Consider the following 50,875-nt stretch of genomic DNA (forward strand, 5'->3'; position numbering starts at 1 on the left):
AAAGCTGCATTCAAGAATGGGAAAACAGTTAATGGAAGCTGACATTTCACATCACATACTGAATAACAACTTTACTGTTTGGCATGGCCCTGAGTCTAGGTTTGATACTTCAACTAATTATGGTATCAGTACTAAAAGCATGATATTTCAGCAATAATTCAACAAAAGTCCCTGAAATATTGATTGATTGTACCCAATACTATATATGTTAAATTCAATACACAAGAATAAAGAATAAAGGAAGTATCACCTGCACTGCTGAGCCTTCAAATCGATTGTGCTCACCAACCTTGTCAAACGGTTAATATAAATTAAAAATTGTCTTTATGCAGTTCAGGCATTAGTGTTCTATTCTCTGATGTTACATAGTATGTATATGAATGTTATATGTACTTTCACAAGTGAGAAATTACATTATGGTTGGCAAGTAAACAGTATGTCTATGGCTGCTAGAAAACACAACTTATATTCAACCAACGGTTAAAATATAGGTCACAATTCAGTTTTAAAAAATTACTGTAGTTATATTTTTAAACACAAAGTTGAGTTTGTACTAAACATTTCTCTTAATGTAAATTAATAACCAAACTATCTTTCCTACTCAGTATTTCATTATTATAGCTTTGTCAGAAGGTGTGGATTTTCTACACATTTGTTTCTTATTTAAAGCATAACCAAACATTAATATGTCAGAAAGGTTCAGGTAATAATAAATAAACGGAATTTAAAACAAATATTAACAATTGTAAATAAATGTAAACCGACAAGTAAATATTAAAATCATAAGATTTAGGATTTGTTGTGTATATGATACACACTTTCAAGGATGTTTTAAGATATTTGCATTTTTGTCTTAATCTTCCAGTACGAGGTGACTCGTTATATGCAGGGATTGTGTTCTTGAATTGTTGCATATATTGAAAATACATAAAATTGGATGCCAACAACATGTAATATATGATGGTAGTTGCATTCTTAAACATGATTTTGCCTTTCAAATTAATGACTAATCAACCTACTTGTACATAAATCTGAACTGTGGAGAAACGTGTTGCCTCCAGATGAATTCAAAACCACAGACGAAATGGAAGATGTAGAGCAAACTCGCACCTTTTCTTTTAAGAACTTCTTGATGGAAACTTTATTTGTTCTTCAATTTTTGATTTTAAACCTCCTTATAAAAGTTTTGACTTCCCTTCTGCACCTTAGAACTTCTTTCAAGGTCTGTATCTTGTTCATTAAAGACATCCATGGCATTGTCAGTAATCAACTTGAAAGCCTAACATTGGCCCTTGTGAGAATCCTCACAGGATGAACCTCCACTACCAGAACTTGGTTCCAATTTCTTTCATCTGCTTCTCCTTAGCCATAAGATATTCATTGCTCACATCCTTCTGGTGCCATTCCTACAGTCAGCTCATCCACATACCCTTGTAGACTTTTCAAATCCAACCTGCTGAGCTGCATCCTTGCACTGGCTTTCTTTGAGTTTGTAATTTCACTCTCCATCCTAAGCTTTTAATGGTATTCACACACTTGAGTTAGTTTCTTCCATGGGCCATTCATACAGTGAGGTCACACTTCATCCGAGGAACAAAATCAGTTTCCATCTTAATGTTAAAAAGGCACCAGAAATCCTCGATGCAAAGCTAATTATCTAGATCACACTTGCATGTAAGCCTGGAGAAGGTTCAATGACAACAATAATTTCTTAAAAGTTGATATTATGCCATGATCCATTAGTTGTAGGATAGAAATGGTGTTGTGAGGACGAAATAACATCTGAATATTTTTATTGGTATCGGTAATATTTCTTTGGTGTTCTGGAGGACTTTCAACTACAACAGAATTTTCTTTTCCCAGTAACACTTCCATTTCTTGTGTAGCTCTTAACAAATATGCACAGAAAATTACTGTTATCCAAGCCTTTTTTATTTGCTCTCCAAGTGACAAGGTAATCTTTTTTTGTACCACTTTGGTATCTGCAAAATTATAGACCGTGAGAGGCCTTATTTTGTAGTTACTCGAAGCCTCAAATCTAGGACCCATTGTCTCTTGAATTGAAACATGAGTTATACTGAGAAGATGTTTCTGGAACTGGCCCATTTTATCAATGATGTATCCATGTTTGGTGTGTAATCAATCTCCTCCTTTAATCTTTGCTTTGAATATTCTTTTGTGGCAATGCTAACTATGGCTTCTCCAGTCATCTTCAGATTGTGGAATGTGAGGGGAATCTTAAAACAGTTGAACCATCCCTAGCTTGCAGCAAAGGGTGATGGTTCCCTTTCAGTTTCTGTCAGCTCATGGTACAAACTTTAGCATTCTTAAATTATGGTTACAGAGAAAGGAAAGTCTGCTCAGTTCATGCTCAATCCATGTGAAAGCATAGTTTCCATTTTTTTCACCACATCTGATTTAGATTTCATCACTCAAGTGACATTAAAATTTGTGTACAACTTGGCACTCTTCCATATTGTAGCAACACTGTCACAAATGGTTCTTGCTGTAAAATCATCTACTCCAATGGCTCTGACTATCACTGCTATGCTCACCTCTTTTAAACATTCAGTATCACTTCCAAAGAACAGAATTTTTTAGGTTTTTTTCACTCTGGTGTCGTCACTTTTTTCCATCCCGACATTTTCAATGGATCCAAAATGGTAACCAGACCTGATAAAGGTGAATTGAAGTGTGTCCATTGATTATGACCATGTAAGAAAATTCTGTTATGGCAAAGAAAAGTTAACAATACAGACACTTAATTCAACAGGTCAAACTGTGCACATCACAATGGTTTTAGAGTTCTATTCAAAATTTAATAAAACTTTGTTGTTAGTGTAATATAAAACTTGTAGCTAATATTCCATATTTTAATAGTAGTAGTGTAGTTTTAAAGCAGTATTTGAAAGAGTCATGAATTTTCTCTAGTGTGAGAATTGTTGCATTGTTTCTCTTAATTTATTCACCACCACTTCAATAAATGAAATTTAATGTAAATTACTCACTATAATATCAATTGACAGAAAAAGCAGAACTTTTACAGCCTTCAATCTTGCTTGTTTACAAAGCCATCAAATAAAATCATACCTCTCCTATACACCCCATCCATTCTTTCAAGATTTGTCAACAGCTCTGTATTGTTTATGACTATCTTCATTGTAACCAATAGAAAGCCAGGGCTTTCATCTGTCAAAGGCCATGTTTTAATGTTGCTTGGCCTAAAAGCTTTAACTTACAGGACTGTTGGAAGACTGTTTCTTCCTGGAACTTAATGTGCCAAAATAAACTGAACATACATCAAAATCAGAGTTACCTGTATTATCTTACAATGTAAAGACAACCGGTTTTGACTAGAGCTAAACCTCTATATTTTGTTTACTTTTGGCATATTCTTCATTATTAAAATGGATTCTTTGATCTAGAAAAACTGACTTTAGATAAAGTCTTGACATCTAATAACAGATTATGTGCTGGTGTTATCCTTTGTTCTTTACATGTAGTGTTAGTAACAGTATTGTTAGGTTTGACGCTTTGGATATCAAGTACACTGACCACTCTAAGAAATAATAGTAAAGAGCTACAGGAAGTTCATCAGTTCAGAATGTAAGTACTTGAAAAAACTGGTTGGAAAGAATAAGTTTTTGCAGACAAACTGTATATATTAGTCTTGTCACCTATCACACTCTCATACGTGCCTGACGGAGACTATACTATTACTGTAGTGACTAGGTCTGTCTCCTAATAGTTTAACTTTAAACTTTTTTTAATATCATTATCCATTCTTTGAAAAGTACATGGAGCAGTGCTTTCAAGAGGTACAGACCCCAGCTGTACCTCTTTACTCATCACAGAACAGAGTAAAGTGTCTTGGCCAAGTCTCTGGATGGAGACCCTCACTTAAAGGGACATTCCAACTCTGTGGTCAGAGCTTTCACGATAACCAACTGTGGGAGGAGAGAAAACTTCAAAAACCATTTTACTAAAAAAAAACTGAGTGAGGTGTAATTTACTCAAGTAACTCCATTTATTTATTGTAAGTAAGGAGAATGTGAGCTTTCTCATCTATCCTTCACCCATTTGGCTTTTTTCTTAACCAAATGTATAATCCCTGTTTTATTTTTATTTACTTTCCACAAAAGATACGATGGGGATAAGTGAGTAATAAGTCTGGTAATATGGTGTGTTCCTAGTTTATCAAATATATTTTCCAGTTGTGTTAGCTACACATTCTGTCACAATGGCTGCCAGTACAACTTTACTGAATGAAGTGGTAGAGGTGTGGAGAAGAAAGGGCTTGTGGGAGTAAGTACTGTCATTGGAAATTAATTACATTGAACAGTTTCTAGTAAAAAGATGCTGTTTACAGACATGAAAGTAACATGAAACCAGCCCACTGGGTGTACTTAATATAAGAATTAAGTCAAAACAAATTTCTTTATTCCCACCAATCCTGGTATGTTAATCCTGTATTTGAACAACAGGTAGTGGTGGCATTGTTTTCCACTAATTCAGTCCTTACCTAAAACAGCAATCAACAGTGGTTAGTTTCACAGATAACAGTTTCTTGTAACTGTGCATAGGGGTGAAACCAATGTTACGTTTCTGCATCTCGACAAGATTTTGTCAATACGTAAGACTGATTCTATCGCCTAGTGTATATATACACTAGAAACTTCACTGTAAGCTGCTAGGTTAGCCTTAGGATAAAGTCTGCTGTTCAAACTCTTCTATCAAGTAAACTCACACATTTTGAGGAAACAACCTTGGCACTACTATTTTACTGACTTTCAATCATGTTTATTGATTTATAGAGAAACAAATTTCATATGTGTTCTTATACAGTTGTGTAGTGTTTATAAATAAGTGCCAAATTTTACACCCATGGCCATAGTAGCTAGTGACAATTTACATAATCAGAACCTTCTCCCTATATATGGTAAAGTGAAAGAAATGCTGCTTTCATTTTATTAGACAATGTTGAGGTGATAGGATAAAATAGACTGATTAAAGTTGGTTTATAGTATCTGAAGCTCGGTATAGCTTTAAAAAAAATTTTCTTAGTCTGGGGTCTACAACCACCAACCTTCCATCTCCTCCTCTCTTCCTCTAATAAAACAACTAGAACCAGTTGACACATTCAATGGACAAGAATACGTACAGTAATAATAGCTCTGGCTAACACAAAACTTGTATAAACAGTAAGTGATAGGTAGAATTTTTATAATTACTACACAAGCAACAGCCATGGTTATCTGCATAACACCCTTTTAAATAGTGTAGCTGTGTGCTTTTCTTGTGTTTAGAGTAAGGTAGTGACTTTTGGTGTTCTGGGCTTTGTATAAATGTAAATTGTAACACTCAGAATCACATGATGTAAAAATTCAAATGGAGAATTCATCATCAAATCAAATTTGTACATTTGCTACAGACATGTTATGGCCTTTGTAAATGAGTCATTCCTAATTATTCCCAATTAAGCTGCATGCATGCCTAATATTAAGCAACCTTTGTTTTGACTGTGGTTGTAGGTGCAAGTAAAATTTGACTACGTCATATTATTAATAATTGTAACTGACATGTAATATATGCTGTTTGTAAAATTGGTATACAGATGTTTTGTTTTAATCTGGTATGTGTGGATTATATTATGCTAGATTTTATGTAGGTTTAGGTACCTCTCTATTCAAAGGCCATCCTTGTCCAATTTACCTTTGTTACAAAAGGGAATGAGCAAAGGGAAATGCATTTTCAATGAGTGTCCCTTCCACGACAGCAGGTGCGATTCATAGACTTAAGTTGAAATTTCTATAATTACATCATTGTAGGTGACAGTAACAGTGGGTAAGGATGAGTTGTTTTTTTTTCCATTAATTCTGATTTAAGTGTTGGACTTTGGGATGCTTTGTAAATGTTGTATATTTCAAAATGTAGGAAATAAAATGATTTTCAACCACACTAATGTTAGGGGTAATTTTGTACCATTCTGAAACCTTAATTTCTTCCATGTGGAAACTGCATGAGAGCTTAGTACCTATTACCCAGGAGCAAGATGAAATGTAGTAGACAGGACAGGTTGATCTTTATTTTAAATGATACATCCATGTAACAGTAGTCCACTCCTACTCTGAACCCAGCCATGGTGATAAGAAGAAACACCCAAAATTAACTATATGGTAAAAGGACTTCAAGTAAATAGAAGCATTACCCTAGATGAGTAGTGTATGGATTTTTTCAAGTTTCCAGCTTAAGCCTCGCCCACTCCAGGTTTACGGACTAATGCTGTCTGCTTTAGCTGGAGAATAATAGACCGCATCCGAGAAGTGTCTTTGGTGCCACGCGATGTCTTGGGAGTGAAGTCACACATCCAGCAATTCCCTCCCATTCTGGCCCAGCTTGGTGAGGGGTGTCTTGTTCATTAACATATTCATTTTCTGCATTCCTAAGAAGAAAAAAGATTTAAGTATTTCACATTGCCCCTAGCCAACTCCCCAACCATTCTTACACAACATATAAACATTCTCCATGTTAAATTCAAGTTGTATTTTGTAGGAACACTTAAGACAGAATCCATGTAGAAATGTTAGAATAAACACCTTCGCCAGAGAGACCGAATTTATAGTCCTTACACATGATAGCAGTATTACAAAGTCACTTAGGGGCCAGACAAAACAGTTGCAATGATTATAGGAAAATATTAGTATGTACAAACTTAATACCAGTAAGGATGCAACTTACGTGTTCATGTGGGTGAGAAGACAGACATGAAACCTTTTTTTTTTTTTTTAATTTAAGTAACATAAGAACCTTTCAGCATCTATTCAAGAGCTGAGCTTTAAAGAAACAGATCACACACCAGCACCTGCTTAATAATAGTAATAATTTCCAAGTGTTCAAAATATTTACTTACTTCAACACCTCCCTGAAAGAACAGCAGCATTTGAAGAAAAGAGTGCAGTTAATACAGTCAAACTCAACATTTTAATGTGGCTTTTGTTTAATATCTCATTAATAAATGAAAAATATTTTTAAAATAAGCATTTTCTATTTTAAAGATGGCTTATGAAACTGCATGCTAAAGAAATGTACAAATGTTAATAATATTTAGATTAAAAAGAAATGGATGAACCATTGCAGAGATCCACAACACAGATCTTCTCTAGACTTAATCTTTACAGCTGAATTACATTGGCAGTAATACTTTAACAAATACTAAATATTCCCTAGTATTTTGTTCCTTATATTTTAAAGTTTGGATCTTACAAAAATAATTCCTTAGCTAGTATAATAATCAAGAAAAGTCACCTGTTGTTAAATTTTGCTTTCTCTATCTGTTCGTAGTAACGAGCATACCACTCTTCAAGTTCTCGCACAGCAGTCTGGTGCATCTCTTCTTTTTTAAATCTTTCTTCTTCATCTGAACAATATGATACATTAATTTGTTGTTTTATAATAACTCAAAACAATATTGTCTTTAGATAAGGAATATGGTTATATTTGGTCAATACCAACCTTAACTACTGTAAAGGATTTGCAACAAGATGGGAGAGAGAAAAGTAGACTTGGCTGATTTGCTTACAATGTCAGCTTAAGAAGTTTTAATCTCATTTGAAGAAAAGTAGATACACATCTCACCTTTCCTTTCCAACATTTTCTGATGTTCTTCTCTCCACTTACAAATCTTTTCCGGTTCTTCTCGGGCCACTGGCTTTGCACTGGAAATTAAGTTTGGTAGAGGTTCTTGTGGTCCGTTCATCTGCAACGGCTGAAACAAAAGTGTCCGAAAAAACTGTCAAACCCCCTTCCCTCACATATACTAAACAATTTTTTTGTTCTATCAAGTAAATATTAACTTTTTAAATATACTGATTTTTAACTTTTATCTGTGAAATATGTTGCTAGAGAAATGTTTATAATGATACATACTATAATAAAAATGAAACGTGGGCCTAACACATGCTTAAGTGAAGTTAAAAGGTACATCAAAACTTATTTCAGTGCTACATTTACGAGTAAATCTTACCTCATTATCTGCCTCAAAGCCAAACATGTCTGTTTCCCCATCTCCCATGAATTCTACAAAAAAGGAATGTGATCAGTGACAATTATGTATTTAAAAACACCATAAACAGTACATCCACAAACTACTTTTAGTAAAAATTTTGAATTGTACATCAGGCCAACTAGATCACATAAATATTAAAAAAAAAAGCTATACAAAGCTGACAAGACCAATATGTTTGTCTTTTTGCTGTGTAACTGAAAAAGGTAAAGCATAACACTACCCAAGTACCTTATCCACTGAAGGAAAACATTTGATAATTGTACCTGAATTTTTCACAAACTGGTTCTGCACAGTTTTCCTCCTAACCCGAGCAAGAGGATTAGAATCATGAATCAAAAGTTTCAAAAATAAATGTTTTAACTCATGAAAACATTTTTAATTTGTTTTTCTCATCAAAAAGGTTAAATGAAAGAAGGTCAGTCAGCCTTTTGATGTCATTCTTCGACACACAAATGATTTAAAGTTTAACTAGCATTTCCCAACCACATTACAATAAAACAGCCTTAAAGCTTAACACACTGCCAGTTTCTGTTGAAGTGATATCCTCTCATAAAGTACACAATAATAGTGGTGTCAAATTTATTTCTGTATACTTTCTACAGTATTAATGGATTATAATAAAGTATAGGCTAAATGCTCAAAACTATACTAATTCCACTGATAATATTGGGTACCTTTACTTTTGACATAACCTTGAAAGAACAAACTTAAGCCATCATATCAAACTCAAAGAACAAGCTTTTGTCATTCAAATATTTATTGGGCTTTCTTTTAAATTAACAGCATCTAACACTGAAAAATAACTCATTCCAAAGGCCAACTACTCTCTTAGAAAAATGAAACTGTTAGCTGAAGATGACTCCTACCTTACCAAATTTGTGTCCTCTAGACCTACCATTTTCAACATTAAGGATGAAAATATCAATTTCCTTAACAGTCTTAAACACCTCATTCTCATCCTGTCTTAACTCTTCTTAAGAGGAAAAAAGTTGAGATATGAACCTGGCTGTAAATGACAATTTTCTCACCCCAAATGTTTTTAGTAGCCCTCCTCTGAGTCCCTTCTAACAGTTCAATGTTCTTCCTAGTACAAGAAGCCCAAGACATAGCACTCGAAATGTAGGCTCACCAATGATGGCATGGACTTGTATTCAATATTACTGTAGACAGAATCTAAAACCCTCTGTGCCCTGCCACAAAGAACAGCACACTGCTTACATCTAGCAAATTCTCTACACTTACGAAAACAACCTTTAAAGCATTCTGAATATCCAGATAAACCAAATCCACATGTATACCATCTAAATAAGGAGTAACCTCTTCAGAGAATGGCAAAAGAATGTTTCCCTACTGAAATCATTAGGATATAATGATGAAAAAGTAGAAATTAATAATCCAGTCATCTCAACTATTGGACATGAACATCCCTGTTTCATCCTTCAACAGTTCTACTCCATTCCTAACATTGTTTATTTTGACACATCAACTGATAAAGAAAACTATTTTCAACAAAAAATTGTCTCCCTCAAGATCCAACATTTCTCAGTCTATATGCCTGAAATTAAAACTTCCATAATTATAACCTCTGTAACAACTTATTCTTTATATGACTAGACAATTTGTCATTAATTTCACCAGTTTCATCGGGTGATTTTGAAATCCAAAGAAAAGCTTTCTGCTCTAATAACTAATAAACACAAATAGATTCAACTTGAACAGAACTCAAATGTTACAAGTCATTTCTTCCCTCCCTTCTCTTGCAATCAAATACTCAATGATCTTGTGCTTCAAAAGAAACTTCTGTCACCAAATCTCTGCATTTAACCAGGTTCCAGATATTTCCAATATATCAAAACCTTGTCTTCCAACCAGTGCTCTAAAGTCACCTGTTTTTATTTCTCTACATCCAATTTACTGTGCTCCTTACTACAGTAAGAGTAAACAGTCCAACCCCTAACCTATTTGCATTTAAATCATCTATTTCAAAAGGCTCCTTTTCCAAATCACCAATGCAACCAACAAAAGATGCTCATCTTCTTGCAAAGAGCATAGCATCAGCTGTAGTAACCTAAACAATGTCATTCCCACAGTTAAGCCAGTCTTGCCAGTATACTCGACATAAATCACTGGTTTTGTTTCTTTAAATGCTTTTATGAATTCCTTGTGCTTGTCAAGTAGTTCCTTTGACTTACCCTTCACAATATCATTAGCCCCTATGTAAAGAACAAAGACTGCATCACCAGTAACACCCTTAATTGCTTAGTTGGTTATATCCTTCACCCCCCTTTCTCCTGGATAACAACCTAATTCTTCCTGTTTACCACACAAATCATTCTATATATTTGCTATATTAGAGTCACCTACAACAATAATCTCCATGTTTTTTTATATTTCAATCCTAACTGTCCCTTTTGTCTTCCACCTTTCTTATACTGCTTCACTTTCTCAAGGTACTGTTCTATAACAAAACCTGCTAATAATTACTCCACTACTTCTATCCTCAGTAGTCCTGTTTAACTTATTGAAAGTTATCTTACTAGCCATTGTATCTCCAACAAATAGATGCTTAAATTTCTTTTCAAATTCAGATATTTTTTCACACAGAAAGGTTAAGGACCTGGCTACCTTTACTGGTACCTAAAAGATGGTCAATATAATATCAACAAAAAAAGGCTAAGGATCTGGTTGTCTATCTGCACATAATGTTCAAGAACAACAAGGGACCTACTGGTTCATTTACTCTGTCCCATTCTCTAAACTAATACATAATAAACCTCAACATCAACCATTATTAATCATATTTAGCAAGATTTTCCTTGAACTCACTTAAATTTACTGCCACCACAATATATAAAGAAACCTATTGTAAAGGCCAACCACCCTCTTAGTGAATTAAAACTAAGCTGAAGATGACTCCTATCCTGTTAAAATTTAATGCATCCCTTAGTCCTAAAGTTTACTATCAGTTCACTTGATCTTGAAGACTTCAATCAGACCCCTCAATTCTTCTTTTTTAAAAAGAAAACCTCTCCTTCTATGACAACCCCCCCCACCCCAGGCACTCTTAATAGTTCTCTTAATCCTTTCCAAAGATTTCATGTTCTTCTTGAGGTAAGAAACAAAAGATGAAACAATACTCCAAATGTGGCCTAACCAGTGACATACAATGAAATTATAACCTATTTAAACTTCTACTCTATTTCTGTATATACAGCCTAACATCCTATTTACCCTACCACTAGTAATACCACACTGCTTGGATGGCTTAAAAACTGATCAACCATCAAACCAAGATATCTTTCCTTCACAACACTTCAGGTTGTTCCCAATCAAATTACATTTATAAATAAAGTTTTGATTATGCATATACATTACTCTGCATTTATTATTATTAAAATGCATCTGCTATTTATTTGTCCAACACACTAAATCCTTTTGTAAAGTAGCAGTATCCTTCTCACAGCCAGTAACATCCAAGATCTTGATATTATCAGCAAATTAGGTTATTTATTGATCATTCCTTAAAGATGGTCAATATAATAACAGAAAAATGTTATCTGGTTATCTTGTACATAAATAAAGATAGGCATTACATTATATCAACACAAAAGGTTAAAGATCTGATTATTTTTCACAGCAATTAAGTTTCAATGCTCCTTGACTGCAAAAAGTTGCTGAAACCCAATATTTATCTTATAATCTATATAATGAGTATGGCTTTCTGCTTTTAATATTTTTCACCCATGTTATAATTCATTTGAAAAGCAGTACAGTTTATAATAAATATGCAAGAAATTACTCTTATTTTAGTGTTGTCCATTTTCCTGCCAAGTGTTCCTCATGGGGAAAACTATATACAGAGCCTAGAAAATCAGTTTCAAATTAATTTCTAGCCCTACTAGCATTTTCCACATATTGATAACTGATATCCTCATCTCTGTTACAAAAGAACAAAATTGATCTGGTATTAAAAGCTTGATAAACACACAAAATATAACAATTTTCACCAAATGCAACAATATGTACTATGCAGAAACGCCAGAGCTCAAACTATTTCTGCTGAATACTACAATTTGGCTAACATATTCTAGTATTCCATTGCAAGATGTATGGTTTTGTTTTTCAATATTTAGTGGTTGAAAATGTCCATGTTCTTTATGTGGGAATTGCTGATGTGGTACCACTGGTATATCAACTGCTTTAAAAGTGGCACTCACCCAACAGCAAACCCATCCATGTAATGAATTTACAAGTTTTAACACTTACAATATTTTTTGTTTATGATCACAAATAATGAAAAACAATTTAAAAATCTGATTTACAGATCATGGATGCAAGATCTTTTATGGAGTCAGAAAACCTATGACAGTAATTACAATCCAAGAAGACACTGCAGAAAACTTCAGGCATGCACTCAACATTTTCATATTGGCTCCAACTACCAGGGACTCAGGTAGCCAAGTAAGTGACACTAAAAATGTTCCCGATAGCCCACAAGAAGAATATGAACCAGGGTAAAACTTGAAGTGGAAGAAGAAACTAAAAGTGATGATGGATGACAGTTTACAAAGAAACAAAAAACAGAACTTAAGTGTAAGATAAAATGTGGTTTTGGTAAAACTCTTCCTACAGCAAACACTGGTTTAACAGAAAACTTGCTGGAACATCACTATGAGAGTTGGAAAACGGTATTTCAGATGACATGCTGGAACTTCTCACTGGAGAAAAAAACTCAGTTGTATCAAAGAAAGGAACAAAAAGCCCCACAGCAACCACTGGACATATATCATTTCCACACTGGTTGATGTCATAGATGCTAATTTTGATGTTGAGAGTAGTAACAGGAATGTGTACTTAGCAATATGGTAAACAAATCTGTTGTTGCAATTACTAGCAATGAGGAAACATGCTCTGGTCCATTATACAAAACAAGAGGTGTAGAGAGGAGAGAAAGATGTCATAACACCCATAACCTACACCATAACACCCAATGATTTGTGATAAAAAGTGGTACTGGCCACTTTTTCTGAAGATCCTGAATGTAGCCACAATTACAATGTGGTGAGTTCACTGCACAGTTAACCAGAAAAACTATTTTACCTGGATTTCCAGTAGTAAGCAACACAGTGTTTGCTCCAAGCTGACACAAAAGGTGGTCAAAGGGTACCTGTTGGTACTGCTGCATTTCTGGATAATATTTACTTCAATGGACTAAACAATGTTTTGAGGTCCACATTGCAAAGATGGTATAAGTGTGCAAGAACATAAAAAATTCAATGTTTGGCTTCATGCTGAAAGGGATAAGCAGTGTTGAACCCCCCCCAAGTTCAACGAGTATACAGAACACACAGTTTAAAGTTTCTTATATATTAAACATCAGTAGAATGAAAAAAATTGAAGAAAAATATAAATAAGTATCATTCATTAATTTTTGTTATTTAGAAAGTCAGAAGGTCATAGTTTCATATCTTTACACCAAGCTCCAATGTTTCTTAAATTGAACATGCTATAACTAAAACAGGAAGTGCTTCAGGTCTTGTATTATAACTGTGCTCTAGTTATGATAATAGTACACTTGTATGTAAATATAAATCAAAATTTAAAAGTGTAATCAATAGCTGGAAGAACCAAAATTAATCCTGGAACACCTCAAGAGGGTGTAATTCCAATAGCATTTGATACTAGAAGTAGCAGCTGAATGGAGAATAAATAGTTAAAATACTAAAGCAGTACCAAGCATCTAATTATTAAACTTTAAAAGTTAGAACACAAAAATAATCAAAATAATATACAAGTTTAAACTTTAAAGGTAATTTCTACAATTCAAAGTCTTGACAAATCATACAAGTACTAAATAACAAAGTCTGAATCCAATCCAAAAATTAAAATCAAAACAGGTTAAAAGCTTAAATTTCTTTTAGCCTAAGGGCTGCATGATTTGAATGGTATATAACGAAAACTTCTCATTAACACAATTTATAATATATCTACAGAGCTACGAAATTAATGTATTGATTATGAAAGTCATTTATCTGACCTATTATCTCACACATGCATTAGTATTCAAAAACCATTTTTTAAGGTAAGTTAGCAACTTCCTATACTGAATTCTGTTCGACTGTCTAAATCTAGATCAAATTCAGCATGGCAATGATCTCGAAAATCTACCAGATTACAAAAGCTGCTTCACTGAATAAAGAAAATGTGGTGGTGCATGCTCCCAGACACTCTTCTTCTACAGGGCTTGTGGCACTTTTATGAATGCGAAAGTTTTACTATATTAAGACAACATCATTAAAAATTATTCATAAAATTTACCTTTCTAATGCATCATTATTCAATTTATTGTTATTATTGCGAGAAAATGTCTTTTGACATGCCAATATTTGTAACTTAACTAACTATTCAATTTTAATTACGCGAAAAAAAACCCAAAATCATCATTAATTAGATCTTAATTAATCATTGTTTATATCAGTTGTGGTGGTCAATTTCATTAAGCTAAGTGTTTTAAGTCACTTTAAAAAAACCGTGCAGTAAATCTCACGCCAGTAGGCCATTATGGTTCACTCCATCTTACGTAGCATTGATTTCTAAAACGATATTCAATATCGTATTTACAAACTTTTCATTCAGACTGTGTAATTTCAAAGCAAAACATTATGGTAATACTTCTAAAATTGTAAAGATTTACCGTTATCATTCTGATAATTAGCAGTGACTTGGTGTGCCTCGGATGGTGCAGTTGTCAATGTTGAAGGCTCAAAATTTACATCATCTTCTAGGCCTGCTAATTCATCCTGTTCTCTTGCCAGAAATTCAGCAGCTGGGTCATCTTCCGGTGAAATTCCATTATTAAATGCATCAAATTCAGACATTTCATAAATTAATGAATTTAACTATTAATTACAATAACAAAATTTTACTTCTCACAACGTAAAGTGGGAGTATGACGTTCTTATTTATATAAGGTACGTAATAAAATCCTTTTTACTTGCTCCAAGCGCCATCTAAATATAATAAATTTAACGTGTTTCATTTAACCATATATATATATATATTGCTTTTAGCAAATGGAATTAAAACAAGTCAAATAAAGTAGACAATAAAAACCTTTAAATAAAATATTCATGATTTAGAAATAAATATTATTTTAGTTTCTGCAGTGAATGAGAAACAGTTTGTCTCGATCAGATTTAGTCTTGATTGTCAGGACATTCAATTTATTTGTTCGGTGTTTTAAGAACTGAATTATCGGTCTTCTGATCGTTACAGAATTCTATGTAAGGCTTGATATATTAGTTTGTTGGTTCGAATAAAAAACATATGACAGCTGTTTTAAGTAGCTTCGTATTAGATAGGGCTAAAAAAGGTCTCAGCATGAACACCAAGATGTAGTCGAAAACAATCCACAAGCACTCAGGATCAACATTAAAAGTGCTTGAAATTATATTACTTGTTTTGACAGCAACTGAATATATTTATTTCGAGAGACATTTGATAGGTCAACTATCTATTATAAAAATTAAATATATATTTTGGAATTCAAATAAGATAATTACATTCTTTCACGGTTAAGTGTCCTTCAAGTCAGTGTTTAACTTTATTAATTGCGCACAAAATAAACAGATTCAAAGATTAGTCAATGGTACTTTCATTTTTGTAGTATAAGTAGTGATTATTCCAAAGACAATCCAAGTTATTGAATAAAGTTGCCATTTTTATTTTAAAAATAATATTTCACAAAGTCACGTTCGTAGTAACAATCTAGAGGATGTTAAAACCAACATTTTTACTTCACAGCACAAAATAGCGGCTTTAGTGACTCAAGTACAATATTATCAAATAATACATCAGGTAAAAACTAGTTAAAGTAATATGTAATCAACCATAATTCAAATATGTTACAGCGTTTTTAACAAAATTCATTTCTTATATGACGTTTTAAATATATATCCTCCTAGATGGCAGCACCACCTGGAAATTCGTTTATTTACACATAACAATTTAAAGGCAACGTGAGACTTATTGTGCTATATACGCCGTCTCAAACACTAACCTAACTTTTATAATGAATGCCAAATACTCAAAGTCAACTATTATAATTTGAATATTTATTATTCCTTCCCGTAAAATAACCGCATCCACCACATTTGAAAGCTATCGATTTCACATGCAATCACCCTGAGAAAAAAAAAAGCTCTGTGAGTGACTTCTACACTGCCAAAATTTATATTTATGGCTCCTAATTCTAACATATTAATTAACCATTAAATAAGAAACAATATAATGCATTATGACTATCAGTTTAATTAATAATCTTAAAACACCTCAATCAAATTACCCCTCACTTATTTTTTTCAAGAGAATGTTTATAGAGAACTTAACCTGTCCTTGTACGACAACTTTTCCATCCTGGTAACTCTTCTCTGAACTCTTTCCAGCAAAGGAATGTCCTGTCTACGATAAGGATCCCAAGATTGAACAAAGTACTCCAAACGTGCCCTAATCAATGACATATATACTGGTTAGACCTGTATTTCTTCAATGTTTCTGTAGATACAACCCAAATTCCAATTTACCTTGCCATAAGCAATAGCACACTGTTTGGATGGTTTAAGAGGCTGACCAACCAGAAAATCAAAATCCTTTTCTTTCATATCATTGCTAAGGTTATTCCCATCAAATTTATCGTCAGTATTATAAGTTTTGCTATATTTGATTTACTGATGAGTCCCAGAGTATCCCACTTGTGGCTTTATCCTAGTTTCTCTGAACTCCATTTATAAAAACAATGTTTTGTTCTATTTAGTCAGTTTCCTATCCAATGAATCAAATTATTCCTCACACCTAAAAAAGAGATAATTTTTAGAAGCTTTTTTATGTGACATCTTGTCAGATTTTTTCTGGAAATACAAATACACCAAATTCACAATGCCAAATTCATGACATATTAAAACGGTTATGTTTGTGATGTATGATATTGAAGTTTATTTAGCTTTCAAGATCCACTGTCATTTAATTTGTGTGGTATTACTTTATAAACATTTCAACTATCGCCAATGCATGGATATATGATATTATATGCTGTTCATAGATGATATGTGCACTTAAATTATATTGTTAATTAATGTAAATGTTTTATGGAGAAAATAAATACAATTAATCATGAACTGCATATTAAATCACTTTTAATTTGAAATACATTATTATAATTTTACACATTTCATGCAACAGTTATTCCATGGTTATTAACTGAACAGTTTCGATAATAGATGAAAAAAGTTGACATTTGTGTATACTTACTTAAACTACATAAATACTTAACCAACTACATGTTCCAATATGTTAATAAGGTCTTAATTATTTGTACATTATGTTATCGGTGTTTGTAACCTAATCAGCACCTTAAGTAACATATAGATAGAAATGGCTGGTACAGTAATCCTTAATTCTTAACTATTTATCAAGTAGATGACAGCCAATCACCAATTTTGAACCATATTGTATAACCCACTATAAGCTCTTATAATGCATTCAAACCTGGAGTTATGTGGAATGTGTTCAGTAACATAGTGGTGAGACCATGTATTCATAAACCTGAAACTAATTTAGCAGATAGAATAAAATATTTAATTTTTACAAACAGTTAAAGTTAGGATTTTGTTATTTGAGTCTGGTTTATATTCTTTACTTTAAAATGTGTTTTTTAGGATATTTCAATCTTACAAACTGTTCACATTTAAATTTAATTATTTGAGTCTGTTTTCTCATTGTTTACTTTGAAATGTATTTTTTAGAATATTTCAGTCTTAAAAGATGTTAAAGTTTAGGTTGTATTATTCTAGTGTGGTTTTTACTGCATACTTTGAAATGTATTTTTTTTTACAAATTTCTTCTATCTTACAAGCTGTTAAAGTCTATAAATTTTATTGTTTGAGACCAGTTTCTACTGCATACTTTTAAATTTGTTTTTTAGAATGTAAACTCATGCATGTACCACAGGATGTTGAGGATTTACTGTCTGACAGGCTATTCAGAAAATATGTTACAAGTTTCTGAAAAATACCCAAATAATTTTTCAAAATAATTTTGGATATCTTCCACATCTTCATCCATGTCTTAGAAATTTGCTTTATAAATAATCTTCCAATCTACAGATTTAATAACTAGTTTAATAAAGTCAGTAGCCAAGATACACATAGTAATTAATGTGCACAGTATTGCAGTTACGGCCCTTTAAAAACAACTGTCATCATCAAAGTTACTTATAAAAATGAGCTACTTTAATTAGTCATAGAAATATATACTGATAAACTTCCATGGGACAATAACATTTAACAACTATGATTGTCATATGAAAATAACCCAATAGCCAGCCTCACGAAACACCAATGTAGCCAACGGTCACTCAATGTAGCTTTACAGAGCCATAGACCAAATGGTATATCTTGAAGTTATTAGCCCAAACACCGTAACTAGTGTAAAAATAATAATAAAACCCAAACAAAATCCTTTATCACTTACATACATAATCTGACAATTATAAAACAATCATTTATAAGCCAGTTAGATCCTTCACAGTGCAACACCTCCATAAGTCAGCTAATATTAGTTAAAAAAGTACCTAAATGAAAACACAAACCCACATGCGATTAACTCATTGAACAAAAGAAAACATCAAACTGAGTGTATTTACAAACTCTGACATGGACAGGCAAACATATAAATTTTACAAATGTGAACACCAATGGCATATAATGAAAAGTTGTCATGATGACCTAGTGATAATTTATAGAAAATTCATTTGTACTTTAAGCCTACACAACTACTGCCTATGGCACATTTTTTTTACAGCCATTATGAACTTTGTACTACCTCAATGACCAGATGTTGGTTTATTAAAATATTTGTGTAACAGTGCCTTTGTCATTTTTTTTTATTCTGATGTTTTTGCACATGAATTGGGTTAACTAGAACAGACAAACATGTTGCATTCACTGTTTAATATATATATGTGTATATATGTATATATAAACATTCATGGAAAACACATACACAAGTACTTCTTTTTACACTCTCTTGTTGAACAATATAATTTAATATTTTCTTTTTAATTTCACAAAGATATTTTAACACTTGCTAACAGACATTCAAACGTTTATAACAAAATTAAAATTTCAATATAAAAATAGTAACGATACTCAATGTGACAACTAGAGCTATATAAATGTCACATTTATTTGGGTTTTGAGCATGCTCTGTAAGGCCTATCATGTTGCAGTAAGAAGAAGTTATCAATAGTTTTACTCATACTTCAAAAGTTTTGCATGTTTTGCCATCGACTGGTAACCCATTTAAAGAAGAAAGTTTAAGTACAAAAGGGGGGAAAATCCAAATTAGACTAATAAGGTTATTTAATACAAGACATAGTTATTTCGATAACAAGGAAACTGAAGAAATCAGTATTAATTCTATATTTTATAGGGAATCAGGAGATATTCTGAGATTAACAAGGAACAAGGAAACAATAATATTGATTCTTAGTATATCATTTCAATCTTTCACAAATATAAAATGTTATATAACACACAAAGATGAATTTATATATCTTTAAAATACAATATATATAAATAAAATATTTCCAGCCAGCACAATGAAAACAGATCCTTCTTATGTATAGTTTCACAATCCATTACAATTTTACAGACCTCATCATGTTTTTTTTACACATTTAAGCTTATCACTTCCAAATTTTATAGAATTGATCCAAATTTATTGTCAGTATAAATGTAACAGTTCAACCAATTCAAAACCTCTCCATAATACAAAAGTTTAATTAGTGTATATATATATATATATGTATTTGTTTGTATATTTATACACATATAATCTTCTTCATAAATATTTTACTTTTTTTTCTTTGTTTTTTACATCTTTACAGGTATCAAAATCACATAAGAAAAAGATGACCAATGTCTTTCAAAATTTGTATTATAGTTTTCTATAAACGTAATAATTAACAAAAGGTTGGAACTACTACTTATCAGTATTCACTTTTCTTACAAGCAATAAAACTGGTAAAAAAGTTGCCGGTGAGATCTGTTCCTTTATCCCAGGTTTTCTGAGATCACATGTGTCACGTTATTTGAATATCAAAATTGTGCTACATCCTCTGCATTTCCTGTCATTTCGGTCTCTGTAACTTAAAACGCCTTTGGTGAGGACCATCTACATTAGCTAAGAAATCGGGAACAAGCTTTCTTCCAGCGACACTGAGTACACCACTGCTCTTTATTTTCCATCCCATAAACCTTTCTACACTTGTGGACCTCAGAGCGGCCTTTTCTCTGTGTGGGAGAGCCTTTTATGGTAGGTGACAAAGATTTAGGACTCAGTCGCAAGTACTTTGGGGACAAAGCCTGCAGAATCATTAAAAGATTACTGTTTTCAACAAAGCCTTATTTTCAATATTTATAATGGCTTTATACTTTTACATATTATAAACCTACTGGCACACAATGGCTCTCATACTCAGCTGGATGACCTACCAACATTATAAATGGACAAATCTCAATAAACACATTTCAGAGAGCAGTGAAGGCCTACTAGGGGGTCCTCCAACCCCATAGCAAATGTTTGAAAATTTAAGTATATTTAAGGTAAATTTCAAGTTTATTCAAGTTAAGTTTCAGAAAATTCACTAGGTAACAAAACATATGATACCCCCCATAAGACTAATTTATAAATCAAAGTTCTAACATCTGATCACTACATTTGCACTTCAGATCATGTGTTGCACATATTCATCACAACATCACCAAATCTTCAGAACATTTTGGGCATTACATAACTTCACAATGATAAGTTTGGGTTTTTATGTTTAATCTTAGTACTTGTGACAATCAGTAAGTTCAATAAGTTTCACAGAAACACAACCAACTTTTAAAAAACAGTGATTGCACAAATATTGGAAATTGTACTTAGTGGATAAAATTTATAATTTGGAAAGTGGGTGAAAAAAAATCTAGATAGTTGTGAGGTATGCAACTTGTATTAACTACACAAGGTGTTCAAATTTTGAAAAACAATAAATAGTTCCTTACCATGTCACTTGGAGCACTGACAGCATATGCATGAGGTTGCCAATGAAGAATGGGTTGGAAGTTGGAGATAGTGTCTGGATTTGTTAGAGATGTTTGACTCTGGTCTCTCTGATTTTTCAAAACAAAACATCAGTTGTTTTAATGAATCATAAGCAAACAAAACAGCATAATAATAAGGGACGGAAAATATTATTTTATTACAGTGAGGATAACTAGTTGTGAAACTTAAGATTTTATACAAAAGCCTTTAAATTATTTAAGGAGTACTGACACTAACAACTGAGTAAGAAGATAACAGTATTTCAGAAGGTACAGTCTGTATCTTTACATATGAAACCTTTCACTAGTGGCCAGAGATTTATACTGTTTATTATTCAAGTACAATTATTACTTCATGTTTTTCACGTAAATAACCCTGGACTTAAATCACTATCTTCAGGACTTATGATTACTTGAGAGAATGATTCAGAGGAAACGCGTACATATTAAAACAATCAAATAACGATATACAAGTTAACAACTTCAGATATTAATAATGAATACATAATACGATATACAAGTTCAAGTTAACAACTTCAGATATTAATAATGAATGAAATTTCATTACATTACAAAAAAAACAGAACAGCCAATTATGGCAACACAGATATGTTTTAATAAACTGCTGGATTTTACACTAATAGGAAAATTATAAACTCTTTTAAAGAAAATCTCTAAAAGTCATACTAAATAACTCTATGCCATTACTAGGAGTTTTCTGTTTGTTTGTTAATGAGAGACTTAAAGAAAACACTGCTTAAAAAGTATTCTAAATGTCTCATGTTACACTTAATGATGTTGGAAACTATTTCATCAACAAAGAATTAAACAAAGCAAAAAATTCCTCTTGTCATATAAAACATAGTCTTGTCTTTACCTCCTTCTGAGGTTCTCTATATTCTGGGTTTTCATGGGGAGGTTTCACCATATCAAGGTGACTAAGGGTAGGGGCAGATGAGGTATAGATGTTGGCTAATTCAGGAGATGAGAGAAGGATCTCAGGGCTAGCACGTGGAGGAGTTGGCTTTTCATCTACTTCAATTTCTGTGTAATAGAATTCTTCTTCGTGGTCGTCGCTGAGGTCTGAGAGTTGATTCTTAGAACGACTAAATGAAGAAAATACCTGATTAAAAGCAGTAAAACCTGTTCTCTTAGCTCTGTATATCTTACTTGAAATCCGACAATTTCAACAGAAAGCACGCTATTAGGATGATTAACAAAACTTTATAAAACCTGAAAGTAAACAAATTGTAGATAAAAAAGATTTAAAATATTTTAAACAAAACCAACTGTGAATATAGGAAGTGTAGTTAATTTTCCAATGCTTGTTTAGTAATAACGAATTCAAATACATACAAAAATCTGGAAGTTTACAAAAACACACATATTTGAACGTGGTATCTATACAATAAGTAATATATGCATGTGTAATGCATGGAGCTATTTTACGTTCTTAACACCGTTGGCCAAATTTCAAATGACATGTCTTTTGGAAAAGAATAGTTCAGTAACTTCTTACTAGACGTCAGCACTTACCGTAAATGACGCATACGAACGTGTTTCTCCACATCTTCGCACAGATAATACTGCTTGCCGCAGCCGGGCCACGTACATTGGAACACAGTCCGCGTCTACAAAAATTCGGCCAAGAAAATATCTTTCACAAAGATGATGGAACCACAATCACAGAGCCATAAAATACATCACACTTTTTTAGTTCAAATTATCGTTTCTACTAATTAAAATATTTAAAACTGAGATTCAAATTCTGAAATTACAAAACAAAAACCACAAAAAAAAAACGTATTTCGTCTTTATTTTTTGCATATCAGTATTTCCTTTTCGTGATAAATCCTTAACTTGGATTATATATATTACGTGTGAGAGAGGAGGGTTGAATATTAAAATATCTAATCAACTCTGCCGCCTGAGTGATCTAATTAAAAACAAGGCTGGCGTTTAGTAGAAGTGGGTCACATATTTTCGAGTCCACATAGCCTCGCTCTACATGTTGTGATTAGGGTAATTAGGTTTTCTCGATGTAAGGCCGAGTACTTCCGACACGAGGCCGATTACTCTGGCATGTTTTGTTGTTGTTGATTTTTTTAAAATCATTTTCGCAGTTTAGTAAAATAATCTGGTTTATATATATATATATATTGATAGTGAACATTACCAACGAAAAGGTTAATGAGAAAGAAAACAGCTCCAAAACAAAACTTATTCACATGTGAAAGTTCAACAAAACAATTAAATAGAAACTTGACTTTCTACTAAAAACTTGCTTTACTGGGGGTCAACTACAAAGGTATGAGTTAATTTTTTTAAAAAAAATTCTTACTCTGTATCATTGTAACTTCTTCTCGGCCCTGTAACTCATACGTCGCCCCCTATAATAATTTTTAGTAAGGCCGAATTAACAGACACACATAAATTACGTCTTAGCATATAATCCATATATGAACTGGAATGTATATGGGGGAAAGGGGGGTGCGACGTCGGTCTTTTTTACCCACCTCCAAAGCTTTTTGTAAAATGGTGCTCCTGACTACAAAATGTCAAAGTTCATTTATTTCTGGCCAGGTGGCTAAGGCGCTCAACTCGTAATCTGAGGGTCGCGGATTCGAATCCCCGTTTACCAAATCTGCTCGTCCTTTCAGCCGTGGGGACGTTATAATGTGCAGTCAATCCAACCATTCGTTGATAAAAGAGTAGCCCAAGAGTTGGCGGTGGGTGGTGATGACTTGCTACCTTCCCTCTAGTCTTTTACTGCAAAATTAGGAACGGCTAGCGCAGATAGCTCTCGTGTAGCTTTACGCGAATTTCAAAATCAAACAAACAATTTATTTCTACTCTAAAAAATGTTTTTTTCTGGTATTATGATTTTGAAAGAACAATATACAGGTAATTTAATCCAGTCACTAAGGATATTTTACTTCGTTTCTATTTTTCCCTTTCTTTTTTGTATATATAGGTCACTCGTGGAAATATGAGCATGTTTTTTTGTTTTTCCTGGCCAGGAATTTTAAAAATAAATTCGCCCCAAAGCACTTCTAATCTTTTATTTCCCTCTCACTTGTTTGTGGTAATAAGTTCCTACAAATACTGCAACCCATCTACTCTACCCTGATCTCAACTAAGTGAAGTTTTCTGTGATTCAGTTGATTGTTCGTTCTCTCAGCTAAGAAAAGTAGTCGCGAAGCCATGAAACAAAGACACTAATTACTGATGCATGATGTTTTTACTCGCTGTGTACTTATATAAAAAAATAAACCACCCTGCAAGTAAATGTAAGGAGACTTTAGGCCTAACGTTCTGGGTCAAAGTCCTCGATAAGCCTCACTGCCAAACTGGGGCACGTCTGAACACCATAGTATATAACCCTAACAACATGAGTTTAAAAAATATATATATGTATATATGTACATAAACACAACATATATATTTGTATATAGTAGTACTGATTCAGTAAGTTAAAAAACATACATATTTAACGTTACTTAGACGCATTTATTACATAATATAAGACATATTAATTATCATTTGAGAAAATAATTTGAACAAATATTAAAAATCAGCTTTACGTGATACTTGTTTGATCGGTTACCACGTAGTAAATTCTACTGTGTATCACGTCTGCACTACGCCACGATTACCACATAATCAACTCTACCGTCTAATCGTGTCTAAATTCATCGTAAAACTTGCCCAAAAAAATTACTTCCCACTACTTTTGTTTCGTGAAACAAGTGGGCACGTGACATGTGTCACGCATTCTCTAAGAACTAAGAAACAAAACAATAACTGATGAAACGAACAAAGCTAATGACACTCGAGATCCTAAAGCTGAGAAAGTTTTTTTTTTTCAACAGAAATCTAACAGAAGTAAAAAGGAAGTCGTGTTACTTTTACAGCCTAATCATGTGGTCTTTATCTGCGATGTCTAAACCGGTTAATCGAATACTGAAAATAGTGTTTCCTGGGCAACCTACATAGGCAGGAGTTGACGAACTGCCGGGTAAACTAATAAGAAATTAAGTTGCAAAGTGTTAGCTTTGATTTAAATGTACTTAACATAAATGACAGAGAAAGTTCTAAAACAGTCTACAGCACTGGTTTTCTCACGGCTTTATAACTGTCATAAATTCGATGAGACTTCCATTACATACAAAACTTATAATACAGTTTAAGCCAATCAGAAAACAGGTCATAATTAACTTGAAGGTAACACCGTTTAACACTTCGAAGTGCCCAAAATATTAAAAATGGAAGATTCGTGCTATTTTGTTGCTTTCTACAAACGTTTTAATGCGAGTGTTTTAGTCGGGCGTGTTGTAAACAATTATTTTAAAATAACTATTCTACATAATTAGCAACTACGGTTGTCTAAACAATGATTCGGTGCGATTAGCCTAGAAATATGAAACGATTTCCAACTGAGTGCCTATCTTGAATTTTGACGTCTTGTTACACATAGTAAAACTGGAAAACCAAGTTCGTTTCATAGCAACGGCCCCAATCTAAACCAAAGAGGGGGGGGGAGTATTTAGGTAGCTAGGCTGGAACCGCCTTCCGTTTAAAATTAAGTAACTTTCAAAACGAGGTCTTTCAACGCAGTGAGATTTAAATATTCTACATATTAGAACTGTAATAACATTACGACATACCGCCGGCCGGCGTGCTCACTGTCACAGCTCGCCGGCCGGTACAGAAAATCTGGCTTTGAGCCAAAGAAAGAAATTTAATGAGACTACAAATTATAAACGGTCGAAAGAAGGAACAAATCTATATTCCAGAACTACGTAATCGGCAAGAAAAGTATATCAATAAGGTTGAAGATACTGGCAGTCATTCACTGATTATACAACAAATTACGTGGACTTTAATGTTTTAAACATTATGGACCTGACCCCATTGAAGACTGTTTCTATAACCCATTTTGTTTCACAAAAGGGCTGTTTTGTCTAAAATAACAATAAGAAAAAAAAACAACTGATAAAACATGTATCTAGGAGTACGACGGGATATTTTAGAACGTACCACGTCGAACCACGAATCTAGATCTTTCGAATCTGATTACGTTACACACAACTGAAAAAGTTGATAAACAAAGGCTCATTTTCACGAGGAAAGCGAACTAATTTAAAAATTATTCATTATGTAAATACATGACAACGTCATGTAAGGCCTGACTGAGATATTTAGTTTTTAACCTGTACGTTTCCCGGTTACGGTTTACGTAGATAACGCTGAATTAGTGTTGAGAGTGAAAATTAAAACAATGCCCTATTGTCAGAATTCTTGTAGATTCGTAACTACTGCTGAAAATATACTACCCATATCACCGTACTATGAACAAATTAAATTTAACACGGATTTTGAAATATATATTCAACAATCTCTACCCACGATTTCAGCTAAAACTGGGGAAGAAAAAATCGTCATTACATCGAAAGTTTGATATTTAAAATAATTATTTTATTTGACGCCACGCTGAATTAAAATCAAGTGCCTATTGCTAGTAAGATCCTCTTCTATGCTAGAACAAAAACGATAAAATTTTAAAATCATCATAATACATGGCCAACCAACCCCTAAGTTTCCTTGAGTCTCCAAGTGGGTCAACGGTAAGTTAGCATACACAAAACGCTAAAATCCGATGTTTCTATTCCCTCGTAGTGGACAGCGCTCGGGTTATAGTCCATTTGAGTATCTATATGAGAAATAAACTTTTTTAACAAGAAAATTTCGCCGTAACTCGACAAATTTTGGAACCGTTAAAGTGCTCGAAGGACAAATTCGCTTGAACCTGTTTTAAAACAGCGTGAAACGCCAGAAAATCAGTTTAACAACCAACTAGTAACAACTGTTTTGTAATTATTTATGATTCATAAATTACATTTTATTTATGACTCACAAACTGTAACGTATGTTTCTTTCTGAATTTCGCGCAAAGCTACACGAGGGCTACCTGCGCTAGCCGTCTCTAATTTAGCAGTATAAGACTAGAAGGAAGGCAGCTAGTCATCTCCATCCACCGCCAACTCTTGGGCTACTCTTTTACCAACAAATAGTGGGATACACTGTAACATTATAACGCCCCCACGGCTGAAAGGGCCAGCATGTTTGGTGTGACGGAGATTCGAACCCACAACCCTTGGATTACGAATCGAGTGCATTAACCATCTGGCCATGCCGGGCCAAAACTGCTGGAATTCCTCCACTAAATACAAAACATTTTATGAATACACATATATTGTTGTATGGTTGTAGTTTTTTTGGCTGGTCATCACATGTCCCAATTGCTTTTAATAGTCCATTTCAAGTAACATATTCTTTTGACAGTTTACCTTCACAGTATGCCTACTTATATTTGTCTGTTTGTTCATAATTAAGCACAAAGCACAATGGGATATCTGTCCACCACAGGTATTGAAGCCCAGTTTCTAGCAGTGTAAGTCCAAAGACATACTGCTGTACCATTGCTGGGAGGCTTACTTGTACACTGCACACGTATTAAATTTCATAGTGGGATTGACCGTGTTTGGTGCGACTCTAACGTATGTATAACCATCATCTGGGGCGTAGATCTTAGGGGGGATGGGGTATATATCCTCCCTTCATTTTAGGTGGGGGTATGGTGCATACAACCATCCCCCCCTACAGTTGGGTCTGTTGAATTGTTTTATTGCATCACAGGACTACAAATTGTGTGTTTGTTCTTGAGATTCTCGTGTTCTTACCAATCGAATTACATAATTAGGCCTAGATGTAAGATTTTTTAGTAGCCGAAATGTACATCTTTAATACAGGCGTGCTTCTAAACTTTTCGATCTAAGCGATAGTTCGTAAGTATTAATCAGTAGGCCTAAGTATACATGCAGGTATCGTGGCAACAAGATTACTCTGTGACTGCATGTTTACAGCTTTCAGGTTAACGTAATCAGAGATTACCAATTTGTAAATTGAACAGTCCACATACGTGGTCGCAAAAATCATTCCCCATTGGGTGTAAAAATCTACGCCCCTAACCATCATATTACTGTTCACGTAAATACGATAGTTTTAAACTTTAGTTGTCTATCTATTTTGTTAATTTATATATATATATATATATATATCAATATAATGAACGGGTCAAAAGTGGAAACCTTCAGTTAGCAAGAAGGATATATGGGTTAGGCCTAATGACGTCATCGTTACGTCAACTGTTGTGTGACGTTCACTGAAAAACTTTGGGAATTAATATTTCAGAAAGGAAGAAGGTTCATTAATCAAACGGAAGCACAATTTTGTTTTGGTTTAATAATGTTTTTGTCGTATCTGTTGGTGATAAAATTTCAAGATACGCCATACCCTTATATTGTAATAAAACCTTGGCCTTCTCGCTAACAACCAACACATTTCTCAACCTCCCAGAACTTTATCAGTGTTGGACTTTAATAAATACCACCAACGTTATTAATAGCTCTCACTTCTGTCTTTCCTTTTTTTTCTACGCATATGAGCTCTGTTGTACATGAGATCCACTGGGAATAAGTCCACTGTAATCAGCTCAAATGAAACACAAGAAACTCATTCACCTATTAGTTATAAGAACTAACCAGTGAAAGTAACTGTTATTCACTTCAGGAAGTACTCCTTAAACGAAACTGGTTAGTTTACAAGGTAATAAAGAAATGGTAATAAGTGTGGTTGTGTACGTAAGATCAGTTTTTATTTCTGTTCGGTTATCGAATAATCCATTATTTTTATTTCAACTCAACTGGTTTACCACGTGCAGTCAAAGTTTGACTAGTACTCTATAATACTGATAGCAACATCAGTGCCTCTATAAATATTTAACCGACTTGGAATAGGAAAACTTTATTCTGCCTCTCTTCTAAACCCACATTTTATTAGTGCCGCGAAACGATATTTCAAGACATAAAGACATTAATCCATGCAGCTCCAACGTGATCTATATGGAAACTTACATTTGACCTTTCATGAACGGAAACTACGCGGACTTTACAAAACCAAACTATATGGTGCATTTTTTAATACATATCATTCTATATTATCTATACATTACTGTGTAGTCCAAAGGTCAAATGTAAGCTAACTGCTTGCTAAGGTTCTGATAAATCACGCAATAGAGAATGCTGTTTTATCAAGTGCTGACCCCATGTCTATGACGTAGTCGTTAAACAGAGAGCAACAGGGAAAACAGCTGGTTGTCAGGAAAGATCGGAACTAGGTTAAATCAACTACTGTTACTTTTACCGATGAGTCTGCGTGATGGACAAATTAATGAAGTTCAACAGTCATGTTTTTCCCTTATAAATCAATTCTTTATTAACTTTAAACCCAAATGGTACTTGTGAGAGAAAAACAACAACAACACAAATTTCAGAGTTGAATCAATATATGGAAGTTTGCGTTTGTTGGAAGTTAAGAAAAAATTATACCTGGTAATAAGGTTGGCTCTTCTAGTGCAAAAGAAATATGCTTTATAGGTTTACCAGTTAAGTGACATGTTCAAGGGTCTAAAATGCTAAAAACCTGATATCGATACCCTTGGTGCATACAGTGAACGGGACCACTGTGTAGCTCTGCGTTTAAGAGCAAACATATTTTCAATTTTTGTTTTCCGTTTCTTTGGAATTTGTTTGTTTTGAAGATTTGTGTATCCTAGATTTCTCCAGTACAGTACCCCCCGTTAGCTGATCGTGTTTGATATGTAAACTACACAACTTCGTCTTGTTAACATAAATATAGCGTGGATCATAAGAACTTATCTGGGGAAGTGGGGTTGTTAAGGCAAGTGCACACCCTTTTCATACACACACAGACCTGCCTGTTCAAGAGGTTAAGTTCATGTCTCTTTCAGAGTTACTTGTATGAACTTTCACACCACTTCGCGTTAAAACGACGCTGTACACGGTGTTACTAAGATATATGGCTCCCTCTAGAGACGATTAAAGTAACTGTAAGGGTACCATATCCTCATATAATTCATGTATATCTAAATATACACATTAGTTCTAAAATCAACTTAAATTCTACGTACTGATTCGAATAAACGTTCAGATGTACCTCTACCGAAATTGTATAATTACGATGTGAAAACCGGGTGCTTATTGTGGGTGTACAATTATTAGGCAAGTTTTTCACAAGACCTATATTTGAAACAGTTTGTGTACAACAGAAGATATTATTTCTTGAAATACATCATTTAAACGATAAATTAGAACATCATTACCAAATTATACTCTCATCGATCGAAGTACGATTCATGAGTTTCGAAGCGCTCTCTGCGCGTGTAGCAATTATATTTTGTATGAACAAGGGTAGTTTGTATTCCATTTGCTCTTTAAAAAAGAACAGTTTTACCTCTTTTTTTTTCTTATCTGTGTAGCATTATGTTTTTATTTCGGAACGAAATACATACGTGCACACACACACATACATACATACTGGGGCAAAGACCTCTGAGAAACAGTTCCCCCCTGAACGATACACGAGGTTGCATAACATGAAGCGAAACAGAAATTAAGGGGTAAGAGCAGGTGCTTGTCGAAATTAATACTTATACAAGTAAGTATAAGTGAATCATCACTGCGTTTCCTATTATAAACCTTCAAGATACATCAATCCCCCCTCCCACTTTTAACTTTCGGCATTGCCAGTCAAGGTTAACAGACTTCTCAGATATCATCAGTTCGTTTACCCTTGCTAGCAGACGCTCACCTTACATTTCCCTGAAAGAGATTCTTCCATAAAACCAACTGTCTCGTCCATTTCAATGCCCTCATCCGACACTTGGCCCGAGGAGGCGCCATTCTGCTGCGAGGTGACGGTTTCCATGGCAACAAGAGGGCTAGGCGGAGAAGGTGTAGCTGTCCTTGTATCGGACCGAGGACTGTCCCATCCTTGAAAACCGGAGCTAATGCTACTAGTCCAAGAATACGCATATGAACCTACGCATCAAAACAATTACAACAGAATGTGATAAGAACACGGTAACATATATGTATGTGTGTGTGTATTTATATATATCACCTGACAGAAGAGAAATGCAATGACATTACAAAAACTCATACGTTAACTGAGAAGGTGGTAGTTGAGGACACTTGTTTAGTTTACGTCCATGTTCTGACGTATCAGTACAAGTATCTCCATCAAAACTTCCAGTTAATTCAGGTTCATTAAAACGTACACATACACTCGTTCTTGTAAACAACAAATACCTGTTACAACTGGTAAAGCATTAGAAACCACTAGGCCTAACATCTGCGATAAAAAAAATAAACTCCAAATCTCTCGGCCTCACAACCACATTCCTCTCAAAATTCAGTTTCATATTGAAAGTCAAAGGCGTGTAAATAGAAGTATCGCTAGACACAAGCCCCGATTCTATTTGACAGTGCCCTAAATCCCTGGTTGGCGTCTTTAAAAATCATAAGAGAAAACCTCATCAATATTATAGTATAACGCAGAAAATTCGCGCATATATGGAGCCGAGGCTTAAACTTTTAAGCACCTAGGAACGCTTCTGCGTATAAAATAGCTTTTCAGAAGGTCTTGTCTTCCACATGCCAATGCCTAAAAGGGCCTCTCGAACAATACCTTAACTTGTCAATTAGACTAGACGATGAGAAATAAATGATTCTCCAAAGTGGGGAAAAAATGTAGATTACGTGATTTTAATCACAATTTCTAAACCTACTGATTTTTAAATGCTTTACCAGCTTCGGTCGTCTAAACTGCAGCGTATTATCACCAACAGTTGGCGTTATGTTTATCATAAATTTTAAACCAACTGTTACATTTTATTTATCTGAAGATATTTCTCCGTCTTTCGTTATAGATTTACTATTATATTATAACGAAAACTGAGCAATACTTCATGTTTAAATCACTACGAATTATTATCCTACATAGAAGTGTGGTACACTTTCACTCAGGCAACACAATACTCATAATACTTAAATATACGAACTGAATATTTTACAACGATAAACGCTTAAACCAAAACTCGTGTTGTTTTAGCTTGTTTACAGCACGTGCTTTAACTCTAACCGGTTACACAGTACGAAGAAGCGGTTGACGTCGAATGACGTAAGTAAAAACGGAAAGATAAAGAAAGAGGGAGTAGAAGACTAGAAGTGGTTTCATTTCCGATGCACTAAGAATTAGTTATGTAACGAAATACACAAAATTCCCAGTGGTCATTTGGGTCAGTGTACATAACAATTTTGAGGATGAATCAAATTGTTAGGAGGATTTGACACGACTGTGGGTACATAATAACTGATGTTGTATCCTGTGACAAAAAAAAAAAAAAAAGATAGAAACGCTATATTTAACTTCAGTCTTGTACGATAACCAAATCTGTATAAAACTGTGACGTACAACAGGTGGTATCATTACAGTATACGAAGTCTTGTAAAAAATATATATTAATAATGAAACTATATATACCCTCGAAATGATCTAAGTTACTGGACGTTCAAACAACATCGAAGAAGTTTCAGTAATTTCCGTTCCTGAGTCTGTCTAAAACCGGTTCCTTTGTTTTACTGTGCGCTTGCAAGTAATACAGTTAGTTCTATTTTACTAGCATCTATTATTATTTATCTTTTTTATTTTAAGATATTCTATTATTTTGAGAAGCAAAGCACACAAATGTTTAAAAGTATTCAAAACCGGTTCTTTCATTTACTTTACGGATAAGTACAGTTCAGAAAGGACACATCACGTGATGGCTAATACCTTTCACCATGATTTCTAATATTTCTAAACGTAATCTCCAGTTCGCGGATTCGAATCCGTCCCAAGATGATACAGTGGAAAGTCTACGGATTTACAACCCTAAAATCAGGGGTTCAATTCCACGGTGGTCACAGCTGATGGCCTGATGTGGCTTTGCTATGTGAAAAAACAAACACACCCATCACCTAACATACACTTTCATCCATGGAAGTGTTATAATGTTTCAATCAATTCCACTTCTCGCTATTAAATTATATGCAGAAAGTTGGCGGTGGGTGTTTCTGAGTAGCTGCTTTCCTTCTAGTCTATTCAATTCTAAGTTAGAGATAACTTGCGCAAATAACCCTCGAGTATATTTGCGCGAAATTATACAAACAAACAATATTTCAACCTCTATAACAAACAAGTAATTTTTTAAGGGGGGGGGGATGAAGGGTGAGGAATGCCGGAACCCCAATGTAGCTCCACCATCTTCACTTAGCAATTTGTTGTTTTTATTTTCCTACTAAAATGGTCTGCGCTCAGTTCAGGCCATCACGCATGCTCTGTGACGATGATCAGTGAACTTTATCATCAACGCCCCAGTATTACACGATAATTTGTACATGTTGGACGCATTGTCGCGTGTACATATCTGTCAGTGGTAGTTCTAGGGTCGTGACTCACATTCACGGAACTAGCTTCTCCATGGTTAAAATAAAATCAGGTTGTGTTATTAATTCTTACCTACACATCTGATCTGAGAATTACTTTAAAAACTTAATAATAGTTACAGTTTTCTTGTTTAATCGTATCCACATAATTTTTTTTTTCACGAAATATTTCAGGATCACGACTATATTTGTTGTATCCTGTCCAGCCTGGTATTGTGCGAAAGGTCTCATCGACACTGGATATTGCAGATGTGGTGGGGTTGACAGAGTATAATATGTTTATTTTGCTTTCACTCATGGGTTCATGGAATTGCTTGGTTGGCATTGGTGGTTCTAGGTTTGAGACTCACTTTCATGTACCTTATTTTTTAGACTTTTAGCACAAAGTCTGTCCATGTACTGTTCCTAAATAATATTAATAATAATGATATAACATATCACCTTTTATTGGATTTTCTTCATCTCTGTGGACCACAAAAAGACCTATAGAACATGTTGCCTTTCCCTTTCCATAATCATGTATCCTTTCAAAGGATTACTTGAAGGAGTACCTCAGAGTTGCTAGTAAGTAGTACCTTGGACTACAGTTTAAAAACCACCAGACCAGAGGAAAATAGCTCGTAGGAATCCCTTGAACAAAAGACTGAAAACAACTGGACAGGATGAAAGTAGCTAGCTAGAATTCCCCTGATCCACAGATTGAAAACCAGTGGACTAGAAGGAAGTAGCTAGTGAGGAGTCCTGATCAATAGAATGAAAGCCACTGGACTAGGGAGAAATAGCTAGTTAGTAGTCCTGATCTATAGATTAAAGCCACTGAACTAGGGAGAAGTAGCTAGTGAGGAGTCCCCATGATCTATAGATTGAAAGCCACTGGACTAGAGGAAAGTAGCTAGTGAGAAGTCCCCATGATCTATAGATAGAAAGCCCCTGGACTACAGGGACATAGCTAGTTAGGAATCATCCAGCCACTGGACTAGGGAGAAGTAGCTACCAAACAACTGCTCTTGAGTTACTGTCACATCACTGATAGTACCTGTTTCTACAGCTCCTTAGGTTTGTGGCCAGCTTTTGCACTGGTGAAACTAAACACATGAAAAAAGGAAATATTTGTGGTTAGCCAAACTGTGCATTATGAATGTTATGTGGCCAGACTAAGCAAGTTGTTCCAACAGGGTAATATATTACATAATTTTACATGTATAGACATATGTATGGTGGTAAAAAATGTCACACCCTTGGATAAGAAAAGATAATCATTCATTCAACATTTTTTGTTTTTTTCTAAATCCTGTTTTTACATTGTATGCATTTAATAGTGTACTGTATATGACTGGTAAATTATATGACAATTTTAATATATCCAGCAGTCAGCATAGTGGACAGTGGAGTTGAGGTTAAGTGGTTCATGTTCCATTACTGCAAAAAATAAAATGAAAGTGCTCTACACATTAAAGTGTCCGTGCATTATTATTGTAACAGTTAAATCCAACTATTCAAGTTTGGCATTATTCGGAAAGTTTGGTTTGACAGTGGGTAGCATTGACAGCTGCTTTCCCTCATGTTTGTTATTTCAAAATTAGGAAGGGCTACGCTCTGGTCGCCCTTGTGTAGCTTTGCCCAAAGTCCAGCAAAGAAACAAAGGTAATTTTTTGCAAGTCTGTTACACTTGTCACACATCTACTCAGGTAATTACGTTTGGTAAAAGAAAGTGAGTGCTGAGAGTGATGTACAATACAACACCAGGTATAGCAACACTATGTCTGTTTGTCTGTTTTGGAATTTCGCACAAAGCTACTCGAGGGCTATCTGTGCTAGCCGTCCCTAATTTAGCAGTGTAAGACTAGAGGGAAGGCAGCTAGTCATCACCACCAACCGCCAACTCTTGGGCTACTCTTTTACCAACGAATAGTGGGATTGACCGTCACAAATATAACGCCCCACGGCTGGGAGGGCGAGCATGTTTGGCGCGACTCGGGCGCGAACCCGCGACCCTCAGATTACGAAGCGCACGCCTTAACGCGCTAGGCCATGCCAGGCCTTAGCAACACTAATCACTTTAAAACAAACTGCTCACACCGACCAGCCAGTGCCACTGTACTTACCAGTAGACTATGAAAGGAAATTACAGACTTCTATGTTTATAAAAGGCTGGGCTTTAGACTCACCACACAAATCTGGGGTGATACACTACTCCTCTGGTAAATGTAAAGTTCAAATTCTAAAATCATTTTCTTGAATTAAACCAAAGTTTATGATACGTAAAACTGTTTACATTTAAACCTCGCTATCACTTTAATAGTGTGATATATTTACACTAAACCACTTTATTGTTACATCTTCTAATGTAATTATACACTAAACTACCAGACTAACACAAGAAGTATGGTAATTACTATTAACACACAATGCTCACAACAGGATCCTACTCAAGTAATTTACTGTTCATTTTATAAATGTAGGCTTAATTATTCTCCTTGTTGCTGATAAACTATTCAAAGCAATATCTTTGCTGAGGTAATCAACACCAAATTGTTTTAAATTAGTTCTCTATGATTGATTGTAGATGAATATAAAGAATATTAACAGAATTACGAAGCTATGTTTATTATTATTTAATAGTTGTCAAGATTGTGTTGTTAGTTTAGTAAACATATATACAGGTTTAAGACTAACGTGTTTACAGCTGTACATGTTATTTTGTGTTATTAAACTTAGTATACCTATATATAGATTTAGGGCCATGAATCCAAGACGAGCTTGAATCTCGTTAGAATTTTTTTTATTCAGGCTACCTACGAATATAGCTGATCAACTGATGATCTAATGGCTTCTAATTGTTATAAAGGCTGTAGTTTTCTGTTGTGTTAACTGATTGCATTGTATTTCTTTAACCGATTTGTTTTTCAAGTTAGGCTTCATTCAGTTCTGACCTTAAAAGTTTACTTTCTTTTGATGATGAGCTATCAATAACATAAATTATACGAGTCACAGCCGTTGATTTAAACACTTGTATTATCTAATTTAACGATCTCAATTACACCATTAATTGTAAATTATAATTTTTAAAATAAAGTCGGCCTATCACATAAATTTTCAATGTGGTTTTTGAAGAACTAAAATCTAATTCTGTAAACAAGTGTCCGGGAAAACGGAAACCCTTCGCACTGTTTACCGGGGTCGATGTGCGGCTCTGGATCAACAAACGCCCTTCCCTGAACTTGCCCTTGCGAACGTGACGAAATATTCTGTAGAGAATAATTGCTTTTACAAGCTATATAACATATTTAGAACTAAGAACATACAATATTACAGCTTTTTTTTTTTCTCATGATAAAACTGTCAGACTAACATGAAAGACTCTATGGCATGGAACTCCAACATATAAACACGCATGACTTGAGGGAATAATTTCATGTAAGCACCATTAACAGGCTTTCTCAGGACCACGCCACCTACAATGACAAGAATCTATGAATAATTGAAAATATTTTATTCATAACGACACCGCGTAAACAAGCAGTGAAAGATAGGCGTAAACTTCTATTTTATTAACTAATGGCTGTGTGCCAGTTGTAAATGAAAATTTATTTAAATATTAAAACATATAATGCGAAAATTACGTCTGTGGTAGACGTGAAGCCGGAAATCAAATTCACATACTGCGATTACTTAATGGAATCAAAACGTAGATAAATCAACTCGTAAAAACCTTAATCGCTAGAATGTTATAAGAATTGAACCAGCTTCTTCAAAAGTAAATATGCAGTTTCGTCCACGGTTACGCTTCAAAAGATAACAAAAATAAAGACTGGAAAAGTGAACCTGTCAAGGTTACCTCTCTAGAATTATAATACATAAATACGAAACAACACCTTTCCTGGTTAAAATTACACAAAACCAAACTAAGCCTGGCTCTCACGTGAGGCATACGAAAACAAACAAGGGGACTTTCTTCACCGTATTCTTGATACCCACAGTGCTGCCGGGTTTGTCTTTAACGAATGTAAAGACAATTCCTACACTGCTAAAGTCTATCGCACCAAACATGCTCGTCCTTTCAGCCCTGGGAACGTTATAATGTTACGTTCAGTCCCACTATTCGTTAGTAAAAGAGTAGCCAACAGTTAGCGGCAGGTGGTGATAACTAGCTGCCTTCCCTCTGGTCTTACACTGCTAAATTAGGGACGTCTAGCGTAGATAGCCCTCGTGTAGATTTGCGCGAAATTTGAAAACAAACAAACACTGCTAAAGTTTTCTATCTTTCAGCCTTCATTTCAGGCTGTTCTGTATAATTCACAATGTGTGAGGAATTATTACAATTTCTGTCACGTGAGAAACGTAACTGTGGAGACTTGGAACTTTAACCTCACATACACTCCAGTGGCTACAACAAAAGCAGCAGATTATATATATAGCCTGTGGGTAAGGTATTTCCCCACCCCACCTCTTTTTTTTTTTTTTTTTAGCAGACTCCTATACATAACAGAAGGAATTATTTTGTACTCTTGCGTTACCTTGCCCTTAGCAAAATAAGATTAATGGCACGTTGCCATAACCCCTCTGTGTGGAGATGACGAGAAAACATTTTAATGGTAAAGACCCGTTTTCCTGGAGGCTTCTGTTGTGATTATCCAGTCAAACGGAAAAGCATCAACTGGAATGGATGCTCAGTTCAGTTTCCCTCTTTTCAAAATATAAGGTTAAGGTACAATTCAGGGGGAAATTTAACAGTTAAAATTAACCCTTAGTTTAAATTTTCGTTTATTTTTTCTCTTTCCCAGACAGTTATATAAACATATTTAGTCCCCCAGTAATACAGTAATATGCCCCGGACTTACAGCGCTAGAATCCGAATTTCGAAACTCGTGATGGGCAGAGCACAGGTAGTCCATTATATAGTTTTGTGCTTTATTACAAACAAACATATTTAGCCCCCACGTGGGACAGCGATACGTCTGCGGACTTAAAACGCAATAATCCGGGTTTCGATAACCTTAATGGGCAGAATACAGATAGCCTTGATTAGTTTTGTGCTTAATTACAAACAAACATATTTATCCCGGACACAATTATACTCCCCTATTATGAAGCAAAGAAATGTCTAAATTGTAATTACGGCATATTAATATACAATACAGGTAAGCTAAACGCATATTTTTATTTTTTATCACAAAATGTTTTTTTCTATATCATACTTTATTGTGCTTTGATCCCGGCATGGCCACGTGGATAAGCCACTCGACTCGTAATCTAAGGGTCGCGGGTTCGAATCCCGTCCCACCAAACATACTCGCCCTTTCAGCTGTGGAGGCGTTATAATGTGATAGTCAATCCTACTATTCGTTGGTAAAATAATTGCCCAAGAGTTGGCGGTGGGTGGTGAAGACTAGCTGCCTTCCTTCTAGTCTTACACTGCGAAATTAGGGACGACTAACGCAGATAGCCCTCGTGTAGCTTTGCTCGAAATTCAAACCAAATCTTATGCTTTGTTTCTATAAAAAATATTGTAATGTGTATATTTTCCATAAAACGATTATACTCACGTTTTCTTTTTTCGTGATATAGTATAAGGATAGAGATCTCCAAATTTGTTTATTTAAAGTTTTGTTCGTTTATGCATTTGTTTGGAATTAAGCACAAAGCTGCACAATGGGCTATCTGTGCTCTACCCACATCGAATATTTAAACCCGGTTTCTAGCGTTGTAAGTTTGCAGACATACCGCTATGCCACTGAAGGGGTGTAAAGTTTTGACCAATACATCTTGACAAGTGATGTAAAATCCAGCTTTTTTTAATGTTTTAATTTTAACATACAATTCACTTAAAATTCACATATTCTGGGTGTTTTTTCTTTCTCACAATAATCTTAAAACGTTATGAAATTCCCGCACAAATATTCTGTATTAAATAAAGCGCAAATATTAAAATTTTGGGGTTCATCGTTGTATGCTTGGAATCAACCAAAGTGTGGCGCTCACACTTTTCACTCTTCAATGGAGGTCGTGTCCTTTGGTGATTTAAATGTTCAAATCCATTTAAACACATCTTATTTATCTCTAACACTGTGAGCACTTGACTTTATCAACTCTTAGCTGCTAAAGTAACTCAAGGTTATCAAATGGACACACGAAGCAACATCAACATGACTAGGAATACCTAAGGCTACACAGTTAGATAAACACATGCGAGTGTATATGTGTTTGTGTGTGCATTTGTTTAACGAATCTCGCAAACTTAAAACGTGAAACCTCTATTCAGCCGGCCTCGAACTAAGTTTGTATGACATTCAAAACCGGTTTTCATATAGGTTGGTAAAAATATTATTGTAGGCCTACCTACAGTGGAAATAAGGACGCACCGAATATAAACTATGTTGAATTTTATTCCAAGGAAATCAGTACTAATGAGATGAATTTAACCAAACTACTTACAATGTTACTGATTATAATTACTAAATATATTCTTAATTAGAGTACGAAAACAAAAATTATTATAACTCAGCAACTGATATAAATATCAATACCACAGCCCAATATTTGCTTAAACTGTCACAAGAAAATTTCTTAGCATTTTGAAACAACTTATGTAGAGGACACATCACCGAAATTTCTTTAAATAATGTTTAGTTACTCTACCGAATTTGTATTAATTTATACGATCATCTTGTCTAAAGTTCATGAGACAACGTTAATTTCTATAATCAGTATTTGAATAACATTAGTTATAGCAAGTTAAAACTGAAAGGAAAACAAACGTTTTCAGTTACGTTGACAAACTGTTTAAATGTCTCTGTTAAACATGTAATTTATACCTGAGTCAGAACGGCGAGGGGACTTAGGACTACAAGATAAACTCATGAGCACCATAGCAGCAGAACAATCATTCATGACGTCACTATCGTCTGTTGAACTCGGTCGCCTTTTTCGTCCGCTAAATTGACATAAAGAAAAAAATCGTCATTTCGATTATTTAAAAATACAGATACAATTAAAAGACGAAAATTATTGTTAAACTAAACATTATATTAAATACCAGAGGAAAAACAATATACATATACAATATTACAAAACACTTTTAAACAATACATATACAATACTACAAAACACTTTTAAACAATACATATACAATACTACAAAACACTTTTAAACAATACATACATATATATATATATATATACATACATATAGACACACACACACACACAATACTACAAAAGCACTTGAATAACCATTCCAATGTCGAGAAAGCAAACCTATATCAAGTGGTATTTTAAATAATGGAAAAATAAGAAAAAAGACAAAAACATGATAATTTCTTACTAGAACGTATACACCCAATATATACAATAATTATCTGACAGACAGGTATAAGATTACGATTTGTCGTGTGTCTCTTAGATTTAAATGTTGTCATACAACATTGGTTTTGTTTTTTGTTGTTTTTTATTTCGCATAAAGCTACTCGAGGGCTATCTGCGCTAGCCGTCCCTTATTTAGTAGTGTAAGACTAGAGGGAAGGCAGCTAGTCATCACCACCCACCGCCAACTCTTGGGCTATTCGTCGGTAAAAGAGTAAAGTCGAGTGCCTTAACCACCCGACCATGTTGGGTCCCAGCATTGGCAAGCAGACAAAATTTTACACAAAACCACTGAAGACCTTTTGCTTGAAATCTAATTTTTATCTATCAATAATTTAATTCTTTGTTATATATATATATATATATAGAGACACACACACACACACATAAAATATTAAACTGGAAAAAAAAACAGAATCGTTTTGATTAAATATTCCAGTATTTTAATGTTTTGCTTTTTTAATTTTTTTCTACATGACCTTCATGCCACAAATCGATAATAGATATTTTTAAAGGACATATATCGGTGAAATCATTCTTTAATTATCAGAAACGATTATTGAAACCTGACCGAGAACAAGTTTTTCTTATAATTTGCTCCACGCATCTATGAGAATAAAACAAAGAAAAAATTGCAGAACGTTACAATCACACAGAATAAAGTAACGATACAAAAATTACACAGAAAATTATCTTCCCTAAAAAATGTGATTTCTGTTTAACAATTTAGTTCCACTTTTCTCTTATTTGTAACCAAACGACTGTTATTATATTTCTATCCACGATGATACTGTATCATTATCAGTTTGGTTGATAAGCAATAAACTTACAATAGGAAACAGGGGTCGTGCAGGTGGTTACCTTTACGTAAGGATATTGAAAGGTTTATCAATAATTTTACCACGTGCAATTTCACAGTTGCAACACAAGATACAAATTATGAACCTTACGACTCATCACAAATTTTGAAACATTTAATTTGGTATATTTTAGTTACAACACGTATTCTCAAAAACTGCTAGACTAGAGACCCTTAATGGCTTAGCGATAAATCTGATGGCTTCAAATTCTAAAACCGGGTTTCGATACTTGTGGTGGGCACAACACAGATAGCCCATCAGGTAGCTTCGCATTTAACAGCAAACAATTTGATTGGTTTATTTTGAATTTCACGAAAAGCTGCATGAGGGCTATTTGCGTTAGTTGTCCCTAATTTAACAGTGTAAGACTAGAGGAAGTCATCACCACCCACCGTCAACTCTTAGGCTACTCTTTTATTAACAAATAGTGGGATTGACTGTCACATTATATCCTACCTTACCAAATTTGTGTCCTCTAGACCTACCATTTTCAACATTAAGGATGAAAATATCAATTTCATAACAGTCTTAAACACCTCATTCTCATCCTGTCTTAACTCTTCTTAAGAGGAAAAAAGTTGAGATATGAACCTGGCTGTAAATGACAATTTTCTCACCCCAAATGTTTTAGTAGCCCTCCTCTGAGTCCCTTCTAACAGTTCAATGTTCTTCCTAGTACAAGAAGCCCAAGACATAGCTTTCGAAATGTAGGCTCACCAATGATGGCATGGACTTGTATTCAATATTACTGTAGACAGAATCTAAAACCCTCTGTGCCCTGCCACAAAGAACAGCACACTGCTTACATCTAGCAAATTCTCTACACTTACAAAACAACCTTTAAAGCATTCTGAATATCCAGATAAACCAAATCCACATGTATACCATCTAAATAAGGAGTAACCTCTTCAGAGAATGGCAAAAGAATGTTTCCCTACTGAAATCATTAGGATATAATGATGAAAAAGTAGAAATTAATAATCCAGTCATCTCAACTATTGGACATGAACATCCCTGTTTCATCCTTCAACAGTTCTACTCCATTCCTAACATTGTTTATTTTGACACATCAACTGATAAAGAAAACTATTTTCAACAAAAAAATTGTCCCCTCAAGATCCAACATTTCTCAGTCTATATGCCTGAAATTAAAACTTCCATAATTATAACCTCTGTAACAACTTATTCTTTATATGACTAGACAATTTGTCATTAATTTCACCAGTTTCATCGGGTGATTTTGAAATCCAAAGAAAAGCTTTCTGCTCTAATAACTAATAAACACAAATAGATTCAACTTGAACAGAACTCAAATGTTACAAGTCATTTCTTCCCTCCCTTCTCTTGCAATCAAATACTCAATGATCTTGTGCTTCAAAAGAAACTTCTGTCACCAAATCTCTGCATTTAACCAGGTTCCAGATATTTCCAATATATCAAAACCTTGTCTTCCAACCAGTGCTCTAAAGTCACCTGTTTTTATTTCTCTACATCCAATTTACTGTGCTCCTTACTACAGTAAGAGTAAACAGTCCAACCCTAACCTATTTGCATTTAAATCATCTATTTCAAAAGGCTCCTTTTCCAAATCACCAATGCAACCAACAAAGATGCTCATCTTCTTGCAAAGAGCATAGCATCAGCTGTAGTAACCTAAACAATGTCATTCCCACAGTTAAGCCAGTCTTGCCAGTATACTCGACATAAATCACTGGTTTTGTTTCTTTAAATGCTTTTATGAATTCCTTGTGCTTGTCAAGTAGTTCCTTTGACTTACCCTTCACAATATCATTAGCCCCTATGTAAAGAACAAAGACTGCATCACCAGTAACACCCTTAATTGCTTAGTTGGTTATATCCTTCACCCCCTTTCTCCTGGATAACAACCTAATTCTTCCTGTTTACCACACAAATCATTCTATATATTTGCTATATTAGAGTCACCTACAACAATAATCTCCATGTTTTTTATATTTCAATCCTAACTGTCCCTTTTTGTCTTCCACCTTTCTTATACTGCTTCTGCTTTCTCAAGGTACTGTTCTATAACAAAACCTGCTAATAATTACTCCACTACTTCTATCCTCAGTAGTCCTGTTTAACTTATTGAAAGTTATCTTACTAGCCATTGTATCTCCAACAAATAGATGCTTAAATTTCTTTTCAAATTCAGATATTTTTCACACACAGAAGGTTAAGGACCTGGCTACCTTTACTGGTACCTAAAAGATGGTCAATATAATATCAACAAAAAAAGGCTAAGGATCTGGTTGTCTATCTGCACATAATGTTCAAGAACAACAAGGGACCTACTGGTTCATTTACTCTGTCCCATTCTCTAAACTAATACATAATAAGCCTCAACATCAACCATTATTAATCATATTTAGCAAGATTTTCCTTGAACTCACTTAAATTTACTGCCACCACAATATATAAAACCTATTGTAAAGGCCAACCACCCTCTTAGTGAATTAAAACTAAGCTGAAGATGACTCCTATCCTGTTAAAATTTAATGCATCCCTTGGTCCTAAAGTTTACTATCAGTTCACTTGATCTTGAAGACTTCAATCAGACCCCTCAAATTCTTCTTTTTAAAAAGAAAACCTCTCCTTCTATGACAACCCCCACCCCAGGCACTCTTAATAGTTCTCTTAATCCTTTCCAAAGATTTCATGTTCTTCTTGAGGTAAGAAACAAAAGATGAAACAATACTCCAAATGTGGCCTAACCAGTGACATACAATGAAATTATAACCTATTTAAACTTCTACTCTATTTCTGTATATACAGCCTAACATCCTATTTACCCTACCACTAGTAATACCACACTGCTTGGATGGCTTAAAAACTGATCAACCATCAAACCAAGATATCTTTCCTTCACAACACTTCAGGTTGTTCCCAATCAAATTACATTTATAAATAAAGTTTTGATTATGCATATACATTACTCTGCATTTATTATTATTAAAATGCATCTGCTATTTATTTGTCCAACACACTAAATCCTTTTGTAAAGTAGCAGTATCCTTCTCACAGCCAGTAACATCCAAGATCTTGATATTATCAGCAAATTAGGTTATTTATTGATCATTCCTTAAAGATGGTCAATATAATAACAAAAAATGTTATCTGGTTATCTTGTACATAAATAAAGATAGGCATTACATTATATCAACACAAAAAGGTTAAAGATCTGATTATTTTTCACAGCAATTAAGTTTCAATGCTCCTTGACTGCAAAAAGTTGCTGAAACCCAATATTTATCTTATAATCTATATAATGAGTATGGCTTTCTGCTTTAATATTTTTCACCCATGTTATAATTCATTTGAAAAGCAGTACAGTTTATAATAAATATGCAAGAAATTACTCTTATTTTAGTGTTGTCCATTTTCCTGCCAAGTGTTCCTCATGGGGAAAACTATATACAGAGCCTAGAAAATCAGTTTCAAATTAATTTCTAGCCCTACTAGCATTTTCCACATATTGATAACTGATATCCTCATCTCTGTTACAAAAGAACAAAATTGATCTGGTATTAAAAGCTTGATAAACACACAAAATATAACAATTTTCACCAAATGCAACAATATGTACTATGCAGAAACGGCCAGAGCTCAAACTATTTCTGCTGAATACTACAATTTGGCTAACATATTCTAGTATTCCATTGCAAGAATGTATGGTTTTGTTTTCAATATTTAGTGGTTGAAAATGTCCATGTTCTTTATGTGGGAATTGCTGATGTGGTACCACTGGTATATCAACTGCTTTAAAAGTGGCACTCACCCAACAGCAAACCCATCCATGTAATGAATTTACAAGTTTTAACACTTACAATATTTTTTGTTTATGATCACAAATAATGAAAAAACAATTTAAAAAAATCTGATTTACAGATCATGGATGCAAGATCTTTTTTATGGAGTCAGAAAACCTATGACAGTAATTACAATCCAAGAAGACACTGCAGAAAACTTCAGGCATGCACTCAACATTTTCATATTGGCTCCAACTACCAGGGACTCAGGTAGCCAAGTAAGTGACACTAAAAATGTTCCCGATAGCCCACAAGAAGAATATGAACCAGGGTAAAACTTGAAGTGGAAGAAGAAACTAAAAGTGATGATGGATGACAGTTTACAAAGAAACAAAAAACAGAACTTAAGTGTAAGATAAAATGTGGTTTTGGTAAAACTCTTCCTACAGCAAACACTGGTTTAACAGAAACTTGCTGGAACATCACTATGAGGTTGGAAAAGCGGTATTTCAGATGACATGCTGGAACTTCTCACTGGAGAAAAAACTCAGTTGTATCAAAGAAAGGAACAAAAGCCCACAGCAACCACTGGACATATATCATTTCCACACTGGTTGATGTCATAGATCTAATTTTGATGTTGAGGTAGTAACAGGAATGTGTACTTAGCAATATGGTAAACAAATCTGTTGTTGCAATTACTAGCAATGAGGAAACATGCTCTGGTCCATTATACAAAACAAGAGGTGTAGAGAGGAGAGAAAGATGTCATAACACCCATAACCTACACCATAACACCCAATGATTTGTGATAAAAGTGGTACTGGCCACTTTTCTGAAGAATCTGAATGTAGCCACAATTACAATGTGGTGAGTTCACTGCACAGTTAACCAGAAAAACTATTTTACCTGGATTTCCAGTAGTAAGCAACACAGTGTTTGCTCCAAGCTGACACAAAAGGTGGTCAAAGGGTACCTGTTGGTACTGCTGCATTTCTGGATAATATTTACTTCAATGGACTAAACAATGTTTTGAGGTCCACATTGCAAAGATGGTATAAGTGTGCAAGAACATAAAAATTCAATGTTTGGCTTCATGCTGAAAGGGATAAGCAGTGTTGAACCCCCAAGTTCAACGAGTATACAGAACACACAGTTTAAAGTTTCTTATATATTAAACATCAGTAGAATGAAAAAAAATGAAGAAAAATATAAATAAGTATCATTCATTAATTTTTGTTATTTAGAAAGTCAGAAGGTCATAGTTTCATATCTTTACACCAAGCTCCAATGTTTCTTAAATTGAACATGCTATAACTAAAACAGGAAGTGCTTCAGGTCTTGTATTATAACTGTGTGCTCTAGTTATGATAATAGTACACTTGTATGTAAATATAAATCAAAATTTAAAGTGTAATCAATAGCTGGAAGAACCAAAATTAATCCTGGAACACCTCAAGAGGTGTAATTCCAATAGCATTTGATACTAGAAGTAGCAGCTGAATGGAGAATAAATAGTTAAAATACTAAAGCAGTACCAAGCATCTAATTATTAAACTTTAAAAGTTAGAACACAAAATAATCAAAATAATATACAAGTTTAAACTTTAAAGGTAATTTCTACAATTCAAAGTCTTGACAAATCATACAAGTACTAAATAACAAAGTCTGAATCCAATCCAAAATTAAAATCAAAACAGGTTAAAAGCTTAAATTTCTTTTAGCCTAAGGGCTGCATGATTTGAATGGTATATAACGAAAACTTCTCATTAACACAATTTATAATATATCTACAGAGCTACCAAATTAATGTATTGATTTATGAAAGTCATTTATCTGACCTATTATCTCACACATGCATTAGTATTCAAAAACCATTTTTTAAGGTAAGTTAGCAACTTCCTATACTGAATTCTGTTCGACTGTCTAAATCTAGATCAAATTCAGCATGGCAATGATCTCGAAAATCTACCAGATTACAAAAGCTGCTTCACTGAATAAAGAAAATGTGGTGGTGCATGCTCCCAGACACTCTTCTTCTACAGGGCTTGTGGCACTTTTATGAATGCGAAAGTTTTACTATATTAAGACAACATCATTAAAAATTATTCATAAAATTTACCTTTCTAATGCATCATTATTCAATTTATTGTTATTATTGCGAGAAAATGTCTTTTTGACATGCCAATATTTGTAACTTAACTAACTATTCAATTTTAATTACGCGAAAAAAAACCCAAAATCATCATTAATTAGATCTTAATTAATCATTGTTTATATCAGTTGTGGTGGTCAATTTCATTAAGCTAAGTGTTTTAAGTCACTTTAAAAAAAACCGTGCAGTAAATCTCACGCCAGTGGGCCATTATGGTTCACTCCATCTTACGTAGCATTGATTTCTAAAACGATATTCAATATCGTATATACAAACTTTTCATTCAGACTGTGTAATTTCAAAGCAAAACATTATGGTAATACTTCTAAAATTGTAAAAGATTTACCGTTATCATTCTGATAATTAGCAGTGACTTGGTGTGCCTCGGATGGTGCAGTTGTCAATGTTGAAGGCTCAAAATTTACATCATCTTCTAGGCCTGCTAATTCATCCTGTTCTCTTGCCAGAAATTCAGCAGCTGGGTCATCTTCCGGTGAAATTCCATTATTAAATGCATCAAATTCAGACATTTCATAAATTAATGAATTTAACTATTAATTACAATAACAAAATTTTACTTCTCACAACGTAAAGTGGGAGTATGACGTTCTTATTTATATAAGGTACGTAATAAAATCCTTTTTACTTGCTCCAAGCGCCATCTAAATATAATAAATTTAACGTGTTTCATTTAACCATATATATATATATATTGCTTTTAGCAAATGGAATTAAAACAAGTCAAATAAAGTAGACAATAAAAACCTTTAAATAAAATATTCATGATTTAGAAATAAATATTATTTTAGTTTCTGCAGTGAATGAGAAACAGTTTGTCTCGATCAGATTTAGTCTTGATTGTCAGGACATTCAATTTATTTGTTCGGTGTTTTAAGAACTGAATTATCGGTCTTCTGATCGTTACAGAATTCTATGTAAGGCTTGATATATTAGTTTGTTGGTTCGAATAAAAACATATGACAGCTGTTTTAAGTAGCTTCGTATTAGATGAGGGCTAAAAGGTCTCAGCATGAACACCAAGATGTAGTCGAAAACAATCCACAAGCACTCAGGATCAACATTAAAGTGCTTGAAATTATATTACTTGTTTTGACAGCAACTGAATATATTTATTTCGAGAGACATTTGATAGGTCAACTATCTATTATAAAATTAAATATATATTTTGGAATTCAAATAAGATAATTACATTCTTTCACGGTTAAGTGTCCTTCAAGTCAGTGTTTAACTTTATTAATTGCGCACAAAATAAACAGATTCAAAGATTAGTCAATGGTACTTTCATTTTTTGTAGTATAAGTAGTGATTATTCCAAAGACAATCAAGTTATTGAATAAAGTTGCCATTTTATATTTTAAAATAATATTTCACAAAGTCACGTTCGTAGTAACAATCTAGAGGATGTTAAAACCAACATTTTTTACTTCACAGCACAAAATAGCGGCTTTAGTGACTCAAGTACAATATTATCAAATAATACATCAGGTAAAACTAGTTAAAGTAATATGTAATCAACCATAATTCAAATATGTTACAGCGTTTTTAACAAAATTCATTTCTTATATGACGTTTTAAATATATATCCTCCTAGATGGCAGCACCACCTGGAAATTCGTTTATTTACACATAACAATTTAAAGGCAACGTGAGACTTATTGTGCTATATACGCCGTCTCAAACACTAACCTAACTTTTTTATAATGAATGCCAAATACTCAAAGTCAACTATTATAATTTGAATATTTATTATTCCTTCCCGTAAAATAACCGCATCCACCACATTTGAAAGCTATCGATTTCACATGCAATCACCCTGAGAAAAAAAAAAGCTCTGTGAGTGACTTCTACACTGCCAAAATTTATATTTATGGCTCTAATTCTAACATATTAATTAACCATTAAATAAGAAACAATATAATGCATTATGACTATCAGTTTAATTAATAATCTTAAAACACCTCAATCAAATTACCCCTCACTTATTTTTTTTTCAAGAGAATGTTTATAGAGAACTTAACCTGTCCTTGTACGACAACTTTTCCATCCTGGTAACTCTTCTCTGAACTCTTTCCAGCAAAGGAATGTCCTGTCTACGATAAGGATCCCAAGATTGAACAAAGTACTCCAAACGTGCCTAATCAATGACATATATACTGGTTAGACCTGTATTTCTTCAATGTTTCTGTAGATACAACCCAAATTCAATTTACCTTGCCATAAGCAATAGCACACTGTTTGGATGGTTTAAGAGGCTGACCAACCAGAAAATCAAAATCCTTTTCTTTCATATCATTGCTAAGGTTATTCCCATCAAATTTATCGTCAGTATTATAAGTTTTGCTATATTTTGATTTACTGATGAGTCCCAGAGTATCCCACTTTGTGGCTTTATCCTAGTTTCTCTGAACTCCATTTATAAAACAATGTTTTGTTCTATTTAGTCAGTTTCCTATCCAATGAATCAAATTATTCCTCACACCTAAAAGAGATAATTTTTAGAGAGCTTTTATGTGACATCTTGTCAGATTTTTTCTGGAAATACAAATACACCAAATTCACAATGCCAAATTCATGACATATTAAAAGCGGTTATGTTTGTGATGTATGATATTGAAGTTTATTTAGCTTTCAAGATCCACTGTCATTTAATTTGTGTGGTATTACTTTATAAACATTTCAACTATCGCCAATGCATGGATATATGATATTATATGCTGTTCATAGATGATATGTGCACTTAAATTATATTGTTAATTAATGTAAATGTTTTATGGAGAAAATAAATACAATTAATCATGAACTGCATATTAAATCACTTTTAATTTGAAATACATTATTATAATTTTACACATTTCATGCAACAGTTATTCCATGGTTATTAACTGAACAGTTTCGATAATAGATGAAAAAGTTGACATTTGTGTATACTTACTTAAACTACATAAATACTTAACCAACTACATGTTCCAATATGTTAATAAGGTCTTAATTATTTGTACATTATGTTATCGGTGTTTTGTAACCTAATCAGCACCTTAAGTAACATATAGATAGAAATGGCTGGTACAGTAATCCTTAATTCTTAACTATT

General features: G+C 33.8%; 1 protein-coding gene and 1 pseudogene across 2 annotated transcripts; both read right to left on the reverse strand.

Moving 5' to 3' along the window:
• Positions 1-6,060: 6,060 nt before the first annotated feature.
• On the reverse strand, positions 6,061-15,035 carry LOC143235989 (clathrin light chain-like; annotated as a pseudogene). The gene is made up of 5 exons (XR_013019417.1): positions 14,760-15,035; positions 8,024-8,076; positions 7,636-7,765; positions 7,306-7,417; positions 6,061-6,442 (listed from the first exon to the last, which is right to left on the reverse strand). The product of XR_013019417.1 is annotated as a clathrin light chain-like (transcript).
• A 5,251-nt stretch (positions 15,036-20,286) lies between these two features.
• On the reverse strand, positions 20,287-40,574 carry LOC143235988 (zinc finger protein 704-like). Its single transcript, XM_076474141.1, has 6 exons — positions 40,436-40,574; positions 30,943-31,172; positions 22,747-22,841; positions 22,088-22,316; positions 21,172-21,279; positions 20,287-20,487 (listed from the first exon to the last, which is right to left on the reverse strand). The coding sequence occupies exons 1-6, from the start codon at positions 40,509-40,511 to the stop codon at positions 20,302-20,304; spliced, it is 924 nt and encodes a 307-aa protein (XP_076330256.1). The 5' UTR covers positions 40,512-40,574; the 3' UTR covers positions 20,287-20,301.
• Between the last annotated feature and the right edge of the window lie 10,301 nt (positions 40,575-50,875).

This window comes from Tachypleus tridentatus, chromosome 13 (assembly GCF_004210375.1).
Source record: "Tachypleus tridentatus isolate NWPU-2018 chromosome 13, ASM421037v1, whole genome shotgun sequence".
Classification (NCBI taxonomy): domain Eukaryota; kingdom Metazoa; phylum Arthropoda; class Merostomata; order Xiphosura; family Limulidae; genus Tachypleus; species Tachypleus tridentatus.

Coding starts and splice junctions, on each gene's coding strand:
- LOC143235988 (XM_076474141.1), bottom strand. CDS start 40,511: ATGAATGATTGTTCTGCTGCTATGGTGCTCATGAGTTTATCTTGTAGT. Junction 21,280..22,087: donor ATAGAGAACCTCAGAAGGAG/GTAAAGACAAGA, acceptor TTGAAAAATCAG/AGAGACCAGAGTCAAACATC. Junction 20,488..21,171: donor TCAGTGCTCCAAGTGACATG/GTAAGGAACTAT, acceptor ATGATTCTGCAG/GCTTTGTCCCCAAAGTACTT.